Source organism: Aricia agestis, chromosome 21 (genome assembly GCF_905147365.1).
Source record: "Aricia agestis chromosome 21, ilAriAges1.1, whole genome shotgun sequence".
In the NCBI taxonomy this organism is placed as follows: Eukaryota; Metazoa; Arthropoda; class Insecta; order Lepidoptera; family Lycaenidae; genus Aricia; species Aricia agestis.
The window spans coordinates 3,975,996-4,048,084 of NC_056426.1; the positions used below are offsets into that span (position 1 = coordinate 3,975,996).

At 37.6% G+C, this 72,089-nt stretch overlaps 2 protein-coding genes and 2 long non-coding RNA genes across 4 annotated transcripts in view; 2 read left to right on the forward strand and 2 right to left on the reverse strand.

Moving 5' to 3' along the window:
• Window positions 1-671: 671 nt before the first annotated feature.
• On the reverse strand, window positions 672-5,962 carry LOC121737806. Its single transcript, XR_006037193.1, has 3 exons — window positions 5,889-5,962; window positions 1,149-1,155; window positions 672-682 (listed from the first exon to the last, which is right to left on the reverse strand). It is a non-coding gene; the product is annotated as an uncharacterized LOC121737806 (long non-coding RNA).
• Window positions 5,963-6,369: 407 nt separating this feature from the next.
• LOC121737780 lies at window positions 6,370-27,963 on the forward strand. The gene is made up of 3 exons (XR_006037189.1): window positions 6,370-6,443; window positions 14,172-14,186; window positions 27,951-27,963. It is a non-coding gene; the product is annotated as an uncharacterized LOC121737780 (long non-coding RNA).
• A 6,122-nt stretch (window positions 27,964-34,085) lies between these two features.
• Window positions 34,086-38,770, forward strand: LOC121737879. Its single transcript, XM_042129612.1, has 4 exons — window positions 34,086-34,245; window positions 36,628-36,813; window positions 37,598-37,752; window positions 38,129-38,770. Exons 1-4 carry the CDS (start codon window positions 34,086-34,088, stop codon window positions 38,768-38,770), a joined length of 1,143 nt encoding a protein of 380 aa, XP_041985546.1.
• A 30,154-nt stretch (window positions 38,771-68,924) lies between these two features.
• LOC121737638 overlaps window positions 68,925-72,089 on the reverse strand; it is a 5,449-nt gene continuing 2,284 nt past the window's right edge. Inside the window, exon 2 of the mRNA XM_042129298.1 lies at window positions 68,925-70,432. Coding sequence (XP_041985232.1) covers window positions 69,257-70,267 — 1,011 coding nt within the window. The 5' untranslated portion in view covers window positions 70,268-70,432 and the 3' untranslated portion in view covers window positions 68,925-69,256. The remainder of the gene's footprint in view (window positions 70,433-72,089) is intronic.

A 72,089-nucleotide genomic window follows, 5' to 3' on the forward strand; every position in this document is an offset into this window, starting at 1 on the left:
CTGTCAAATCCATACAAATTTAGAAATGCATCTACGTGTCACGTTGCAGTCTGATTTATCCCATAGATGTAGGTATATGGTTTCTCGCGATTAGAATTATCCTATATTATTCCCCGTGGTCTCTATGTCTATGATAAATTTTATGTAAATAGGCCCAGTATTTTGTAGCTTATTCGATGCAAACAAAAAGAGTACAGTGTAGAATACAAGCTTTATCTCGAGGTTTCGTTTGCGTTAATGAAGTACTATTACCCCCTTTTCTCTCAAACGAAAAAAAAGCCATGATCTGCTGTTTCGTTTTCAGATCTAACAGCACTTCCGGAGTGCATTTTTTTATTAAAAACATTCATGATATTATAAGGTTGAAACACTTACGGATTTTGTCGCGGAGCACCTTTATTAATCCCGACGTTTCGGCTACTTTACAGCGGCTGTGGTCACGGGTGGACTGAGGTGACAGGCGTCCAATTCATTGAAGTTCTTCAACTACCCGAAGATTCATAAATGTTTGTTTGCGTTCCGATCTACGCAGAACGAACTCACAGTGTCTTGAAGCTGAGGTGTCCTTTTGTGCTTTACTTTGTTTATCACTGGATTCCAACTAGATGGCAGCACCCAGTCATCTTCCCGGTTAATTAAAAATTAAAAACATTTTTTATTTTTAAGTGTGATTATAACAATACTAACTGACCCGATATACGTTATTTTGCCGTAATACAAATTATTTCTAATATCAATATAATATAATTATGTACTTACATATAAAATTTTATTAAAATCGATTAAGCCGGATTGGAGGAGTACGCGCACAAACACTGTCATACGAGAATTTTATACATATAATATAGCAATATATTTTCTACATTATTATGTTCCCATTAAGACTGATCTATGTATGAAATTTGGAACGCGGGAATTCTCTTTGAAGCGATAATTAAATCTTATTGCTAGGCTAATAAGCGTGGAGCGCAGATGTAAGAAGCCGTAGAAATATAATCAGAATTCGCTAGATCTAAGAGATTTTACGAGATATTAATAAGATTAAATAACTGCAGATAGGTATTATTTTCAATGAAAAGCGGTCTCATAGATTAAATATTAATATTGCTTTTTCGTTTCGTTCGTAAAAAAAATTACATATTGTCCACTTTTTGTCTTTAATATAATTTAATGAATAATTGTCCTAAAGTAATAATAAAAGTTTATTTGTGTCGAATTAGTGAATAAGAAAAGGGGCTTCGAAACCACCGGGCAGATTTTGATTATGTTTGGCACATAATATAAAGGTAAGAACACGGATAAGATTATAAGATATAATATAGCAAGAAAATGTACGGTTCACGTGGAATATCCACGTGCAACTTCTAGCATTTTTTGTAGTGAAAACTTCTTTAGCGGCGTTGAGCACTTTTGTGGGATGGGTAAAAACTGTGAAACTCGCGTCAGATTCTGGTGCTGCCCCTCTATCATGAGCTCTTAAAGCCAGCCAGAATACTGACTGGCTCGCATTTTGGTACCATGACCTCTATTTTCCAGCCAGTCAGTGGTCACGTGACACAAAACTCACTTCTCCATTGTTAACTGAGTATTAATTTCGTATCATTTGGTATCATGACAACACTTCTGACATAAGCTCGCTTGCTTTTACGTCAAATACAGCAATTCAATAAACACCAACCAACGAGTAGCTTTTACTGAATAGTTTACATTTTAGTAATTTTATTACATACTTTTTAGTCTTAAATTATATTGCTATTTAGTTGGTTAGTTACTTAATAAGTTATATTTTAGTCTATAGCATATATTTTAGTGAAAATAATTCGTTATTAAAACCAAAAAACTAAACATTCGAAGTGTCCAAATTTTTAGAAAACGATTAAGTATTCTCAAGTTAATCACGAAGTGATACATAAGTAAAGACGTAGAGACCTTAGTAATCCATTTAGTGTTAGTGAGGTTTCAGAATAATAACATAAGTGAGGTGTAGTATATTAGTACAATATACTTACCTATATGTCTAGTCAACAATAAGGTTTGCATTTTTGCGATGAGCTAAGACTGCATTGATTTAGTACACAAGAAACACATACAAGGTATAAGGAACACAAGTGTTGTGTATAATTACTGTAAAACAAGTATGAATTTTCACCAAAAACCTACAGGTACAATCTTATAGTTGCATTGTAGGTTTTTGTGTTATTTCACAAACTATTTCCTTGTAAACCTGAAGTATTTTGGTATATGCATGATAAACACTGCACCAAAGAGGTAAATTCAATATTAAGTACTTACTTTTAACAAGAATTTTCAGAACACAACCTTTTAAACTTTAGATGTAAGTATGTATAACATGCTCCGGATAAACATTGACACACCTAAACTAATAGAAAAGTTAAATAATTGATAATATCATAGAATCCCAATTAGCTAAATTCTCATATGAGCACTTTTTCATTTATAACTTCTTCTCTTGACTACAATATGGTATTATATGATGGGAATAGTGTAAATCACTAAATTTTACTCAAAAACAAAAACCTACATTATAGTACTTTTCCAAAAAAGACTTACTTAATAAGAATTGCATAACAAACATATGGAACTTATTGTTCATAAAACATAATATTATCATAGGAACATATATTATTATGTATTACCAAAAATACTTTTGTACTTACCTCAATAATAATAATAAGTAAGTATTAGTTTTATATTAAATTAAAACTTAAAATACATGAGGACTTACTATGTACTTCTTAGGAACCTATCTTAGGAGCATTTCGTACAATCTTTTGATTGCAGTAGGTCTTTGTGTTATTTCACAAACTATTTCCTTGTAAACCATGCATGATAAACGCTGCACCAAAGAGGTAAATTCAAAGGTATTACTTTCTCATTAACAAGAATTTTGAGAACACAACCTTTGAAACTTTAGATTCATGTATATTCACGAATAAATATTAACACACACACATACACCTAAACTACTAGAAAAGTTAAATCATTGATAATATAAAATCCAAATTAGCTAAATTCTCATATGCACTTTTTCATTTATAACTTCTCTTGACTACAATATGATATAATATAAGTACAATGGGAATAGTCACTAAAACTCAAAAATATAATCCTACATTACTTATAGTACTTTTTCCAAAAAGACAACAAAAATTGCATAACAAACATACTTATTGTTCATAAAACATAATATTTTCATTGGAACTTATATTATTATTACCAAAAATACTTTTGTACCTCAATAATAATAATATTAGTTTTATATTATTACATTAAAATTTAAAATACATGAGGACTTTAGTAAGTCCTCATGTATTATACATTTTAAAAAGATGTGGTCGTTTTAGGGACCTATCAGACAGAGTGGTCATGCGTTGAAGCATTTGCGTTGGTGACTGAGGAGCAATTCTGACACATTCAGAACTCCTCCTGTGTGAGTATATAGAGATACTCACACGGGAGGCATTCTACAACATAATACAACACAAAGAACACAAAACCCTTGACCGCTCTCTGTCTGAGATATCCCAGGCAATTTCCCATAGTTGCAACTTGCAATGCAGTTTTTAATTGTTATTGGTTTGCCAAATAAAAGTCTGAAATTATAATATTGTTTTTATCTTTCATCAAAAGTTTGTATTTGAACTCCTTTAATAATAATAAATTAATATTTACACAAGGGATATTTGATTCATCTTCTTTGATTTTAAGTGACAAGACCTTGTTTAAGATTTCCGCTGTATAAATATTTTTATAAGTATAATATAAAAGAGATTTACCACTTGCCTATCTGATACTAGGTTGATAATAAGATGTAAGACAAATATAGTACCTATTGATGAAAGCTGTGTATGAATATGTATCTAAGGTAGGTATATTTAAGTGAGAAAATAAATGAAAAAACATTTAAAAACGAGTATTTATTAAATTTCTTTTAATTAAAGCTTTTGAGTGAATATATATTATCTTCCTAGGACTTTGTCATCATTACACTTGCAATTCTTTATTATAAAATGTAGTACTTATAGTATCTCATTGTTAGCAATCATCCTTTATCCTGAAAAATATTTGGTTCAGCGTACACAATACTAATAATGTAAAATGCCTTACAAGGCACGAAAAGGGGATTATTAAACTTATAAATTGCCTGTTTATGTTACAATAATACCTATTTGAAAGCTCAAAAAAACGTAGGTGTTCAAGAATGAGTTCAAGTTCAACAAACTATGTTCAGCTCATGACATCAACTCTGTTGTAATGCATGTAATTGTAATCCACAAGTTTGATGCATTTCTAAGACTTTTTTATGGTAGATTATTTAGCGTAGGTATCAAATAGGTATAGGATATAATAAAATAATAAACTTATCAATTTCTTGCATATAACTTAATCTCTTTAAACTTAATAACAATATCTAATTATCTTTTTTTTTGTCTCCTTCTTCTTCTTTTTTTTAATTGCCGACTCAGTTAGTTGCCAATGTCAGAGAATTCTTTCTCCTCTAGATCGCCATGCTTGTGATAATATAAACATGAAGGAGTGTTATTTTCTCAGTGTTTTCTTAAAGGGCTTATAAAATACCAAAAAAATATAAATAAAACCATTTACACATTTATAATAATTACCTTTAAATACAATAAATCGGTGCAAAAGTAACTATTCCTACATTGACCACGTTATATATTAGAAAATAGTATATTTTATAATAAAAAATATCATTTTTTTTTAAACTATATTTTCATCTTGATTTACAATTTTTCCGTTAGTCGTTATGGCTAAGCCATTTCAATTCCTAAAAAAAAAAACAATTCCGTGAGTCAAATTTGACGTTCGTGTTTGACATTTCTTAATCCAGTTCAGAGACAATTAATACAGGTTACAACCATTCAGAAGTAAAAGTTGTTATGATGCGAAAAAAGAACAATTTACTTTACAAGTGTTTTCTGAGCTGCGCGGATTAGCTCAGGTTTTGACAAAGTTAATGATAAGGCCCCTGATCGAAAAACCGTAAAACGGTTGGAGAGTAGTGTTGTAACATCGAAATCGATTAATCGAACAATCGATTGTTTTTTTTCGATTGTCGATATTTTTTAATCGATTGAAAGGGTTTCTATTAATTAAAAATCGATTTTCATAAAAAATGGGTTAGAAATTTAATCGATTGTAAGGGTTTCGATTAATATTGAAAAACATCGATTTTTTAAAAATCGATTTTCATAAAAAATGGGTTAAAAAAATTGTAAGGGTTTCGATTATTTAAAAAAATCAATTTTGTAAAAATCGATTTTCATAAAAAATGGGTTAAAAAAATAATGCACAACGTTAATAATCAAGTTTTCACTTCTGCCGGCACTCCCGGAGTGCAACCCGTCTTTTTTTTTTATTTATTTAAAACTTTTGCACGTTTTTGTACAAAGGCGGGCTTTATGCCTCGTGGCATTTTCTTCCAGTGAACTCACCTCGGGACCAGACTGACGTGGTGTAATGCCTGTATAGACTTTATATTTAAGTATTTCTAGCTTTTCTTAGGTCTGCGACTGCATTGCTTATTCCGGAATTCCTGTTCTGTAAGAATAATGAGAGAGTGCTCACGTAATTGAAAGAATTTTTTACTTTATTCTTACATTTTTTCAAATAAAAAATAGGCTAACTTAAATAACAAAAGTTTTTCTTTTCTTTTTTCAGCCATCGCAAAATGACTGGGTTGATTGTGTGCATAATATGAAACTTCTTAAAGCAAACTAGATCTTAAAATTAAATGAATTTAAACTCTCTAAACGCTAATATAATTTTTAAGCGAACGTAACGTAATAGTGCAATATTCTGTAATTTGAACTCTAAAAAATAACTATAAGTACCCAGGTAATAACCCAGGGCCGGATCTACCATATGGCTATTTGGGCTTAAGCCCAGGGCCCCAGGGTTCAAGGGCCTCCGCCGCCCAGCTAAGTGCCTTATCACACTGGCGATTAGCGAGCGATTTGAAAGCGACGCGACTGCGCAGCGCACACGCCGCGATTGCGCGGCGTGCACGTCGCGACAGCGCAGCGTCGTCGCGGCGTGGCGTGGACACCATTTTGTACACTCGTCTACACAGATTATTATTATATATATAATATAGTAGACTCGTCTTGGGAGTGACTTCAGAATCCATTTTGCTGCTGAGTGTCCAAAACGCCGAAGGCAAGCTGCGTGCACGCCGCGAAATCGCGGCGTCATCGCGGCGTGTGCGCTGCGCAGTCGCGTCGCTTTCAAATCGCTCGCTAATCACCAGTGTGACAAGGCCCTTAGTCAAGTCAAAAATTCGTCAATTTTTGACGAAATGCGAAAGAATTCATAATTTTATAAAATTTTTGTTGGTATCCCCGAGTATCCTACGATCAAGGTTTATTATACAATTTAGGTGTTGGTACTACGAACTGACAGTTAAATTGTAGCCCTAAGTAGTTTCAGCCCAGGGCCCCGTAAGCTCACGGTCCGGCCCTGATATAACCTACTATTTAGGACTAAGGAGCGTGCCAAATATACATAAAAAGCAGATCTTTTGCTTTATTGCATTAGGCTAGTGGAACAAAAATTCTAAATACACTTAATTAAAAAATACTCGCACTCGGGGACTGCCGCGGTAAAGCTATTGCATACCATTTTTTATCAACTTGTACAATAATTATAATTCGCATACGTCTAGTCGCACGCACACAAACACCGTGCCGAAGTCTGGCAACGCGGTCGGTGTTAGGTGTTTTACGTTACGTTTCATGATTCGGTCGTCGCGTTCAAAGCCCGCCATAAAAGCTTTGCAGAAGCTTAAAAACTCATTTTTTATTCAAAATAGTAATTTTATTCACATTTTTAACATGATGCTCATAATAGGAATAAAGTTACCTCGGACATCATTAAGGGTTTTCACTCTAAATATTTCAGCCCTCAAAGGTATTTTTATCAACCAAAGGGATCCTTGAGGCGTTTCGAAGTGTAGAAATTATTTAAATTCGGTCTCTGATCTTACATTCACCTGCTGAGAAGAGATATTTAGGGCTTTCTCCCGACACAATTGAAAAACTAATCAACACGATTTCACTAGTTTTAAATCCATACCAATATTGTAAATGTTTTTTTTTTTAATGAAATAAGGGGGCAAACGAGCAAACGGGTCACCTGATGGAAAGCAACTGCCGTCGCCCATGGACAATCGCAGCATCAGAAGAGCTGCAAGTGCGTTGCCGGCCTTTAAAGAGGGAATAGGGTAATATGGGGGGGTAGGGAAGGGAATAGCTGTTTCACGCCGGTTTTCTGTGAGAACGTGGTATTTATCCGGTCGAGCCGGCCCATTCGTGCCTAAGCATGGCTCTCCCACGTATAAGTGTTTCTGTGTGTTGGCTCTTCACGCCCAAACCGCTGAACTGTTTTTGCTGAAATTTAGTATGGAGGTATTTTCTCAAGAGTCTCAAGAAAAAGACATATGATACTTTTCACCCCGGAAAAAAATACGGTTCCCGTGCGATAAAAGATTTTTCCACAGCGGAGTTGTTGGCGTCTTCTATCAAATCAAATCAAATCAAATCAAAATTGTTTTATTTCTGAATAAATTTAAAATAAATGTTTTCAGAAAGTCCTACATGATGCCTACCACCGGTTCGGGAACTAACCCGGCGAGAAGAACCGGCGTAAGAAACTCGCACGGGGCCCACTTTTTTACCAAAAAAAGTGAGAAAAAATTAATCTTTTAAAATAAAGTTTACAATTTTGTAACTAAATATTATATACAATATCCACATACATAATTGTAAGTCCTATAATAATGAAGAAGTAGCCTTGCAAGAAGCCATCCTACTCCCAAGGTGTGCCATCGTTTATGAAATCATTGACCTTATAATAGGCTTTGGCACACAAACGTTCTTTAACTACTTTTTTAAATTTATTAATGGAAAGATTTTGAACGTTTTCTGGGATTTTGTTGTAAAGGCGTATACATAAAAGATTTACTGACTTTACTAAGTCTGATCACCGGCATATCTAGCTTGTGCTTATTTCTAGTATTCCTAGAGTGAATGTCACTTTTAACTTTAAATTTACTTATATTTTTTCTAACATATATTACATTATCCAAAATGTATTGAGAAGCAACAGTTAGAATACCAATTTCTTTAAATTTATCTCTCAGAGATTCTAAAGCAGACATTTTATAAATAGAACGTATGGCTCGCTTCTGCAGCACAAATATTGTATTAATGTCGGCAGCGTTTCCCCATAAAAGGATTCCATATGACATCCTACTATGAAAATAACTAAAATATACTAATCGTGCCGTATCTTCGTCAGAAATTTCCCTAATTTTTCTGACTGCATATGCTGCAGAACTGAGCCTACCTGCAAGATTAACAATGTGAGGACCCCACTGTAATTTACTATCAAGTGTAATACCTAAGAATACAGTGTTGTCTACCAAATTCATCTTCTCATCATTTAATACTACATTGGTTTGGACTTGCCTAACATTGGGCAAAGTAAACTTTATACATTTTGTTTTACTAGAATTTAAAAGTAAGTTATTAACATTAAACCAATGTACTATTTTTGAGAGAGCACTGTTTACCTCGTCGTAGTTCGACTGTTGTCGCTTCACTTTAAAAATAAGTGAAGTGTCATCAGCAAAAACCACTATCTCATTATTATTATCCTTAACTAGATAAGGTAAGTCATTTATATAGATGAGAAAAAGAAATGGGCCTAATATAGATCCCTGTGGAACACCTAATTCTATTTTGGTTCCTTTGGACCTTTTACTATTAACCTCAACCCTTTGAGTCCTATTTTTAAGGTAAGAAGTCAAAAGGCTGAGAGCAGAGTCTTTAATTCCGTAGTGGCGCAATTTCCTGATCAATGTAGCATGCTCAACACAATCGAAGGCTTTGGAGAGATCGCAAAAAACACCTAAGGCATCCTGCGACTCCTCCCAAGCCTCAAAAATACTGCAAAGGAGTCCTATACCAGCATCCGTTGTGGATCGACCCTTAGTAAATCCGTATTGATTATCATGTAATAAATTATTAGAATTAAAATGTACTAGTAATTGTTTTAAAATAATTTTTTCAAATATTTTACTAAAGGCCAGAAGTAATTGTTTTAAAATAATTTTTTCAAATATTTTACTAAAGAATTGATATAGGCCTGAAATTCGTGGGATCCGATTTAGTTCCGGCTTTGAATAAAGGAACAATCTTGCTATGCTTCATTAAGTCAGGAAAAACACCATTTTTTATACAGTCATTGAAAATCATTGCTAAATGAGGAGCTACGATGTCAATTATTGATTTAATAATTTTTGTGGACATGCCCCAGAGATCAGCAGTATTTTTGATACTCAACAATTTAAAGGTATCAATAATATCTCTGGGGTTAATTTCTCTAAACTTAAAATTGACATCACATTCCTTTACATTGTCTCTGAGTAGCTTTTCGGCAGCTTCAGACGAAGAATTTAAATTTTTTGTCGTTGAGACCGGAATGTCAGCAAAAAACTTTTCAAAGACCGTCGCAACTTCTTGATCATTAGTAATCTTTTTATTTTCAAAGTATAGTTCAAAATCAGAGCTACGACAGGTGACATTTCCAGTCTCACCCGCTATTACCTGCCATGTTGTTTTGATTTTATTTTTAGAGTTTTTAATTTTATTTTTTATATATAGGGCTTTAGCAGCTTTACAAACTTTTCTGAAGGTTTTTGAGTAGTTTCTAACATATGCTTTAAATACTTCACTATTGTTAATACACCTTTCATCATATAAGTCATATAATCTTTTCCTACTTATTTTTATTCCTTTTGTTGCCCAATTAATAAATTTAGTTTTTTTATTACTGTTTCTAACCGTTTTAGAAGTAAATATTGAATTAAATTGAGTTCTTATCACCTTAAATAATTTATTAAAAGCTTCATCAGAGCTATGTGAGCTGTCCAATAAATGGATATTTGAATTTAATTTACTTCTAAATTGCTCAATACGTTTTGTGGTCACAGGAATAAACACAAGATTTTTCTTCGCATCACTGTCACATTTGATATTAAAAGAGGCTATTTGTCCACAGTGATCAGAACTTAGCTTATTAATTATTTCTTCTATTAATAAAATAATCTGTTCGTGATTAACCAGGGTGCTTAGCAAATCGCGTTCGATAAATTTGAAACTATTAGACATTAAATGACATGAAATGTATGGCATTTGACAAAACGTAATGCAAGCGCTATTATTGCCTTACGGCCGTTCCCAATATTTGATCTATCTCTGGTTTTGCCCTACTAGAGATAGGAATAGCTCACATTAGACATTAGAGACATATATTTTATGTCAATTCAATGTTAGCTGCGATCGGTTGTATGTCAAACCAGAGATAGATTGAATATTGGGAACGGCCGTTACTCCATTTAATTTACCTCGTACCTACGATTAATAAAAACTATAGTACCCACGATCAAGACGATGACATTAATTGGTAAACACGGTGTCGACTTTGGTTAGAGTTTCTTGTATAAAGTCTTGTTGCATCACGATCTAAGCTAACCTTAAGGGGATGGCCCCTGAGAAAAAGATCTTGACCATACATTTACCGCGTTGCCAAGATCGCACCAAAATCCTCCTTGACTTTTTTTACTTATCTTAGTTCAAAATTGACCTAAAAAAATTCGAACGGTAAATATGTAGTTTGGCGTGTGTTTCAAATAAACGTTATTTGTAAATACTAGGGAGATACTGAATGTATGCTTGAATTTAAATAAATTGGTATTACTTCAAAAGCTGATATCATGAGTATAATAAACAAAAATAGGAAATTAATAACGGAGAAAGAAATGTTCATATGCTGAAGATTGTTGCTGTATTTTTATTATAATTTCGTAGCTTTCAAAAATGAGTTAATAAGGCCCTAAAAACGGTAAATTACGGCATCTCCGTAGGGGGAGCGTCTTAAGAAGCTACGATTTTTAGGTACTGTATAGTTCAGTAGAGCTATAACTTATTGTTAATATAAAAATACTAAAAATGCCTATATTAAGTTGACATTTTACATAATAGACCTAATTTTGTCCAATTACGCACTTCCATTACTCATTTTTAGGGCTCCGTTGTTCAGTTTTCGAAACCCTTTATGTTTGTCTTAAGTTTACCGCCCAAACAATAGCTGCATTATGCATAAATAAAAGATACTGACAAAATGCTATTATTATAAAAACACAAAATGTTTCCTATATTAATGTTTATTAAAAAAAAATGTCTAAACACGAAAAATAGTTTTTTTAAGTGTACTCCTAGGGGGTTGTTTGGTATAATTATTTCTTAAATACAACTTTTGATGTTTGTTGCTAAGATTATTTTTAAGTGTAAGATTGTAAGCGACATTTTGGTCTCTTTCGGGATGGCTAAAACTTTTAAAGTCGGACTTGGACACGAAACGTAACGGTAAATTTCTAAAAAGGAGATTATAAGATCAGGCAAATTTTTCGAGATGTGTGCTTAAAATGCATTTTTATAGTTCCCCAAAAAGATAAAAATCTGGCCCGATTAATTGTAGCATATGTAAAATCTGAATCGACGCGCCGGTATGTCTACGGAACTCTATTCCATGTTGCAACACGCACTTGGCCGGTTTTATTCGAGGCCCAGCAAATTATAATGATTGATGACTTCAAAGTTTTGACTTTATATTACGCTGATATAAAGTGAAACGCCTAAAAGGTATAAAACTTTGGAGAATTGTAAATTTACAACCATTTTGAGCGTATTATTCTAATTAAGTTTGGTATGGATCATTAGTGAATGTGCAAATGAAGGTAGCTTACAGACACTCGCAGCATCAGAAGAGCTGCATGAGCGTTGCCGGCCTTTTAAGAGGGAATAGGGTAATAGGAGAGGGAAGGGAAGGGGATAGGGAAGGGAAGGAAAAGGAATAGGGTAGGGAATTGGGCCTCCGGTAAACTCACTCACTCGGCGAAACACAGCGCAAGCGCTGTTTCACGCCGGTTTTCTGTGAGAACGTGGTATTTATCCGGTCGAGCCGGCCCATTCGTGCCGAAGCATGGCTCTCCCACGTATATATACATTATCATCATCATCATCATATCGGCCTATAGTCGTCCACTGCTGGACATAGGCCTCAGCTCTCAATGAACGCCAAGATGACCGATCTCCTGCTACTCGCATCCAACATTGGCCCGCAACTAAACGGAGATCGTCATCCCATCTACTTGGAGGTCGACCTACACCCCGACTACAAAGCAGTATTATAATATTATTTTATCTAGCATCTAGGTATACTACATTTATCTAAATTATACCTGTGCACGCCCCATCTAATATTATTTCCTATCAAATTTCTCTCCTTAGGACTGCTGGATGAAATCTCTGTGAGAAATATGTAGTAATTGTTTATTGTCTTACTTTTTGCGTATATTTTCATTTTAAAATTGTATATGCAAAAAAATTATATAAAATAGTTGAGGCGCATGATATTGTGATTTGTGATTTTTGACTCAGCGTTCACAACAGGAATCTATCAAGTGACAACTTACAAAACGCGACACTGTTCCGATATCGGTTACGCGCCGAAAAAAATAGTGCTAATCATGATTATGAATCAAAATAGGAACAGTCATACAGATTCTACTTAAAAATTGACGAAATTCGGGAAAAATAGTATCAGAAAATGATGCATAAACAGGAGGCTAAACTTATTATAATTTATAACTGATTATGTGTGTTATTTTGTTGAGGCATACCCATAAAGTTAATATAACTAGCGGAATAGAGCAAAAATCCCGAGCTGTCAAACGAAATTTCTTTGTTGGTTTCAACTGTGTGTAAAAATATATGTACACACTTACACTTAAGCATGATTGAACATGAATTCTATGATATTAAATTGTCAACGTGCGGCACGTGCTGACTGGACGTCAAAAAAAGAGTGCTGCTGTCATGTATCACACGTCTCTTTTTACCACGCAGTGCTACTGATAGTGACATCTCTCTTGCTCAGGCCTTTGTTTCTCTATTCCGCTAGGTATATTAACTTTATGGGCATACCAGGCGACAGATCACAATTAATATTTATTATTGACTTGACATAACTCGACCAAAAATGTTGGTCGCCTTTTGCCTAAGGGTCAATTCAGACCGCAACGCGACGCGTATATGCATTTTTTAAATATTTATGGATTTGACAGACTCGCAATTTCACGCAATTAAAATTTGTCAAATCCATACAATTTTAGAAATGCATCTACGCATCGCGTCGCGGTCTGTATGGCCCTAAGTCGAATAGTTTCAGTGTGACAGACGGCAGACCCTCTTTCTCTGGGCAATCATAACCAACATAAGGGCCAGGCCACAACACTGCATTGCGGCGTCGTATCGCAAAAACAACATCGCACAGAAATGCGATGCGATGTCGCAACGCAAAAATTTAATCGGAAATGTCGCTGACGCATCGCAAATTTCCACGATGCGTTCTACGACGTCGTAGGTTTTTACGATGCGGCGCCGCAACTGAGTTTTGTGGCCTGGCCCTAACACCTTCCAACTCGTTTCGGTGTAACCTGACCCTCAAATTCAATAAGGTGCAAAACTTAATTAATTTGAAATTTACCTCTCACTAGTTAACTTTATAGTTAGAGAGTTTAACTCCCAGTTACATTAACTTAGTTAAATATTAAACTGCTCAGTAACAAGATAATCTTGTTACTTAAGTAGATTAAAAGCGAAATTAATTTTAAAACTTTCTTGATGACAATGTAAAGAAAAAACACACCATGGCTGGCTTGATTTATAACAAATTTTGGGCGCTTATTGGGAAGGCCTGAGAATTTACTAAAATCAATTTTTTTATCAAAAAGACGTATGTATGTTTTTATGTTTGTGATCGCATGTCTCCGGAACTACTAGGTATTTTTCAACTTAGGGAATACTGCAAGTTTAATCGAAATCGGTTCAGTAGTTTTTGAGATAAGAAATTTTTATTCATAATTATATGCAATTTTGAAGTCGGTTATAACTTTTTAAAATACTATTATTTGTCCTAACTTTAACATTGTGGTGGTACCTACAATTTGCCTAACATTCCTGCATCGCGCTATCGAAGTTTTCTGAGAACATCGGTATATATAGTACGACAGCTGAAATGTATCACGTGGGCTTCGGCCTGACCGAGCATAACACCTCGCTCGGTCGGAAGATCTTCCTTTGTGGCGGCCACGCATCATATCACACAACATAATTCATACAGTGAAAATATAATATACAATTAGACGGTAAATACTTATGTATACAGCAAAACAATGCCGGGTCAACTAGTAATGTTATGAAATCGCTGGGAAACGGAATGTACGTACATTTGGATGCGAAAAATTCTCTATTACATTTTCCGATAGTATGGACTCTCGGGATATTGCATTGCTGGCGCAGCTGGCGCACTGCTCATACCAGAACATCATCATCATGGTCTCGTTAACAACCGGCGTGAAAACCGATGACCATAAAAAAACTGGTTTATACGGAGATGGCAAAAATGGTCGCGCCGATTACAACAATTTTTGGCACACGTATAACATACTCAAATATTATCAAAATCACAGACATCGACTTTCTTCTTAATATTGTATAGCTTTTATCATGGGATATGAGCGCGGCGATCGAATGAAGAAATTACGTAACGAAAAACAACTAACATTCATCTAAGGGTCAATTCAGACCACAACGCGACGCGACTTCAAATTCCGTGAGAACTGAGACGTCATGCAAATCTGTCAATTTAATACAAATTTTGAAATGTGCCTATCAACGCGTCGCGTTGCGGTCTGGATTGACCCTTAATTGCACGTAGCTTTATAACATTCTCAAATATTATCAAAATCGGGGACATAGACTTTATTTCCTGTCCGTTTGGCGTGGAATGACCCTATTGTTAAATAATATACGTCATGTTCTTATGTTAATATACAAACAATAATCATTTATTCAAAACTAGCGACCCGCCCCGGCATCGCACGGGTATAAAATATATAGCCACTGAAAAAAATATTAAAATCGATAGCCTATGATCCTTCACGTGGCCTACTTCTTATTTGTGCCAAATAACATAACAATTGCTCCAGTAGTTCGCGAGATAAGCCCTTTCAAATAATTTCCCCCGTTTTTTTCACATTCTCCTATTGGTCTTAGCGTGATAAAATATGTATACGCCTATAGGCTTCCTAAATAAATGGGCTATCTAAAACTGAAATAATTTTTCAAATCGGACCAGTAGTTCCTGAGAAAAGCACGTTCAAGTTAGCCCTTTCAAATAATTTTCCCCGTTTTTCCACATTTTCCTCTATTTCTTCGCTCCTATTAGTCTTAGCGTGATAAATATAGCTTATAACCTTCCTCAATAAATGGGCTATCTAACACTGAAAGAATCAACAAAATCCTTTGCGTGATTTAAAAGATTAAAGGGAACAAAGGGACATGAACGTTGGTTTGTCAACTGCCTAGGAATCAATTTTCTCGATGATACATAATATTATATTAAGAGGGCGACTAACGCAAAAAATCAAACATCGTCCTTCTCTCTTCACACTCACGCCCGTCTTTCATATGCCAGGTGAAAAGACTACGCGGATTCATCGCAAATTAGTTTTTTCTCAATAACTCGACTTTGTTTTATAATATGTATTTTTTTTTAATGAAATAAGGGGGCAAACGAGCAAACGGGTCACCTGATGGAAAGCAACTTCCGTCGCCCATGGACACTCGTAACATCAGAAGAGCTACAGGTGCGTTACCGGCGTTTTAGAGGGAATGGGGTAATAGGGGAGGGTAGGGATAGGAAGGGAAGGGAATAGGGGAGGGTAGGAAAGGGAATAGGGTAGGGGATTGGGCCTCCGGTAAACTCACTCACTCGGCGAAACACAGCGCAAGCGCTATTTCACGCCGGTTTTCTGTGAGGACGTGGTATTTCTCCGGTCGAGCCGGCCCATTCGTGCCGAAGCATGGCTCTCCCACGTCAAAACCTCTAGCCTCTCACTATTTTTGGTTTACTCGAATTGTTAAATGAAGTATACGAGTAACGTAAACTTTTTGAAGCTGATAAATATTCAAGTAACAAATTGCTTGAATTGAAATGATAAAACTTTGAGCCCTCGGAGGGAAAAGTTTGTACACACATTTTCTGACTCTCCTAATCTGTTTTTGTGTTTGGGAATTTTCAAGTGACGCTTCAATCTTTCTTCCGGGAACCTTATCTAGGAACTTCTGACAGCTTATTTTAAGAACTGGATTTTCCCTAAAGTAAAGCTCTCAGGAACTGTTACTTTTGTGGACAATATTCCCTATCTTTGCCACGTCCGTAAATTGCGTGAGACGTTTTTGAAGATTTTCCTCCATGCCAAGATTTGGTGAACGCCTCTTAAGACGCTCTCCCTACGGAGATGCCGTAATTTACCGTTTTTAGAGCCTAATTAACTCATAATTTGAAAGCTTCAAAATTATGATAAAAATACAGCAATAATCTTCAGTATATGAATATTCCTTTCTCCGTCTATTTTTGTTTATTATACTCATGATATCAGCTTCCAAAGTAATACCAATGTATTTAAATTCAATCATACATTCAGTATCTCCCAACTATTTATAAATTACGTTTATTTGAAACACACGCCAATAGATAGACAATTTCACTAACTACCTATATATTTGCCGTTTAATTTTTTTTTACACCAATTTTGAACTGTGTTAAGTAAAAAAATAAGTTTTTAGTACGATCTCGGCAACACGGCAAATGTATGGTCAAGGTCGTTTGCTTAGGGGATGGCCTTAAGGGTCAATTCAGACCGCAACGCGACGCTTAGATGCATTTCTAAATTTGTCTGAATTTGAAAGATTTGCAAGACGCGTCACGCAATTGACGTGGGAGAGCTATGCTTCGGCACGAATGGGCCGGCTCGACCGGAGTAATACCGCGGACTTACAGAAAACCAGCGTGAAACAGCGCTTGCACTGTGTTTCGCCGAGTGAGTAAGTTTAGCGGAGGCCCAATCCCCTACCCTATTCCCTACCCTACCCTCCCCTATTCCCTCTTAAAAGGCTGGCAACGCACCTGCAGCTCTTCTGACGCTGCGAGTGTCCATGGGCGACAGTAGTTGCTTTCCATCAGGTGACCCATTTGCTCGTTTGCCCCCTTATTTCATAAAAAAACAACTGTCAAATTCATACTAATTTATGTCGCGTCGCGCCTTGCCTCGCCTCGTCGTGTTGCAGTCTGAATTGACCCTAATACTTCGCGTGATTCGTAGACACTTCCTTATTGAATATATAATATTTTCTCGTAACATAATATTATTGTAATTTGATGATTACATCATGCATTAATGTCCGGTTTCCGTAGATTTTTTACAGGGGTTTATCTAATTAACTTCGTCATTGTTTGCCGAATATTTTGACCGTAGCCAATCAAAAGCACTAATTAAATATTACTATTTCAATCAAAAAATTCAGTTTCATGATTATTTTTATATTTTACGAGCTTTTGCCCACGGCTACCATCTACCTGCATGCCAAATTTCAGCCCGACCCGTCCAGTGGTTTGGGCTGTGCGTTGATAGATCACCATGTCAATCAGTCACCTTTGAGTTTTATATATAAAGATTAAAAATATAAAAATATATAACATACTAGCAGCAGCTGTCCCGGCAAACGTTTCTTTGCCATATAAAGTATTTCCCCCGTATTATTTCATTGAAGTGACTAAATAAGTATGTCACCATGGCAACGTCCATCGCTATCCCGTCGCACAAACAATGGTCGCCGTCAGTCTCGAGTTGTAATAATTTACTATTATTTTTTCAACAAATGCACTTATCAATATAATGAGTACCCAGTAGCCGATTTTCAGACCCACTGAATATGCATATAAAATTTGGTTTTAAATCAATAAAGCCGTTTCGAAGGAATACGCGACCTAACATTATGACACGAGAATTTTATATATAAGATTAATGTCTATGGACTTTTCGACCTTATTTTTTTTTTGTCTGTTTAGTAAAAATTTGTTCGTACCAAGGATATAATATTTAAAGTTTATATTAATCAATTTTTTAGTAAATAAGATGCAAATTGTTTGTGCGTTTTAAGTTTAAAGTTTTTCTTGATCTAATTTATTCAGTAAATAAGTCAGTAGTTTCTGAGTTTTGGCATCCAGATAAAGACCTTTACTTTCAAACTTAGTTGCCCCTTAAAAGTTCCGGGACGCGCCCCTAACCTTGACACGACCCTGCTCGTGGCAGACGGGGTGACGCCGCCACTGCGCTGCCAAAACGTAGCACGAGTTTTCAGTTCGATGGCTAGGGCTGTCACAAATCATACGAGTAACTTAAGGTTTTTGGTTTTAGATTATTAACGACAATCATTGTGTGTCTGTCTGTCTGTTATCTTTTCACGAAAAAACCGCTGAACGGTTTAGCTGAGTATGGGGATACATTGAGTCTCCAAAAAGGGCATAGGGTATTTTTTATTCTCGGAATCGTACATTTCATACGGCTCCCGCACGATTTCATTGTTTATTATTATTCGTATATTCGTTTGTATTTGTGTCTGTAAGTTAATAAAAAAAACTTTATCACTTATTTTTAAAAACTTTACTTACAAATTATACAACTTATTAAAAAATAACAGCTACTTCTTATAGACTAAAACAAGAAGTAGTCTTAGTAGAATTCTTAGGATTAGTAGGATTCTAGCCGTTAGGCTGGTTTTATCGTTAAGAGGAGTCCACACCGCGGTTTTTCCATACAAACGTTGTCCCTTGTTTCCTCCCTGGATAATGCCGGTAAAGTTATGATTTTTTTCCTGAATATCTATGGCCACTATTAGCATGTTCCTATGTTTTCTTTTTTTTCATAGTTTTATTATTAAAAAAGATAAGAACGTCCAAAAACCCAAAAAAATGGCCAGATTTTTCTCTGTGTTCAAACACCCAGAAAACAAAATTGGCTAAAATATACAAAAAAAAATTAAAACACAGGAACACAGCTCAAGCCTTGCTTTAATTCTTAATGAAAGAGGTACTTAAATCGGTTAAGTTTTGGAGAAGGAATCAGCGGACAACGAATCGAAGATTTCCGTATCCTTTGTTAGAACTTTTGTCGTGTTGTCTCTATCGCGCTCTGCGGTGGGAGACTTGAGATTGGTGAGACAGCAATACATTTTCAAATACATATTTTCAATTTCTCTCGCCCCTGATGGCCTCTTAAGAGCCCTAAAAATCAAACATCCTCCTTCTCTCTTCACACTCACGCCCGTCTTTCATATGCCAGGTGAAAAAGGACGACGCGGATTCATTGCCAAATTGGTTTTTTCTCAATAACTCAATAAATATACCACATTTTACAATCCGCTAGGTCGTAGGTTTCTCAATGATAGAATTTTATACAATGTGTTAAAATAATAATTTAGTTCAATGCACGGTTGTAGCAATAAATGAAAAATTCGTGAAAATTAGATGCATCTTTGTGATTTTTTTCTATCGAGAAAATTTTAAGATATCGTGGTTTTGCTCAGATCGAATTCTTGGAAATATAATGTAGTATCTAATTTTAGAAAATGAAACAATTCGGGGCTTCTTATTAAGTATAAAAATGAATTATAAAATCGAAACTTTTGCGTTAGTCGCCCCCTTAAGAGCTCACCTGACTCTAAAAATCAAACATGGACGATGTTTGATTTTTCTATCTCTTTTTTCTATTCTCTCTTCACACTCACGCCCGTCTTTCATATGCCAGGTGAAAAAGGACGGCGCGGAATCATCGCCGAGTTAGTTTTACTTGAATAAAAGACGAACTATAATGATTATGAAAAGAGTGTTTTGAGCTAATTTAGGTTTTATCAATACCTTTTTAGATATTAAAAAATATTAAAGAAAAGACAGCAAACTTCGAAGATCCAAGCAAAAATGTGTCTAAAACAAGGTTTTTTGTAAAAAAGAAACTATCGAACATTTTTTGAGTAATCGTGTTTTCGTCTTGAGCATTTGATCTTTATGAACTGAAGTTAATTGTGTCAAAAAATCAGTTTTCTAGACCTTACAGATTTTGAGATCTAGGTTAAAATATGTAGTCAAGTTAGGGTCATAATATGGGCTCTTAAGCGTTTCGGCACTCGAACGATCGAACGCGCGGCGCTCCAACGGCGCTGCAGTAACTCTTAAGAGGATACAACAGGGGCTAGAGAAATGAAAAAAAAGTACGTGTAATATCTATAGCTGTCTCCCTTACCTCAAGCCTATACCGCAGAACGCGATAGAGACAACTGCAGAAAATCCAGAAAATCCTTCTCCAAAACTTAACCGATTTAAGTACTTTTTTCATTAAAGATTAAAAAAAGGCTTGAGCTGTGTTCCTATGTTTTGCTTTTTTTGTATAATCTAGCCAAATCTGTCTTCTGGACGTTTGAACACAGCGGAAAATCTGGCCATTTTTTTGGGTTTTTGAACGTTCATATCTTATTTAATAATTAAATTATGAAAAAAAAGAAAACATAGGGACATTGTATTAGTGGCCGTAGATATTTAGAAAAAAATTATAACTCTACTAGCATTATCCAGGGAGGAAACAGGGGACAACGTTTGTATGGAAAAAAGGGCGGTGTGGAATCCTCTTAACGATAAAACCAGCCTTACATATTATTATTCATAATATCATAATATGCAATACTACCATCGAAGAAATTGATTCCTAGGCAGTAGGCAGTTGACGGACAGTTGATTTAAGGCTTATGTCAATTAAATGTTTAGCTGTGATCGGTCGGATGGGTTTGACATAACGCGACCAAATTACTTAGGTCCGCCATCTGCCCAGGAACCTACTTCTCTGATAGTACAAAGCAGGCTTGCAATGGACCATTACAACGCAAGACTATCATGAACGGCAAGTGACCTAGACATTTGAGCGTCTAATAATAAAACACGTCCAATTTTCCCAACCTTGATGGCGAGGGCTGAAGAGCAGAGCCAAATTGCCGCACGTCGCGTCGGTGCATAGGGCTGACACCAGTCAGTTTTATTAACTAGATGACGTTTCGTTAAGAAGATGACGTAGAAATTCATTTTTCGGGGGTAAAAAGTAATATATGATGTCCTTTCCCATGTCCATCTCCGTCTACTGCAGGAAATTTTGACTGTTGCTTTCAATTACCAGACACCCTAGTTAGAGTCAATTCAGACCGCAATGAGACACACAGATGCATTTCTGTATGGAATTGACAGACTTCAATTGCGTGAGACGTCATGCAAATCTGTCGATTCAATACAAATTTAGATATTCATCTACGCGTCGCGTTGCGGTCTGAATTGACCCTTAGGCCTTAAACCTTGTGTTGAATTGACAGACTTGCATGACGTCCCACGGAATTGAAGCCTGTCAATTTAGAAATGCATATCTATTATATCTACGTGTCACGTTGCGGTCTGAATAGACCCTTAAGCACATTCCCACACCGTAGGTAAAACTTTTTCCAAATCAACTAGTATTTCACTAAAAACTTAACCCATTATGACGTAAGCTTGTGACATTTTTGGCTCGTGTTAAATATTAAAGTTCAAGGCCAAAACGCAGATATATCATTGAGATTTATAACAGCTAAATGGAACACTTTCATGAATTATTTCAACCAATATTGGGATATTGAAATGGTTTTGGGTAATAAATTACTTGTAGTACTAATATACTCCGATTTTCTATAGCTATAGGTACACGTGCCGATAAAACTGCACAGTTAAGTCACATATTAAATTTATATCCATACTAATTAGTAATTACTAATATTATAATACGAATGTGTCTGTCTATCTGTCTGTCTGTTACCTCTTCACGCCCAAACCGCTGAACCGATTTGGTATGGAGGTACTTTGAGTCCCGGGAAAGGATTTTTTATCCCGAAAAATGAATGATTCCCGCGCACTATACGAATTTAGGCACAACGGATAAATTGCGAGTGTTATCTATATACATATTATAAAACAAAGTCGCTTTTTTCCCTCATGTCCCTTTGTTCCCTTTAATATTTAAAACTACGCAATGGATTTTAATGATTCTTTCAGTGTTAGATAGCCCATTTATCGAGGAAGGCTATAGGCTATATTTTATCACGCTAAGACTAATAGGAGCGAAGAAATAGAGGAAAATGTGGAAATAACGGGGAAAATTATTAGAAAGGGCTAATTTGAACGCGCTAATCTCAGGAGCTACTGGTCCGATTTGAAAAATTCTTTCAGTGTTAGATAGCCCATTTCTTGAGGAAGGCTATATTTTATCGCGCTAAGACTAATAGGGGAATGTGGTAAAAACGGGGGAAATTATTTGAAAGGGCTTATCTCGCGAACTACTGGAGCAATTTTTATAAAATTTGGCACAGATAAGAAGTAGATCACGTGAAGGAACATAGGCTATCGATTTTAATAATTTTTTCAGTGGCTATTTATATTTTATACCCGTGCGAAGCCGGGGCGGGTCGCTATCTAGTATAAAATAATATTAATTTATTAGCAGACACAGCAGACATTGTTTTACTTTTTAGTGTTTTTACGCAATTATCTATGGATATATTTTGTATGAATAAATAATATGAAAGGTAAACCATCTATCTGCATATGAATTCATTTATCTCATAGTACATATTACTTTTACTCTATGTAACAATTAGTATGTTCCGAGGAGACGCAAGTGGACTGTATTATATCAATTATTAGTATATTATCAATATTGTTGTGTTGTGTGTGTATGTCTATAACAGGCATTACAATATGTACAACAATTTAAAATAATATAAATTACACCAAAAAACCAATACAGAGCGGGGTTAAATGGTCACATTTAGCAATTCCTCTCAATCAATTCAGCAAATGAATTGTCAAAACTGTCAAACTGACAAATGTCAAATCAGTACAAAAATACAGAAATGAATTGCAAGCAGAGTTGCATTTTGCGATTTTAGAAAAATGAATCATGTTATGATTCATATCATGATTCTTCAAAGCGACCATTTTAGCCCCGCAGTACTGATACGAGTTTACCAAACATTTGACAGCGACTACGCAAAAGGTTGTAACGCCAAAAACATAATTTTACAGGATAGCGAGCTTTGCTGTGCATGATGTATGGAATACTTAATGGCATAGTTTACATGATTCCATTCGTCTATTACATAATATCTCTATAAATAATATAATATAAATTATTATAATATGAAGGTTTGGATTATATAGCTATGTTGTTCTTAAAACAAAGATTTCTATGAGGTTTTCGATATTTTATTTGCTGCTAGGGGGCAGACCCTACTCAGTACTCACACGAAGCGTCGCTTGGTGGACTCGTGTTTTCAATATAAATGTCAATAAGATTTTTCTCACATATTATACTACTAGCCACCTGCCACTAGATGGAGTTATTTAGTTGTAGAGTCTTTCGTGTCAAACAGGTGTCAGATATTACGAATTTCAAACCCACACTGGGCAAAAAAGAAAAACTATTTTTTTCCAAAAACTATTTTTGGACAAAAAAACATTTACTTAATTTTGTTTCATAAAAACGGGTTACGAGTCTTTGCGTGGTCTTTGTCGATATATTTGTTTTAACTCTGAGAGGATGAGTGGTCGAGCTTAAACAAAAATCGTTTAATTTTTAATTGGATTCCTAAAGGGATCCGATAAAAAAGTTCCGTGTGATTTTAATCTGTATTGGAAAAATAAATATGTTAATGTCTGTATGCGTGTAATTGATATAATATTATTGAAATAGATATTAAGATATCAAGTCATTGTTAGACTAGGTTTCTATTGCCGCTGAGCTAAGGGCGCCTTTTCCTATCATGCATGTCATCGCCCGCGCGCGGTCCGCATGCAAGTTGCCCGCCTATCATATTATACATAATAATATTTTTTTTGTCATGCGGGCAACGAGCGCGGCCAGCAGCATGCGAATCTGTTCCGCATGCGGGTGACAACACGCAAGACAGGAAAAGCGCCCTTATACCTGGGTTACACGGTGCGAGCTGACATGCGAGCTGGCCTAGTCAGTAACTGAAGTGCAGCTACTTGCACCATGTGACCGCATCATACAAATTACTTTACCGCCTCCGTGGTCTAGTGGTATAGAGTGCGGCTCTTGACTCGGTGGTCGTGGGTTCGATTCCTGCGTTGGAAACATGTTATTTACAAGTTTGGTTAGGACAATGCAGGCTGATCACCTGATTGTCTGACAAGTAAGATGATCCATGCGTCGGATGGGCATGTAAAAAGTCGGTCCTGCGCCTGATCTCTCGCCGGTCGTGTCGGTCTTCCGTCCCACTGGGTTATGAGAGTAAAGGAATAGAGAGAGAAAGCGTCAAAACTAGCGCGCTTGAATGAATGGAGATTTCGAGCGCGCGAGTTTTGACGCTACGTTATAATGAATGAACTAGCGCGCTTGAAAGAATCGAGATTTCATTCGTTATAACGTAGCGACAAAACTAGCGCGCTTGAAAAATGTAGCATATTCCATATAGCGTGTTATGAAAATATAGCCGTTAGGAACACCACTGATACGAGTTACTATTGTGTGCGAGCGAGTCAGTAACTACAACATTTTTGTTTTCGCTCGCCACTTGCCTTCCCTCACCATAGATATGTCGCAGCCGACTGGTTTAAATAGCCGTTCAATCAAACAGCTAGCCCTTTGACTGAACAACGCCATTCAATCACACGGATATACGTCGTTTAGCCGACTTGTTGACTACAACGTTCAACACTACAGCTAGACGACGCTTAGTCAACTGGTTTAATGGCAAATTAACTAGGGCGACCATTAGCTTAATATATTGTAATTTGGGAGAATAGGAAAACTTTTTGTATTTTATTGAAAGATTATTCTCGGATTAAGTTTAAGGGGTGACCAAAAGTTTAATGCAATAAGTAAAAATAAAAAAATCTGAGGCGTGTTTTGTGGCGGTCGCCGGCGGCTGCCGCAGCACAGTCACAGTTCTAACCTAACCGACTTTTGGACTTTCTGGATTGTATTTGTTTTTGTTTTGGCGGGGGGCTGCACCCCCCGGGCCTCCCTTTCGGCTGATGACGGTCGCCGGCTGCTGCCGCAGCACGCTCGCTGCGCTCGCTCGGCTCCCTCTGTGTTGTGGTCTAAGTTCTAACCTAACCAAACCAACTTTTCGACTTTTTGGATTGTGTTTGTTTTTGTTTTGACGGTGGGCTGCGTCCATCCATTTCATAATCCCGAAATTTCTCCTCGAATATTTGTTGAAATTTTGATTCACTCGTATATGCCTCTACAATTTTTGTCTTTTTAATAACACTTGTAACTTTTATTAACTACTTTTTTTCCGAAAAACAACCACAAACACCAACAAACACCTGCTAGTTGACGCCATATTGTAAATAAAACGCACCTAGCGCCGCAGCGGTGCGCGCTGAACTACTTCAATTAGACGGCGGCTTTTGAATCAGCTGTAGTGTTGAACGTTTTGAGCGACTAAAATATTCAATATAAAAGCTAGACGTGTGATTGAATGGCGTTGTTCAGTCAAAAGGCTAGCTGTTTGATTGAACGGCTATTTAAACCAGTCGGCTGCGACAGATATACAACTTGAATAGGCTATGTAATTGTGATATTTCCTATCTAATGCGACGCCAACAGCTGTCAACAGCGAGCATGGTATGGACCAGTGAAGGCGAGTCGAATTGCTCTCCTGCGAGTACACTGGCGCAGTAGCTACCTACCGTCACTTCAGCTGCTTGCACTGTGTAACCTATATCGTGTAGTGTCTAAACACACTATGCCGAATTTCCGCAGCGGAAGTTCGGCTTGATTCTGCCTGCAATGTATTTTAAATTACCGATGATACACCATGCCGAAATTCCGTTGCGTTATGTTGTATGCGTTTGACATTGCTGACGTAATCATGCGGAATTTCCGCCGCGGAACTTCGGCATAGTGTGTTTAGAATCTTAGTTACGATAATTAGGTAAGCCCGACCTAATTATCGTAACTAAGATTTAACCCGACAAAATTATGACCGAATTATTATTACAAGTGGGTTGGTACTAAGTTATATTAGAGATATTTGTCGAGGATAATCTAGGTTTATTCTTAGCATTACTAGGTATCATAACACTCACCTTAGCTCAGTAACTGTAACCCTTCATAAAGGTCGAGTAGATGAGAAGTACTTCTAAGAATGTAAGTCTCTTTGTTTAAAGTAATACTTATGCTTACTCGACTACGCCAAAGCCTGTAGGGTAATGATTTTTTAATTAATGTTATGTTTGTGTTTACGCCTAAGCTACTGATCCCATTAATTAATGTCGAATGAGATGTCAGCAATGTCTGACTGAGATTTATTCTATTATACTTTATACTTTTTATAAATTGTACCATTGAAGAAATTGATTCCTAGGCAGTTGATGGACCTTCGCAATTTTTTTTTAATGAAATAAGGGGGCAAACGAGCAAACGGGTCACCTGATGGAAAGCAACTTCCGTCGCCCATGAACACTCGCAGCATCAGAAGAGCTGCAAGTGCGTTGCCGGCCTTTTAAGAGGGAATAGGGTAATAGCGGAGGGTAGGGAAGGGAAGGGAAGGGAATAGTTGAGGGTAGGGAAGGGAATAGAGTAGGGGTTAGGGGGTTGGGCCTCCGGTAAACTCACTCACGCGGCGAAACACAGCGCAAGCGCTGTTTCACGCCGGTTTTCTGTGAGAACGTGGTATTTATCCGGTCGAGCCGGCCCATTCGTGCCGAAGCATGGCTCTCCCACGTATCAATCATTTGGTCGGGTTATGTCAATTCAATGTAAGGGTCAATTCAGACCGCAACGCGACGAGGCGAGATACGGCGCGGCATAAATTTGTATCGATTTGACAGATTTGAATTGCGTGAAACGTCTTGCGAATCTGTCAAATCCATATATTATAAATTTAGAAATGCATATCTACGCGTCGCGTTGCGGTCTAATACAACCCTAAGTTATAATAGCGATCTGTCGGCTGCAAACTAAGCCGGCAGATCATTACTATAACGCGACCAAATTACGTAGGTCTGCCGGCAGATCATTGCTGTAACGCGACAAAATTACGTAGGTCTGCCACCTGACTACGAATCAAATTCTCTGTTAGTAAATGCAAAAGTTTTGCCGTCCCTCTGTTAACTATTTACTAATAAGAAGCTACATAAATTTTGAACATCATATAACTTAAAATTCCCGGAAAAGATATCGCAGGTTTAGCATGAGATACAGTCGAAGTATTGTATTGGCATCAGATTTAAAATATCTGGTATATTTTTAAAGAAGGCTTACCCTCGTTACCGTGCCCTCGTAGCCCGGATTCTAAGATAGATATGAAAAATAAACTCGTTCAATACTGTGTATTTACCAGATTAAGGGCTTGTAACCTGTTCCACCACTTCCCGATATAGTGCTGGATAGGCTATCCTATATTTTTGACAGATCCTCCATACGTCATCTGTCAAGTTAAGTTGTGGATGGCCTATCCGGCACTTATCAGGAAGTGGTGAAATAGGCCCAAAGTCTCGATTCATATGCGTGCTTAGTTTGGCGGCCATACGGCGAGATCACAAGCAATTGTATATAAATGACAGCGCGACCGCGACATTATCTATATATATATATATATATATACTATATATATATTATTAATACGTGAGCCAAAAACTTTGTATCCCTGTTGACGAAAAATGGGGAAACGTAGGTGAATGAAATTTTGCACAGTTATAGTTTATATGGTGAAGGAGTGCATCGAGCTAATATTATACTATTAGACAATGCTTACACGGCCAGTCTGAGATCAGCTGAGTCCCAGAGACGAGAGTTGAAAAAAATATGATAAGGCAATATTTTTTGTAAAATATAGGTAGTAGTCCTAATGTCGTTGAAACTAAGGTCGAATTTCGATCATTGGGCGATCTCTAGTCCTTATAAAATAACGATTTATGATAATTTATTTTACTGTAAATATTTAGAAATCATAAAGTTTTTTTTTTTCGTTTAAATAGCTTAATTAAACGTGGGAGAGCCATGCTTCGGCACGAATGGGCCGGCTCGACCGGATAAATACCACGTTCTCACAGAAAACCGGCGTGAAACAGCGCTTGCGCTGTGTTTCGCCGAGTGAGTGAGTTTACCGGAGGCCCAATCCCCTAACCCCTACCCTAGTCCCTTCCCTACCCTCAACTATTCCCTTCCCTTCCCTTCCCTACCCTCCCCTATTACCATAGGGTAATAGAGGAGGGTCTCCCTCTTAAAAGGCCGGCAACGCACTTGCAGCTCTTCTGATGCTGCGAGTGTCCATGGGCGACGGAAGTTGCTTTCCATCAGGTGACCCGTTTGCGCGTTTGCCCCCTTATTTCAAAAAAAAAAAAAAAAAAAAAAAAAAAATATATATATATATATATATATATATATATATATATATATATATATATATATATATATATATATATATATATATATATATATATATATATATATATATATATATAAAAGTTCAAGTGTTACACGAAGTATCTTACACTATGTTGCCCTGGACTTCCCCCTGAAGCAATCACCATAATAATATATAATTTTCCATAGTATATTCAGAGACTGAGCGTCCGTGGCCTAATGGGTAGACCTTCAGTTCGCACTCCTAGAGGGTGCAGGTTCGAACCCTGGTGGAGGCGTGTACCTATGAGACATTTTCTGATCTCAAGTACATAATACGGACGCTCGTACGGTGAAGGAAAACATCGTGAGTAAGCCCGCACATAGTTGGTCCCAGACGTATTGACTAGTTCCTTCCTCTGGACTAGGCCGACTATGATGCGAGAATGCCGTATGCGCTTGGGCAACCATACGAACATTTAAAAATCTTGTCCCAGGCACTACAGTATTTGAGGAGTGGTTACTTCGCTCTGAAAAATACTGTATAAATCATCCACAACGGATGTAAAGGCCTAGTTTTTTTATTCAGAGACTAAAATGATTTGATATAATATAATAATAATAATATTATCTATGTACGATTCACACCACGTCAGTCTGGCCCCGTGATAAGTATCTGAAGGACTTGTACTTGACTTGTACGGGTACCAGACAACGGAAATATATTTAATACTTTTATACTATACATATATTTAAGATTTTTATTATATCATACATATATTCATTAATACACATCCAAGACCCAGAAACATTGAAAACTTGTTCCGTCGGCGGGATTCGAACCCGCGACCTCCGGCTTGCGCTACCAACGCTACTTCTCGATCAGTTCAGTAGTTTTCAAGCAATAATTTATCGTATTTATCAAGTTTTTGAAACTTCACGATAACTCAAAAGTCGTATTTTGTTACACGAGTCACGACCTTAACGACTCGAAAACAAACGTTGTAACCTCCAAAATTCCATGCGATATGCCACAGTATAAATAACACATAGTAGAGTAGTGTTACTCTAACTATAATTATTAATAATGTTGTTTTTTTATGAAATAAGGGGGCTAACGAGAAAACGGGTAACCTGATGGAAAGCAACTACCGCCGCCCATGGACACCCGCAACATCAGAAGAGCTGCAGGTGCGTTGCCGGCCTTTTAAGAGGGAATACGCTCTCTTCTTGAAGGTTTGTAGGTCGCATAGGTTCGGAAATACTGCTGGTGACAGTTCGTTTCAGAGTTTTACAGTGATTGGTAGAAAATTACGCAAAAAGAGCACGGTGGAAAACTGTCACTCATCAAGGTGATGAGGATGGTAAATAATTTCAACATAGACGAAAGTTTTACGATAAGTCTCAATCAGTTGCATAAAATCTTGCTTATGTGTGCGTGCAATGGATTTCACGGCCTAGTTCATGATTATTGTTAACTATCGATTATTTTGTAATATAGCAAATAGCAAAGTGACATTAAAGCCGTATCATTAAGATTTAAATTCGCTCAACACATATACTAGTTTAATACTACGGCCCCCAGTAGTCAGCCCCACACCAGTAGTCAGCCTTTTCCAGCTAAAACCTATAGAAATAGCGTTCTTTTGCAAAATAACCAATCAAGTTACTTTTAAAAAAAGCTTGGCCTTCTTATTGGTCAGTTCAGAATGTCACAGTGACGCTAAGTGGCTGCAAGAAATGGTAATCTGGTTTCAATTCGACGTTGTCACAAAAAGTGCCCGACAAAAAGGTGAGTTATTGTGATTTCTTCTTAACTTTTGTGTCATGTTTTATTAAAATATATTGTTATTACATTTTTACGTCTAAATCAAATGAGTTATATAACAGTTTCTTTATAGTTATTTAAATAATGAGGTGGCTGACTACTGGGTATGCGTTTCTCGTACATTATCTAGTGTTCGGCAAAGTGTTCGGCCACCCCCGGCTGAGTACTGGTCATATATAATTCCATATAAAACCAGTAGTCGGCCGCCTAACTAGATACGGTCGAACCATGGCTGAGTACTGGTGAGGTATACCCAGTGTTCAGCCATCAGTAACTTACGCTGCTTAATTTATTCATGTATTTATGAAGCACCTACCCACCAAGTAATTTGTTAGTTTTTTGGCATTGTTTATTTGTTTCAGGCATGTTTCAGGTCCATATGTCTCTTTCGAGGCTCCTAAGGAGAGACTGACTACTGGTAGCTATTTGGCCGAGAACTGGGTTGTGACGGCTGAGTACTGGGGAAATGTGCCTTATTTTGAAAAATGCTTTATTTTCAATACTTATTAAGAAAAATTATCTTAAATGTTAATTTCATAACAAAGTTTGATAAATGATTAAGTGAATGAGTACAAAAGGTTTTTGATTACTATTTTAAATTATTTTCTATCCACATTTAAACTTGCGCTTTCCACTAAAAGGCTGACTACTGGTGCCCGTACCCTATTGTTGCTTCTTCAAGTTACCTGAAATCTCGCTTATGTGTCGCCCAATTAGTGCGATCAAATATAAAGATGGTTTACTATATTATTATTATATCACCTCTGTTACCACTACTTCAAGTTTTGTAAAATTGTGTGTGTTAGTGTGTGTATAAGTGCGTACAAACGTTTCTTGCTAGTATAATGGTGTTCTACTGTATGTTAATAACATTATATATACGCTATAAAAATAGCCATGAAACTTGCTCACGGTCTTTACCAATGCCAGGAAGCATGGCGCCCACGAAGGTCAAACCTTGAGAGTAGGGTTGCCAAAAACTAAAAAAAAATATTATGCATAATCTACAAATAATAAAAAGTAAGGAATCGTAACTCCCATACTATTACCGTTTTTTGGTTCCTTTTGATCTGTCATGTAACGTCAGCCTAGTACCGCTCGAGGTCACCTAAATATTGCAAATGTATTGAAATGTGTACCTAAGGTACACTTTTTTGACAAGTATTGTGGAGCATGTTTTTTGACGGAGTTACTTTTCCTTAGTTTTTATTATTTGTAGTGCATAATTAATTGATTCCTATAAATTTTGAAGGCCTTGGGTCAATTCAGACAGCAACGCAACGTGTAGATGCATTTCTAAATTTGTATCGATTTGACAAATTCCAACTGCGTGAGACGTCTTGCAATTATCGGTCAATTATTCAGTACTTTAGGAATGCGTCTACGTGTCACACACGATCTGTCCACTGGTTTGGGCCACAAAGTTAATATACCTAGCGGAATAGAGAAACAATCTCGAGCTGTCAAACGAAACCGAAATTGTTTTACATCTTTCTATGAGATTAAATTGTCAACGTGTCGATAAGTGCCAACTGGACGTCAAAAAAAGAGTTCTGCTGTCATGTATCACACGTCTCTTTTTACCACGCAGTGTTACCGATAGTGACATCTCGCTTGTTTCAGGCCTTTGTTTCTCTATTCCGCTAGGTATATTAACTTTATGGGTTTGGGCTGTGCGTTCATAGATAGTGATCTATGAAAACTGACATAGTGATGTCAGTCAGTCGCCTTTGAATTATAATAACGTAATATTTAGATGCAGGAAGTCCCGTAAAAATAACGCCTTGCGAGGCTATGTAGCAATATGAACTGTCCCTTACATCGAGATTGAAATCTATTATTGTTATGGGTTTCAGCAATGATATGTATGTGGGAAGTTTCCCTGTTGGCAACCCTGGCCTCAGGCTGGTACAATGGTGGTTCACTCACCCTTATCGATTTTGCTATTCCTGGCGACCAAGCTATGTATAGAAGAAACACTTCATTCGCTTGTGAACTAAACCTACAAAGGCAATGCGATCAGGCTATAGAGGTATTAATATGAGACAGATTAGGGCCAGAAAATGATTTGAAATAAAAAAAATGTGCATTTCATGTGTAGCCAGGTACATTCAGCCAGGTGATGTAGTAATTTAGTTCAAATTATAAGGTAAAGAATGAGTAAATATCCAAATGTTACAAAATGTTTAGTTATCGTGTTCTTCAACTCACGTGTTCAATTGGGATGAAAATTATTGAGTAATACTAAATAATAATCATTTTATTGTGCTAATATTATAGAACAATATTATTAGAAGAATATCGCTACGATTTGACACTGCACCAGAGGCGTAGTTATAGTTAAGGTTAAGGTTATCGTCAAAATATATTATGGCGTCCATTATGGACTTTCACTAGGGATTTGACAGTTCATTTGACATTTTGTTATGGATAAAGTTAAAGTTATAGTTAAATTAAGTTAGTTCATATTTATTAGGGTGGGTTACCTTAATAAATATGAAGTTAGTCTCTCGGCTTTTCCGGTCATTTGGTCCTTAATTTTTATGCAAATAGGTATGTAAGTGAACTCTTGGTGTTTCTGTTGAAATAATAATCTATGCCATTCTTATACAATGACCTATATATAGATATCTACAGAGGCCATGATATTGTAGTATATTACGAAATATGTAATGACTATTAATAAATGTTTGAAACAGGAAATCCCACTGCAATCGTGTTTAATGAACACTTCGTAACGAAATGAGACAATACAATACGCGATTGGCCGATACAAAATTGAAAAATTTGAATATCTTATCGCCGCTATACAATTTAATATAAGGGTCAATTAAGACCACAACGCGACGCGTAGATGCATTTCTAAATTTATATGGATTTGACAGATTCGCAAGACGTGTCACGCAATAGAAATTTGTGAAATCCAAACAAATTACGCCGCGCCGCGCCTCGCCTCGCCTCGTCGCGTTGCGGTCTAAGGGTTGATTCAGACCGCAACGCGACGCGTAGATGCATTTCTAAATTTATATGGATTTGACAGATTCGCAAGACGTCTCACGCAATAGAAATTTGTCAAATCCAAACAAATTACGCCGCGCCGCGCCTCGCCTCGCCTCGTCTCGTTACAGTCTGAATTGATCCGGGTTTATTCAAACCGCAACGCGACGCGTAGATGCATTTCTGTAGATGGATTTGACAGATTTCAATTGCGTGAGACGTCTTGCGAATCTGTCAAATCCATATAAATTTAGAAAAGCATCGTCGCGTTGCGGTCTGAATCAACCCTAAGTTGTAAGAATTGAAGTGATAAGTACTTAACTCACGTATTATGATACAGTATTTGTTTATTTATAAATTGTTTGTTATTATTTCTACAAAGAAATAATAACAACATTGCAATATGCTAACGGCTATGGATGTTATTCAACTGTTGGCTGCAAGTGTAAGATGATCTGTGATTTTTTTTTATTATTGTAAGTTTATTTCATACTTAAATTTTATTAATAACTTATACAGTGTGTTAGTGTAAACACCGTTATCCTTGAAACTATTCAATGAGCCGCTTAAAATGAACAACTTTTTCTATGAGAACAATGCTGAGAACTCAAAAAAAAACTTGTATGGGCATGAAGACGGATTTTTTGAGTTCCCAGCATTGTTCTTATAAAAAAAGTTGTTCATTTTGACGGGTTCATTTGATGGTTTCAAGGATAAGGCTGCGTTTCCACTGAAGCGGAGCGGAGCTTAGCGGTGCCCGAATTGACCAATCACCATGCTCGAAATCTCCGCTCCGCTTCAATGGAAACAGCAAGAGCGGGGTGGAGCGGAGCTGAGCGGATATTCATAGAAACGCAGCCGAGCGAGGCGAAGCGGTGCGGAGGACAACGGGGTGCAGAGCGGAGGACAGCGGAGCGGGGCGGTGCGGAGCTGGGCGGTGCGGTGCGGAGCGGGACGGTGCGTACTCGCGCTCAAGCGGTCACTGGCGACTGCGACATTGTTACGTCACAATAGACATAACTCCGCTCCGCTCGACTCCGCTCCGCTCGACTCCGCTTCGTTCGACTCCGCTACGCTCCGCTTCAGTGGAAACACTGAGCACTTTTCACCGCTCCTCTCCGCTCCGCTCCGCTTCAGTGGAAACGCAGCCTAACGGTGTTTACACTAACATTTTGTATTATAAATATGAAAGTGTATCAGTTTGTTTACTTTTTGTGCATTACTGAATATGAAGGAAAGATAATATTAATATAATATTAATATATTTTTGTCATGGCTGAATATATACATATTATATACACTATACAGTTCCCGATGTAAGAATTTCTGGGCAATTAAGTTACGAGCAACATCTACCTTACTTTCATTTTAATATATTATTATGAATATGATTCCTATTTTTTTTATGAAAATAGGAATCATATTCATAATAATATATTAAAATGAAACGAGCAAACGAGCAAACGGGTCACCTGATGGAAATCAACTTCCGTCACCCATGGACACTCGCAGCATCAGAAGAGCTGCAGGTGCGTTGCCGGCCTTTTAAGAGGGTATAGGGTTTTTTTTTTTTAACGACTCGAAAACAAACGTTGTAACCTCCAAAATTCCATGCGATATGCCACAGTATAAATAACACATAGTAGAGTAGTGTTACTCTACTATAATTATTAATAATGTTGTTTTTTTATGAAATAAGGGGGCAAACGAGCAAACGGGTCACCTGATGGTAAGCAACTACCGTCGCCCATGGACACTCGCAACATCAGAAGAGCTGCAGGTGCGTTGCCAGCCTTTTAAGAGGGGATACGCTCTTTTCTTGAAGGTTTGCAGGTCGTATCGGTCCGGAAATACTGCTGGTGACAGTTCATTCCAGAGTTTTACAGTGCGCGTGGGACGATAGCGAAAAGTTGCAGGTGGTATGATTCCGAACAATTCCTCAGAGCACTCCCCGTGATACAACCGATAGAGGATGCAGAGTGAGGCTACATCTCGGCGTAATTCCAGGGGGTCCAAGCTGTTTGAAACACTATGGCAGTCAACAATTCGAGCAGCCCTTCGTTGGATACGATCCAGAGGGAGCAGTTGGTATTTTGGCGCCCCTGCCCAGAGATGAGAACAATATTCCATATGAGGCCGAACCTGCGCCTTGTAGAGTTGTAGGCGTTGGTCCGGACTGAAGTACTGTCTCGCTCTGTTAAGAACGCCAAGCTTCTTCGAGGCTAATTTGGCCTTACCCTCAAGATGATATCGGAACTGGACTTCGCTCGATATGTTGACGCCAAGTATCTCAATGCTAGGGGAGATGGTTAAAGATGTGCCCTCGAAACGAGGATAAACGACCATTGGTGACTTTTTAGTGGTGAACGCGCAGACTTGTGTCTTGGCGGGGTTGAATTGGACTAAGTTACGTCTACCCCATTCAGAGACCTTCTCCAATGAATTCTCCACCTTAGACACAAGTTCGTTTCGACTCTCAGTGACATTTTGCCGAGAAATATTAGGGGAGCCGGTATATACAGCATCACCTGTACTATCATCCGCATAGCAATGAATGCCTTTGGTTCGTAACATGTCATTGATATGCAGTATGAATAGAGTAGGCGATAGCACACAGCCCTGAGGGAAACCAGCATTAACAGACTGAGTTTCCGAGCATTCGCCGTCAACTACGACCTTTATGATTCTGTCTGCTAAGAAACTAGTGACCCACTTACATAATTTCTCGGGCAGCCCGTATGATGGAAGCTTTGATAGCAGCGCTTTATGCCAAACCCGATCGAAGGCCTTCGCAATGTCCAAACTAACAGCCAATGTCTCTCCCTTCGACTCAATTGCCTGAGCCCAACGATGAGTCAGGTATGCCAAGAGATCACCAGCCGAGCGACCCTTAAGGGTCGCTCGGCTGGTGATCTCTACCCTACCCTATTACCCTTAAGGGCAGGTGATCCCTACCCTCCCCTATTACCCTTAAGGGTAATAGGGGAGGGTAGGGATGGGAAGGAAAGGGAATAGGGGAGTGTAGGAAAGAGAATAGGGTAGGGGATTGGGCCTCCGGTAAACTTACTCACTCGGCGAAACACAGCGCAAGCGCTGTTTCACGCCGGTTTTCTGTGAGAACGTGGTATTTGTCCGGTCGAGCCGGCCCATTCATGCCAAAGCATGGCTCTCCCACGTATGTGAGTAAAGTGAGCTATCTCCCCCTCCGTCTTACGAATTTTCGATCAGGTCACGTGCCCAGTATATAATAAACTCACATTATTATTTTTAACCAACCCAAAGTGCACAACGCCGCTAAAAAAACTTCACTTCGAAATTTTCAGATTATGCCTTCTACATTCAGTAGCTGGTTTCTGGGATAAAGGTACGACCACACCTGGTCCGTACAGGACTGATACGGTGATGAGGTCCAGCTTCTTCCGCTGGCAGACGGTGGAGTTTGAGAATTTCCAGTTCTGGAGATGGGGCATCGATTGGGTGGACAATGCCAATAGGAGACGACTTTGCGTCGTGGCTGGGCTGTCAATAGGTAAGCATTATAAGCTAATCTTTAAAAATATTATTTATTTATTTATTTTTATAGACTCACCAACAGAACAATTATAAAATATCATTTAAATACTTACGTGGGAGAGCCATGCGTCGGCACGTATGGACCGGCTCGACCGGAGAAACACCACGGGCTCACAGAAAACCGTTGTGAAACAGCGCTTGCGATGTGTTTCGCCGAGTGACATATTATGAAAGTCAGGCGTGAGTGTGAAGAGAGGAGGACGATGTTTGATTTTTAGAGTCAAGAACGCTCTTAATAAAAAAAAATAGAAATTCAGCAAGTTTTGCGACTTCATTGCGCACGAATTCGTTAATCGCTTAGGAACCGTAATTTTTTTCGAAATCAAAACTCTTCAATGTTATTTCTCGTTTCTCAAAGTATCTCCAATCTCCATACCTAATTTCAGATTCGGCTCAACCGTTTGGGCGTGAAGAGGTGAACAGATATTATAGTCCAGGTTCCCAGTTCCACAATATTTTTTTTTTCATTACTATCAAGCAAATTTTTGTTACTAGCTTAATTTCTGATTCATCATGACTGGCCCATGGACGACCCTAATAACTATTGTAATAAAATAAAAAATACATTCTTTTACGAGATTTTACGCAGATGAAATTGCTATTCGTTTTATCAAACTAAAACTACTCACAAAAATTCGTAGCTTGATAGTAATAAAAAAAATATTTTTAGGGAACCGGTACTAATAGACAAACAGACTGACAGATATACTTTCACATTTATAATATTAGTATGGTTACAGATCTTCTACCGCTATCCACGGGGGCAATCCTCAACCGACGGATGGTGCTGACCGCCGCCAACCACCTGGAGCCCTACATGCAATACCGACAGAGAGACGTCAGGATCTGGGCCCAGGGCAGGCTGGGGCTGCACAACTCGCCCTTCAGATATAGGGTATGTAGGTCTGAGGAATAGGGCTGTGAATGATGTATCGAAAGATACTTATTCTGTTCGCTCACAAAAAATAAGTAAAATTCCTTGAAGCTTTTGCGTAGAGTATTTCTAACCAATAGAATGAATAGCTTGAAACTATTTAGTTGGACTCTATTTTTTATAAGAAAAAAGAATTACTTATATTGTTGCCCTGGTTTGTCGTAAGTCCTTTCTGAAATTATGACCCAAGTAAGCCAAATAAAATGGCAAGCGTCAACCGTTAAAGGACAGACAGATTTTCGCATTTGCAGTATTTGTAATGGACAATTTCAGCTATAATTGAGTGATAATCCCTTTTTCATATTTATAAACTGATTGATTAATGGTAATCCTTCAGGTCTGGCGTATCTTCAGGATACTTCCAAGAAGCAACAACCCTGAACACCAGCACGGCCCTCGAGGACAGCACTGCCCAAGGCACGACGTCGCGCTCGTCATCTCTCAAGATCAGATATACATCACCACAGGCCTGTCCTACCGATGGATGTATGCCTACCGGGCGACGCTAACAGACCCGCATAGGGTGCTTGAAGACGATTTGGCCTTCGCTGGCTCTGGATACGAATACCTTTTACATATCTACGAAAACTACAAAATCTTTTACGCCGTCGTCAAGAGAGCTGACATCGTGGATTGCTCGAAATACCTGCCCAAATGGTGGGGGAAGTTCATCTGTATCAAGAACACCTACGGCTTCCCTGGGCTGCAGAACGGGGGACCGCTCTTGGACGGTTACACTCTGGTTGGACTTGGTTGCTTTGAGATCCGTTATAATGAGGATAGGCTCTTCGTCTTCACAGATCTGAGGTATTACGTCCATTTGATCCACAAATATGCTGATATTCAGCCTGGAGAGTATTATGAGTACGCGTACCCTCAGTGGGGAGTCAGCTTCGGTTGGTTCTACGACGGGTATGCCAACAACCGCGTCATACAAACTTTCCAAGTTAAGGACGACTTGTATCCTCTGGGGAAATAGAGAGTGGTTATGCAAATAAAGTGAAATTCTGAAGTTTTCTGTCATTTAATAGGGAAAATATTTCAAGTAAATCTTAGTATGGTAATTGTAGAATCGAAAAAATAGAAATACTGGCAGATTTTGTGGTTATGATGTCTTTGATGATGATGATTTTCTTTGTCTGCCACTTTATTTACTTTCGTAAGAAAAATCATTTCTATGAAAGTCATGCTTAACATGCCGATTATTTTTACCCGAGCAGTGAGCACATAGTTTACACATAAGGTTTCATAAATCGATATCAGATAGTTATTTCGAGTACATAATTACTACTTATGAAAAGATGATGATTAAGCAGGAAAATTAATACCTAGTATGGCAGCCTGTGTTGATACTATATTATAATAATAATAATAATATCTATGGACGCTTCACACCACGTCAGTCTGGCCCCGTGCTAAGTACCTAAAGGACTTGTGTTACAGGTACCAGACAACGGAAATATATTTAATACTTTTATACTATACATATATTTAAGATTTTTATTATATCATACACATATTTAATACACATCCAGACCCGGGAACATTGAAAACTTTTTATTCCGTCGGCGGGATTCGAACCCACGACCTCCGGCTTGAGCTACCGACGCGCTCACCACTGAGCCACAGAGGTCGTCGTATTATTGAGTGTGTATTTTAAAATTTTTACATCAGTAAATAGTAATCCTACTAATATTGTCATGATTTATGTGAATGTCCGTTTGTTTGTTACCTTTTTATGCCCAAACCGCTGAACCGATTTTGCTGAAATTAGTTATGGCGATACTATGAGTCCTGGGAAAGGACGTGGGATGCTTTTTATCCCGGAAAAATGTATGCGATAAACGAATTTTGGCGCATAGGAGTTGCGGGCGCCATATAGTAAATAACAATAATCAAATTATAAACCACTAGTAGAGGTTGCGTGCAGCTCTGCTTCCGTAAAAACAGTTTCATGCGGTAATCATTTTGATGCGATGAAAAGTACCCTATGTCCTTACCTGTAGTGCACTCTATGTCTTACGGCCGTTCCCAATATTTGATCTATCTCTGGTTTTGCCCTACTAGAGATAGGAATAGCTCAGATTAGACATTAGAGACATATATTTTATGTAAATTGTGAGCTATTCCTATCTCTAGTAGGGCAAAACCAGAGATAGATCAAATATTGGGAACGGCCGTATATCAAATTTGATCAAAATCAGCCCAGTAGTTTCGAAGTCTATAATTATGCAAACATACTTTTCCTCTTTGTACGTACTATGGAAATCGTATAAAGTGCGACGACCCTGGCGCACGGACCTAGTGGACCTGCGGGGGTACCGAAGAACAAGACAGAACTGGGGCCGTATCCAAAGTCCCTTTCATTAAAAACGATGATGAAATTCGTTATCAAAATGTATGGGATTTGACATTAGTCTTCGAAAGCGAAAAGTCATTTAGCGATGACTTATGTCAAACCGCATACATTTTGATAAAGAATTTCGTCATCGTTTTTAACGAAATGTACTTTGACTAAGGGGGCTGGTTAGGAGCGGCGACGCGACGGCCGCGAGCTGCGCGGCGGGACTCGCTCTCTTCTTACCGAACCACCGGCGCACGCGCACGTCCACATAAAATATACCAACTAGCAACATTTTAAAATCGTAATATATCGGATTTCTATCTTTTACCATTTTCATTTAAACTACCAGTAGATAGGATCCGATATTTTGGTCCTTCGAGCCGGATATATTTTATTATTAGTATAATATATTGTTGTAATAGTAACTCTTCAGTCCTCAGTGACTATTCTAGAATATTATAATATCATATTATTATGTATATTTACATTTCCTTTGTGTTTTTTATAGTTTGTGCGTTCTAAGATGATATGGGTGACAGTTTTCATGTTCCTTGCTACGGAACATGAAAACTGTTCCGTACCAAATTTCAGCAAAATCGGTTACGCGGTTTGGGCGTGAAGAGGTTACAGACAGACAGACAGACATTTTTACACATTATGAGTGAGTGAGTGAGAGTGAGTATAGCTCCATGTGTTACAAATTCGAAGGTATTCTAAGTACATAAGGAACTACTGAGAACCTAAGGTTTCATCCATATTGGGATAGTAAGTTGTCTTATCGCTCTGGGATCTGGGTCTAACAGGTAGGCACTTGACTAGGTATATGACCAAAAAATACTCAATTGTATCCATACTTTAATAATATTCACTACACGTTAGAAAGGGGAGGTACAGTCTGGATATGGACATACAGACAAACAGAAATATGTATATCTGAGCTGAAATATCTTTGTTATCGGGTCCCGTTTTTACCCTTTGGGTAAGGAAACAGGGGAAAATTTTCCATCTTTGTTATTATACTATGCAGTATGCTGACACGGACAAAGTCGCGGGCAACAGCTAGTAGAAAATAAATTCTTGCAATATCGTATTGTTTTCTAAGGTGTTATATTAATTTACAAAATAAAAATAATGCCTTTGAAAAAAAAAGCAACAAAGTTACTTTTAAAACGTCTGACAATAGTTTTGGTCATTGAAAAGTGTCTTACACTACATGGTACTAGTTCAGAACAATAATCTACAAATTATATATAAATATTAGCCATTTGAAAATAAGTAAAGTAAGACTAATTTTTAGTCCACTTTGGTTCCTGGTACCTGACCAGGTGTCACACTTAGAGCTACACAAATTCGCAGGTATTCTAAGTACACGAGGCACTACTAATAACCTATGGTTTCATCCATCAGAGAGTAAGTTATGTCTTATCCTTCTGGGATCCAGGTCTATAAAACGCACAAACTATAGTTGTTTAACTAAGTCTTTTATTTTATCTACTTGTCAATATTTTAGTTTTACTGTTTACAGCAGATATTAGATTGGAATAAAATTATACAACCTGTATAACTAGGCCCACCTTAACATTTTACTGTTGATCGTAAAATGAATAACGGGTGCATATTTTACCGAATTTCAGCAACGCGTAAAATTGGAGCAAATAATTTAACGGCCTATTTGATAGGAACCCTTTTTGTTGCTGAAATTATTGGAATTTACTTTTATAGCCGTCCGACATCGACATGAGCTGTTTATATATATATATATATAAACTTCGATAGCGCGATGCAGGAATGTTAAGCGAATTGTGGGTAACGCCACATCACACCGGAGGAATACCACGTTCTCACAGAAAACTGGCGTGAAACAGCTTACGCTGTGTTTCGCCGAGTAAGTGAGTTAACCGGACGCCTTCCCTTCCCATCCCTACCCTCTCCTATTACCCTATTCCCTCTTAAAACGCCGGCAACGCACCTGCAGCTCTTCTGATGCTGCGAGTGTCCATGGGCGACGGAAGTTGCTTTCCATCAGGTGACCCGTTTGCTCGTTTGCCTCCTTATTTCATAAAAAAATGCCTGCTCACATTCGGCGGTATATAGTCAGTTTGGTCTGAACACGCGCTAAGAATATATTGGGATGTACTACTGCAATGATTACATTTTTGTTGGATTACTGTTAGTGCTATTAACGCCCTCTGCTCCTTTGCGTATTATTTCCATAAGTTGATATACCTAGCGGAATAGAGAAACAAAGGCCTGAGCAAGAGAGATGCCACTATCAGTAACACTCCGTGGTAAAAAGAGACGTGTGATACATGAGAGCAGCACTCTTTTTTTGACGTCCATTCGGCACCTGCCGCACGTTGACAATTTAATCATATCACGTTCAATCATGCTTGTGTAAGTGTATACGCACACATATTTTTACACACAGATGAAACCAATTTCGGTTACGTTTGACAGCTCGAGATTCAAAGTCAAAGTCAAAATTTTTTCTTCAGAATAAGTTTTTTCAAACGTTTTCCGAATTTTGTTGCTACTGGGGCCTACCACCGGTTCGGGAACTAACCCGGCGAGAAGAACCGGCGTAAGAAACTCGCACGGGGCCATCTTTTACCAAAAAGATGGAAAATTACAATGTCATTATGACTAAATAAGAAATAAAAAAAACTAAATACAATTAGTGTACAATATTACAATAAAATAATATACAGAAACAGCTCTGCAGGGGGCGACCTTATTCCCATGGTGTACTATCATTAATGAAATCAGTAACCTTATAGTATGCTTTGGTACACAAACGTTCTTAAACAACTTTTTTAAATTTATTAATTGACCAGATTTTGAACGTTTTCTGGGATTTTATTATAAAGGCGTATACATTGACCTTTAAAAGAATTTTTGACTTTAGTAAGTCTAGTCACCGGAATTTCAAGCTTATGTTTATTACGAGTATTTCTCCCATGGGTATCACATTTTTTCTTGAATTCATATATATTCTTTTTAACATATAATACATTTGATAGGACATATTGAGAAGCAACAGTTAAGATTCCAGTTTCCTTAAATTTTTGTCTAAGTGAAGTATTACGGGCTAGCTTATAGATTGCCCGAACAGCTCGCTTCTGCATCACAAAAATTGTATTTATATCTGCAGCATTGCCCCACAGCAAAATGCCGTAGGACATTATACTATGAAAGTAACTAAAATACACTAGACGTGCTGTTGTTTCATCAGAAAATTGTCTTATCTTACTTACTGCATATGCTGCTGAACTGAGTCTGTCGGCCAACCCAGCAATATGAGGGTTTGAATTGATTGTTGCTCTATTCCGCTAGGTATCTTAACTTTTAAATGATTATTCCTTTCAAAAATTCACAATGAAACAGACTGAACAATGACGGAGAGGAAGCGAGCCGCAAATAAATGTCAACATTATTGAGTCAGGATTCCAATTAGCCATCTCTAGCTTTCCCTTGTTTCTTTTGCGCAGCGCAGTAAAAAGTATGATCGGGGAAGTAATTTTTAGCAGATGAATAGCTAAGTATATATTGCAACTACGTTTGGAATATTTAAGACAGGTGTTTGTGTCACGTCCCAACTAATATTATTAACCTTCTTTGGACTTTTACGATTATTTTAAGACTAAAATTAGCCAAATCGGTTCAGCCATTCTCGAGTTATTACAGGACTAACAAAATTGAAAATCCATTTCTATTTATATAAATTAACTAGGCCAGCAACAACATAACAACAACATCTTTTCTATCAGACCGATGTGGCTGGCCTGTTCGTGCCGATGTTGATGAAACAAATCCTACACGATAGTCTTATTGATCAAAGGGTTTGATTGGATTCGTGACTCAATTATGATGACGCCTACAATTCACAATCCAATTTTTTATGGATTAAAAAAGAACAGAATATTTTGCCACTTATTGCCACACTACAATTTCGTGTATCGAGCGTAAACCGTACATTTTTATAGGACTGTTATACATCCTAATAAATATCCTGTTATATCAAACTCAGTGATTTACGCGTAAAGAGGCAACAGATATAATATTATATAAAAAAAAACTAGGCCTTTACATCCGTTGTGGATGATTTATACAGTATTTTTCAGAGCGAAGTAACCACTCTTCAAATATTGTAGTGCCTGGGACAAGATTTTTAAATGTCCGTATGATTGCCCAAGCGCATACGGCATTCTCGCATCATAGTCGGCCTAGTCCAGAGGAAAGAACTGGTCAATACGTCTGGGACCAACTATGTGCGGGTTTCCTCACGATGCTTTCCTTCACCGTACGAGCGTTCGTATTATGTACTTGAGATCAGAAAATGTCTCATAGGTACACGCCTCCACCCGGGTTCGAACCTGCACTCTCAAGGAGTGCGAACCGAAGGTCTACCCATTAGGCCACGGATGCTCTAATAATATTATATAGACTCTAATATAATTAATCCATACTATCACAGCTAATATTATAAATGCGAAAGTGTGTCTGTCTGTATATCTGTTTGTTACCTCTTTATGCTCAAGCCACTGAGTCGATGTTACTAAAATTGTGTATGGAGATACTTTGAGTTCCAGGAAAGGATACTTTTTATCCCGGGACATGTACTGTTGCCACGCGATAAACGAATTCAGGCGCAACGGAGTTGCGGACGGTATCTAGTTAATAATAATAATATTATGCAGCCATAGCCATGTCAAGTACACCAAGTCACCGTCAATAGGCTACATTTAACAATTAAGGGCCGGGACACAAAAACACGATACGCCGTCGTGTCGTGGGAATCTACGACGCGCGTCGCAAAAAACTACGACACGACATCGTAACGTGTCACGGTACACGGCACGACGTCGCGTCGTAGAAACTCACGATGCGTTTCTTTGAATTTTGAATAAACTGTAGCCTTTAGGCTGCATTAATACCTATAATTTCAATAGAGAAAAGCCGGGAAAAGGCAAAAGCTAAAAGCAAATTAATTTAGATTATAAACACCGCCTCTGGGTAAACTAATATCACTCAAAATCTGTGAGTCAATGCGCTAAGTTCATAAGTAAAAACCCTCTATATTAGATTAGTGCGCGGCCAATCTGTTTCCAGCCTTGTCATTAGCCAATAAAGTCTAGTTTCCCTTGCAGTGATTAATTCGCTGACGCTTCACAGAAGCCAATCGTTAATCTGGAATCGGCGCTGCATTCATTTCCGATGGAAACGGGGTTATGTGGGACTTTACAAAAACCATATTCAATGCAGCCATTTGAGCTTTCCTTTATTAATTTTCGTTTAACTGCGCGCGGCTTATTAGGCCGCAACAAATATATATAATATATATATATATTTTTTTATGAAATAAGGGGGTAAACGAGTAAATGGGTCACCTGATGGAAAGCAAATTCCGTCGCCCATGGACACTCGCAGCATCAGAACAGCTGCAGGTACGTTGCCGGCCTTTTAAGGGAGAATAGGGAAGGGTAGGGATGGGAAGACAAGGGATGGGAAGAGAAGGGAATAGGGGTGGGTAGGGAAGGGAATAGGGTAGGGGATCGGGCCTCCGGTAAACTCACTGACTCAGCCAAACACAGCGCAAGCACTGTTTCTCGCCGGTTTTCTGTGAGAACGTGGTATTTCTCCGGTCGAGCCGGCCCATTCGTGCCTAAGTATGGCTCTCCCACGTATAAAAATGTGTTTTTACTTTCGTACGTCTCGCTAAAACTCGAGAATGGCTGAATCGATTTGGCTGATTTTAGTGTTGAAATATTCTTGGATGTCCAGGGAAGGTTTATATTAGGAGCGAAGTGATACGAAGTTCACCGGGTCATCTACAAAATATTTTCTGAACGTCAACTGACGTCAACATCACTATTGACCGTAGTGTATTCGGTAGATTTAGTTTCCAAAACTAAGTCTATATTTAATTCATGTCCTTAAGGCGACGCTTTAATAATTTGACTGTAGCGATATCGATTTTTCTCAGCAATGACCAAAACTAAGAAATTAAAGTTCATTGTCAGTATTCATCATGTCTTTGTCTTTGAATCATCCATAGCACAACACGATTGGTCAACTTTCATAACACAGAATAATCAATAAAAAAGACCTCTGTAAAAAAAGGGATTCCTATTTTGCCAACAGAGGAGAGTGATTTGAGCTTCCAAAATTTGTACATAAATTGGTTCAAGCATACACTTTAATTCACCCATAGCTTATATGAAATGTATTTATGGTTTTTAAATTAGGCAACAAAAACCATTTTGTCGCTTACGCCCTTTCCATTTTTTGCCATTCCATTGCTTGTTTTCTATGAGAGGCCTGGCCGGCCTCTCATAAAAAACATATCGTAAGGGGTCTTTATTGGAATCATTGGCCTTAAACCTTTATAAAACAAAGCTAAACAAAGTAAACCAAACGAACGTATCTCGGTATTGCAATTTCGTAAACTTTTATATCTCTTTTAAACTTTCTTAAAAATTCGATTGAACAATCCAATATAACTTTTAATAACAAATGTCAAAGTATCATCCTAATTTGAACTTGTTTACTTTTAACTGGTTCAAAGAAAAAAGATACTCATAACTTTTTTTTGGTCGTATTGTGAAATGAAAATACGATGTTTCTTTTTAATTACATATTATTATTATTGTATTGACGATTATTTGACGATGCCCAAGATATTGCTAAACTTATTAAGTTTTTTTGATTATGCTTATTGATTAGTATTCAGAGTTACTTTGATTTTCCTTATCGAATAGCAGTAAGTATTAATTGTGTGTATTTCTTTCGATAACTTTGCGATGCATTTTTGAAATGAGCCACCCAAACTTGGAATAGGCAGCCCAAGACTGCGGGCAACAAGTCTGTGAAATGTGCATTTTCTTAAGAAGTAAATAAAGTTCAGATTTGATTAGCTCATTTCAAACTTTACTAAATCGCATCTACGCTTCACGTTGCAATATTATGACCATAACCCTATTTTTTATACGACTACAGCAACATCAAAAGGGACTGTCATTATTTTTAGTATTTAATTTTAGTACCCAACAGGTGCTAACTCAAAAGAGTTTAAAATTTAGTTTGTTATTATTTTTAGCAATATTCGTCCAACTACGTTCGTCAAGACACTTTCGTAGAGTCCACATCCTGAGGATGCTCCGGTGTTGGGGCGAAACGCGCGTCGAGGTTTTCAACCTGCATGGTGGTGAGGGGCCTTGCACGGATTTGCCAACATTATTGCTTGTTTTTTTTATTTTTTTATGAAATAAGGGGGCAAACGAGCAAACAGGTCACCTGATGGAAAGCAACTTCCGTCGCCCATGGACACTCGCAGCATCAGAAGAGCTGCAGGTGCGTTGCCGGCCTTTTAAGAGGGAATAGGATAATAGGGGAGGGTAGGGATGGGAAGGGAAGGGAAAAGGGGAGGATAGGGAAGGGAATTGGGCCTCCGGTAAACTCACTCACTCGGCGAAACACAGCGCAAGCACTGTTTCACGCCGGTTTTCTGTGAGAACGTGGTATTTCTCCGGTCGAGCTGGCCCATCCGTGCCGAAGCATGGCTCTCCCACGTATACGCAAACACAACCACCACACGCTTGTGTGGTGGTTGTGTTTGCAGGTTCTTGTATGCGAGTGTACGCATAGGCAATGTGGGAGGAGGGTGGTGCTGTACGCATGCCTATGCGTACACTTAAAGGTTTAGGTTTATTTCGTGGAATATTGCTAAAAATAATAACAAACTTAATTTTAAGCTATGGATTTCCGCAAAGTAACGCTATTAACTATTCAAAATAATTTTTACTTCGTCAGAAGGTAGCAGACAGACACAATTTCACATTTATAATATTAAGGCTCCAAGCTTTCAAGCCACTACGCCTTACAACAGTAACATTTCCATCATAAACTCGGTACTTTTTAGATAATAGCCAGTGGGAATAAGGGCTCTTTATTTGATGAATAAGGAAGTCCCTTTTCCCAGAAACATTACAGAATGGAATTACTGTCTTAAAGTAATATCATTTTAAATTACTTAAAGCTACGTGCTGCTTAAATGGTGCCTCGAAACAGAGTTTAAGCGACTCCAGACTGCATCAACAGGCGCTTTTTCACAAGTGATTTAGGTTTTTAGGGTCACATTACAGAATGGAATTACTGTCTTAAAGTAATATCATTTTAAATTACGTAACATATAAGACACGTGCTGCTTAAATGCTGCCTCGAAAAAGAGCTTAAGCGACTCCGGACTGCATCAACAGGCGCTTTTTCACAAGTGATTTAGGTTTTTAGGGTCACATTACAGAATGGAATTACTGTCTTAAAGTAATATCATTTTAAATTACGTAACATATAAGATACGCGCTGCTTAAATGCTGCTTTTAAAAAGTCTCAAGCGACCCCAGGCTGCATCAACAGGTCCTTTTTCACATTAAGTGATTTAGGTTTTTAGGGTCAGCTCAGACCACGACGTGACGAGTAGCTAACGTCTCAGGCAGTTGAAATCTGTCAATTCAGTACAAATAATGCATCTCACGGCATTTACGCGCAATACAAAAGATGCATTTCTTGTGCTGAATTTTTTTAAGAAATAAGGGGGCAAACGAGCAAACGGTCACCTGATGGAAAGTAACTTCCATCGCATGGGCGACATGGGGACACTCGCAACATCAGAAGAGCTGCAGGTGCATTGCCGGCCTTTCAAGACGGAAATCGGAATAGGGGAGGGTAAGGAAGGGAAGAGGGAAGGGTAGGGAAGGGAATTGACAGATTTGCATGACGTCTCACGCAATTGAAGTCTGTCCATACAAATCAATCTATACAAATTTAGAAATGCTTATACGCTTGGCGGTCTGAATTTACCCATAGGGTTAAAAAAGAAATCGGAATAGGGGAGGGTAAGGAAGGGAAGAGGGAAGGGTAGGGAAGGGAATTGACAGATTTGCATGACGTCTCACGCAATTGAAGTCTGTCCATACAAATAAATCTATACAAATTTAGAAATGTATATGCGCTTTGCGGTCTGAATTTACTCATAGGGTTAAAAACCACGAGCGGCAAATCAGTTATTAATTATTATTAATCTTCTTGTGTATAGTCAATAAAGTTCAGTTTTGTATTACGCATTTAAAATACAACGCATCGCCTCGTCACGTCGCAAAGTATGTTGACCCTAATACTTATTTTCCATAACAATATAAATAGCAAATCCTTGAATATGATGTATTTTATGTATAAAAACATTATTCTTCTTCCAACCGTAAATACAGAGAAATCGCATTAGGGAAGACCACGCCTTGAATACGAAATAAGTTTTTTCTTGAAAACAGTTTTGTAGTGTACAACCATGCATTTATATTATGGTAATTATACAGGATGTAACAAAAACAAGTGATAATACTTTAGGGTGTGTAAGTGTTCCCTGTAGAGATTTCACTGTGAAAGTAGCAGCGCTGAAAGACCAAAATTTTTTTTCACTTTTGTATCACGAGTTTCCCCATACAAAAGTGAAAAAAATTTTTGGTCTTCCAGCGCTGCTACTTTCACAGAGAACTCTCTACAGGGAACACGTACATACCCTAAAGTATTATCACTTGTTTTTGTTACACCCTGTATTATACAATAATATTCTATATAATATTTAAATTAGATGTTGGTCGCACATTCATTTCGATAAAATTGTTTCGTTAGTAGTAACCGTACATTTTTTTGGCGTAGCTATTTAAAGATCCATAAAATATCGATCTACCGAATTTATTTATAAATAAGTATACATTTTTATATAGACATATTTAAGTATTTTATGATTGAGCATTGAACATTGAAATCATCTGATAAAGTTTTATTATATCTACGTTTGAAAAGTAATAATAATAATAATAATATCTATGGACGCTTCACACCACGTCAGTCTGGCCCCGTGCTAACCACCTGAAGGATTTGTGTTACGGGTACCAGACAACGGAAATATATTTAATACTTTTATACTATTCATAATATATTTAAGATTTTTATTATATGATACACATATTTTAATACACATCCATGACCCAGGAACTTCGAAAACTTTTTGTTCCGTCGGCGGGATTCGAACCCGCGACCCCCGGCTTGAGCTACCAACGCGCTCACCACTGAGCCACAGAGGTCGTCAAATGTGTGAGTAATATTCATTTATCTTTTGTACTTAATATCATAAGAAAGTACTACATCAACTTAATTTCGATTAAATTAAGTTAGCTTTAGCAAAAATAATTTGGACACTAAAATGATTATTTTCACTTTGACTTATTGCAATTTAGTGTCGCATTCATTATATCCACTTTACAAAAAAAGGAGTTGGCAGCCCTAAGCACCAACATTAAGTACATTCTGCAAAAAATCCCCCGGCCCATACAATAAATGTGTTGGTATTATATACGATTGCGGCCATTACTCCAACTCAACACTCCATCAGAAATAATTGAGGTAAGCTAGGGCTGTGTGCAATCAGCTCTAGGTTATTCTGTACGTACTTATAATTTTTACATATCTACTAGCTGTCCCGGCAAACGTTTCTTTGCCATATAAAGTATTTCGCACGTATTATTATTTTATTGAAGTGACTAAATAAGTATGTCACCATGGCAACGTCTATCGCTATCCCGTCGCACAAACAATGGTCGCCGTCAGTCTCGAGTTGTAATAATTTACTATTATTTATGCAACAAATGCACTTATCAATATAATAAGTACCCAGTAGCCGATTCTCAGACCCACTGAATATGCATATAAAATTTGATTAAATTCAGTAACGCCGTTTCGGAGGAGCACGCGGCCTAACATTGTGACACGAGAATTTTATATGTAAGATTATCTATACTTACAAATATAATGAAAGGAAAATTTTAACGTTCCGTATTCTGCAATTGGGTGGATTTTCAGTAGCATAAAATAAATGGGACAAAATATTTATAGGGACAGAATATACGCAGCGGTATAATATAATATGGGTATTGAACTGGTTCAGACACTTACCCGAGGTAAATCTTATATATAAAATTCTTTTGAACCTCGAGAAGTTTCATGTTCATGGCTTAGAGCGTAACTTATGACTGGTCGTCCATACGATATCGCGTTGATAGAAGATGTTTTTTGCAAGTTTAGTTATGACAATACTAACTTTTGGTGATAAAAAAGATGCTTCATATTCCATCCATCCATATCCATAGTCGATTTGATATTTTGTCCCACGTCCCACTAATTTAAAAAATGAAAGGAGGAGAGTTTTCTTTGTTCTCTGCATGTATTGAAACATTATAAAATTACTCAATGAAACTATATTTTAAGCGGTAGCGAAATCGATATTAGAATCATTATCATTTTACGTAGGAAGAATCAAAAGTACCAACCCTGCGCCAAAGACCCCATCCAAAATAATTAAGGTGCCAGCCCTAGTGCTCAGGTATGGTCCAGATTAATGATAAACATTAAATAACTCATTTGCAGAATTTCTGATTACTTACCCGAATATATTAATGTACATAGTAATCAGAATTTATGGGATTGTATTATTTTGAGATCGTTATATAGTCGGTTTCTACCACAGAAATAAATCAAGATAGAACGGCGACGCGCGGCCGTTGCTAAGGAATCGCTCGTGTCAATTTTTTTGCTTTGCTTTTAGTTAAAACAAATAACTTACCCGTGACAAGAAATACCTCCTTTTCACCAATTCACTTTCGTACTTCTGTTTTTACAATTAGACACTGCACAATGAGGCATTTTTGCACAACCGCTCCGGTGTAATCAAGTCGAGACGTGCGCGCTGACTGAATGAACGTTCAATGAATCTTGCACGACATAGCAAGATTGAAACACGCGTACTCCACCCGCTTAGCCGTTCTATCTTGATTTATTTCTATGGTTTCTACCCTTCGAAGGAGCATAATATAAATAATTTTAGATATTTCTGGCAATTGCGTTGCAATAAAAATTGTTTATCGCGTAGATACACTCTAACTAATAAGGGTCAATTCAGACCGCAACGCGACTAGGCGAGGCGAGGCGCGGCGCGGCTAAAATTAGTATGGATTTGACAGATTCCCAAGACGTCAGACGCAATTGAAATCTGTCAAATCCATACAAATTTAGAAATGCATCTACGTGTCGCGTTGCGGTCTGAATAAACCCTAACTCCCACACCGGTTTCGGTGACGGTTCATTGAAACCAGGTCAGTTAAGCAGGAGTAATTTTACAGTGCCCAAGTGTATGCGCAGTACACAAGAGCACTCTCTATTCCTTTTTCTCTCATAACACAGTGGGACGGAAGACCGACGCGACTGGCGAGAGATCAGGCGCAAGACCCAATTTTTACATGCCCATCCGACGCATGGATCATCTTACTTGTCAGACAATCAGGTGATCAGCCTGCGTTGTCCTAACCAAACTTGGAAATAACATGTTTCCAACGCGGGAATCGCACCCACGACTTTCGAGTCAAGAGCCACACTCTTAACCACTGCACCACGGAGACGTGGAGAGATGTGGTGATACTTTGTGTTCCTGAAAAGGACTCTCGACCTAAAATATATCCACGTTAAATTGCATTAAAATTGGTTCAGCGCTGAAGTGATTCTTTTGAGTCGTGAGTGAAGTGAAATTTTCATAAGAAACCGACCGAATGGCATGCAGATGTTTACGAGATTTCTTGTAGTTTATAGTAGCAAAACGATGCAGCATTCCGTCACACTTAAATCCATTTGAAAATTTGTATAAAATAATAATTATCTAATAAAAATGAAAATGAGTAAAATAATTTTATTATTTAGGTAAATAAATACCTCTAGAAGTCAAAAATAAATATGCAATTAAAATAGATAATAACGACTGAAATCGTATTCAAAGGTTTTTGAACTCTGAAGGAGTCTTACCACTAAAATGCTTTAAATTAAAATATTATTTTCAAGCCTTTTCATTATTAATTCATAAATTATCTTATAGATAAGACATAAATTTGAGGTATAAAAACATATTGAAAAAAAAATATGTTTTAACCATTTTGGGCTTAAACTTTATTAATAGTATAACTTTTTTTGTATAGGATTATGTTTTGTTACATAATAATATTATGTACATTACTATTAGGTTTATCACGCAATCCTATTAACTCCTAGAATGAGACAATCTATCTATCTATATATATATAAAACTCAAAGGTGACTGACTGATTGACATAGTGATCTATCAACGCACAGTCCAAACCACTGGACGGATCGAGCTGAAATTTAGCATACAGGTAAATGTTATGACGCAGGCATTCGCTAAGAAATGATTTTGATAAATTCCAACCCCAAGGGGTTCAAATAGGGGATAAAAGTTTGTATATAATAATACTTCTTAACGCGAGCGAAGCCGCGGGCAAAAGCTCGTTTGTTATAATATTTTTAATTACAATATAATTATTAGTTTATTAGTTTCGATAACTACTATTTTAAAATGTACTTATTACAGTCGTTTTACGAAAAGAAATAGATAAACAAATTGATAAGCGACTAGATAGGTCATTACAGCTGTTGGGAAACTCAACAATGTTTCGTCTCTTCTTCTTCCAGTGCCTCTCCAATTACTGAAGGTTGGCGGTCAAGCTCCAAAACTTTTCCCTGTCTAAAGCGAGTCTGTGTATCTACGTTATAGCCAATCCTTACTTTTGAAATCATTTGGATTAAATTATTAGCTTTAAAATGCAATTATTTGATTTTAAATTGGAGACATCTGTTAGTCGGCGGATCTTTTGCCAGATTATTGATGAAGGCGTTGACATTAAAACAATGATATAAAATAGATCTGCCTTAGGGCTCACACACAAAACTGCAAATTCGCATCGCATCTCATCGTAATGTCATTTGATTGTGAATTTTGTCGCAGAATTTTGAGATGCGATGCGAATCCGTAGTTTTGTGTGAGAGCTCTTAAAGAAAAGTTTGTAAATAGCGCACAGATAAATAAGGATGTAGTACTTGATCATCAATTGTCAAGGGCAAAAGTTTTGCAATTTTGTTTGTAACAGCTGTCTATCACATGACATTTTACAAAATGGCGGCTTTATTAGTTACTTGCTGACCCAGTGTACTTCGTATCACTTCCCTCCTAAATAACTTCCCTGGACTTTCACAAATATTTCAAGACTAAAATTAGCCAAATCCGTTAACCCACTCTCGGGTTTAGCGAGGATAATAAAATTTGAAAATATTTTTTTTGTCTAAGTACCACAATTTTTATTATGAAATAAGGGGGAAAACGAGCAAACGGGTCACCTGATGGAAAGCAACTTCCGTCGCCCATGGACACTGTATGGATATGGAATGGACAATGGTAGGGATGGGTAGGGAAGGGAATAGGCGAGGGTAGGGAAGGGAACAGGATAGGGGATTGGGCCTCCGGTAAACACACTCACTCGGCGAAACTCAGCGCAAGCGCTGTTTTACGCCAGTTTTTTGGGAGAACGTGGTATTTCTCCGGTCGAGCCGGCCCATTCATGCCGAAGCATGGCTCTCCCACGTATAAAATAGCGAGGCTAATAAAATTTTAAATTAATTTTTATTTATTTCACTTGGATGATGTTACTTGTCATGTGCCTTTAGTTACTTCACAGTCCTTGAGTTAAAATGGGAAAATGCTTACTTGCGTACACATCTGGCGTATTAAATCGATGTTGCATCTTTAAGTTCTTGTCTTCACAATCAACGTTGATTAAGGCTTTGGTTGGATTTGTATTTGCATGTAAATCACTTGGTAATTGAGTTCACGACATTAGAGAGGACGCACGTTCGAGTCCCGACGAAAATAATAATATTTTTGATTGTTTTTTTTTTACAATTTTTAGCTATTGCATAGCTTTTATTGCGGGCTTTGAGCGCCGCGATCGAATAACAAAAAATAGCGAAACAAAAAATACCTAACACGGAGTGGGGGCACTATGACCGGCACAGCGGTTTCAGTTTGGTAAACTTCTTGTGTTTGTGTGCGTGCGACTAGACGTTTGCGTATTATATTTGCATAAGTTTATAAGAAATGCTATGCAGTAACTTTATCGCGGCAGTGCCCGAGTACCACGGGTATATATATTTTTTGTTAGTATCATTTTCACAATTTTTTATTGAAGTAATAATTATTCTTGTGGTGCGCAGAGACAGTCTGAAGTTTATGTCATGTTTAGTTAGTTCAACTATGATATTTTTAACGACAACCTTGTCAAATCCGTATGTGTAACAAAACTAAGTGATAAATGATAATAATTTAGGGCGTGTATGAGTCCTCTGTGTAGAGTTCACTCTAAAAGTAGCAGCGCAGAAAGAGACACTTTTTTCAACTTTTTTATGGGTAAATTCCTGACGCTAGTCCACTTGCCCGTACAAATCACAAAAGTAATTGCTATTTCAGCTCTGCTACTTTCACATTTAACTCTTAATTTATCAGGAACACATACATACCTTAAAGCATTTTTAGTACACCCTGTTTAACACCGAAAAATTAAAAATGTATTCGACCCACTTAGCTCAAACAAGTTTTCCTTATAAACCAAACATTTAATATTATGACAATATTTTGTGTGCGCCATAAAGGTCTGATATTTTTACATGGATAAGGGATATTACTATAACGCTTACGAAAGGTTCAGATATATTATCCTGAGCTTTTAGTTTTATATGAAAAATGGATGTGACATATTATTTATTTATTTAAGGAACACGTTTCTACTCAAATGGGATAACCGAATACAGTAGAAAAGTTATTGTTGTTAAACTATCATTGATTTATCAATTCAACAATAAAATACTGAGTTTTTTAAATGATTCTATAATGTTGCAATCAATATAAAAAGTAGATAAAAACCTATTCTCGGGCCTAAGGAATGAACATACAAAATTTAGTTAAAATCGGTTTAGCCGTCGCGTATAAACACTGTGACACGAGAATTTTATATATAAGAAGTAAAAATGAAAGAGTCGATTTTATTGATGACTTTTTGATAGCGAAAAATTAATTAATATTTAATGATAAAAACATGTCAGCCTGCTGTGTTCCAAATTTGCCATTTGGTATAGACGTATTTTGAGTTCCAGGAAAAAACATTGCAGGGTCAATAAGATTCGATCACCATAAATGACAATTTGTATGTAACGCTAAGGACCTCCAAAACTAATGCCTCCTTATCGCTAAAAATAATAGGGCACTCAAAGCTCAAAGTTTCCGTAAAGGACGCAAAGTTACAGGGGGAGGGGTGAGGAGAGGGCAAACATATCCGTTAAGGTCGGAGTTGATTTAACGATTGTTTAACGAAAGATTTATTTTCCCTTTGATTTAACGATTATCGGCTTTTTTATCGTTTAAACACTTTTTGAATTGTAGGAGTTTATATTGTCCCAGTAGAAGGCTCAGGCTAATTAAAAATCTCATTTTTAAATGTAAAATAAAGCGTTTTTTTATTTTTCAAGTACGAAGTCTGACTAGAAGACGAGACGGGAATAATTATAATAGTGCACTAGTATAATTATTATATATTATAAATACGCAGCTTCGTGGCATTTTATAGCAGCTTGCAGCTTGTAGTATTTGCTTTCTTGCAGATGGTAGCACATTGTAATAATTAGAAACAGCTTGTATCAAATTACAATATTTCGTAACATTTTATAGCTCGTGGTAGCTTTTTGTAGCACTTTATAGCATCTCGTAACACAACGTAGCACTTCGTAGCGTTTCTTAGCATAGCATAGCACTTCATAGCATTTCGTAGCACCTCGTAGCACATCGTAGAGTTTCGTGGCACTTCATAGCATTTCGTAGCAAAGCGTTGGCCTTCGCAGCTTTTTGTAACATTTCGTAGCATTTTCTAGTGTATCGTAGCATAGCGTAGCATTTCGTAGCAAAGCGTAGCCCTTTGCAGCTTTTTGTAGCATTTCGTAGCATTTTATAGCGTTTCGTAGCATTTCGTAGCACTTCGTAGCGTTTCGTAGCATAGCGTAGCGTTTCGTAGCAAAGCTACGAAAGCCCTTCGCAGCTTTTTGTAGCATTGTGTAGCATTTCGTAGCACTTCGTAGCACTTCGTAGCACTTCGTAGTACCTCGTAGCACTTCATAGCATTTCTCAGCACTTCGTTGCATTTCGCAGCTTTTTGTAGCATTTCGTAGCATTTTATACCGTTTTGTAGCGTTTCGTAGCATAGCGTAGCATTTCGTAGCAAAGCGTAGTCCTTTGCAGCTTTATTGTAGCATTTCGTAGCATATCGTAACACTTCGTAGCGTTTCGTAGCATAGCGTAATATTTCGTAGCATTGCGTAGCACTTCGTAGCATTTCGTAGCACATCGTAGAGTTTCGTAGCATAGCGTAGCATTTCGTAGCATATCGTAACACTTCGTAGCGTTTCGTAGCATAGCGTAATATTTCGTAGCATTGCGTAGCACTTCGTAGCATTTCGTAGCACATCGTAGAGTTTCGTAGCACACTGAATCGGCGTAGCACTTAAATTAGTTCTCAATGCCGGCTCGTGGCAGAATTTCCGCTCAACAATGTTGAAAGGCTTTGGGCTTGAATTTATTCAGACGAATATTCCAAGCTATTCGCTGGAACTATCATCATCAACATTTTTAATGCTTGACAGGCACAGAATCTAATATATAAAATTCTCGTGTCACAGTGTATGTGCGCGAACTCGTCCAAAACGACTACACCGATTTTAATGAAAATATGTATGTACATTAAGCTTGAGAATATGTTTTTATCTAATTTTTTATTAATATTAGAAATAATTTATACGGCAAAACAACGTTTGCAGGGTCAGCTAGTTATTATTATAAGTTAGACCATACACGCTCAGTTAGCTAGCGCTTGTGTTCCCGGTGATATAATTTTGTATTAGCAAAATATTTTTGAATTAAAAGCCTCGAATTGACTTTGAACTAAACATGTTTTTAAAAACCGATAAAAAATGTTTGTTCAACTTTTGCAATGAAACTCATTTTTAATTAGTATATTTAGTTTTTTTCTTTTGAATAAGAAAACCAGACAAAATAAAAAATCATTAACATCTAAAGAAGTTACGTTAACGGCATTTCAACTATCGCTTTAATGAGGATCTTGACTGAATAGATGACGCTGAGGAAACACAAAAATGTAGAGAAACGTGGAGCTTGGTAATTATTTCAAGAGCTCTCCGAAACGCGGTCTTTGAACTTAAGGACGAGTTCACACAGTGCGTTTCTTTAGCGTTGCGTCGACGCAGTACGTTTTGTCAGCGTTGCACTAACGCATATCTGTCGCTGCATTGTTAGAACTACTTACTACTACTTTTTTTTCTAATTTTACCGTTCACTAAATGTGCTGCGTTGATAAAATGCTGTGACGACGTTCTACAACTTCCGAGACGAAGCGAAAGGGGTAACCGGCATCTATTGACACGCGTTTACAACTACTTACATTCTATTTGCGGTACCTCTCGTTGACATGAGTATGGCTTGAACAAAATGCGTGTTGATCACTTGTCATATTATAAACATACCCATAAGCTTTGTCCACACTTTGGCTTTTTCTTTTCGTCAAGGGCATACGTTATAGCGCAGTCAACAGCGAACGTGAGCCATACCCGCGACGCATGCCTTCTGACCGTATCCAAAACTTCAAAAATGATAATATTGGCGTTGCGTTCCTTAACGCATTCAATTATTGAATGCGCCAATATGAAAGTTGATGACGAAAATTGAAGATGAAAGTGCACAGTGTGGACATAGCTATAGTTTGGGATGCAACAGCACTGTGGTAACCGGTGTGGCTTGCATTGCGTTATTATATTATTACTAGATGACGTCCGCAATGGAACCAAAATTTGTTTATCGCGCTGGAACCGTACATTCTTCAGGGATAAAAAGTATCCTTTGTCATTTTCTGAGACTTAAATATATCAATAACAATTTCCAGCGAAATTCGTCGAAATTTATGCGTCGACGCAACGCTGTGACAACGCTTTATGTAGACTCGCCCTAACCCGCACTTAACCCGTGCGTGGTAATTGCTCCCGGTCACTCGCGCGGTCTCACATACCCCCTTTAAGCTTGTTATGAACTTTAGCTCTTTGCTTATCTGAAGCTTTAGGTAAGCTTACCGATATCTAAGTTACTAATCAAGAATGTGAGGTTTCAATGTAAATATATATTCAACCAAATGCGATATTGATGATATAGACTATAGATAGTGAAATAATATAATATTCTTTAGCACGATCTAAGGATTAAGGGCTAAGCTGAATTGAGTCTAAGAGCTATGTGACAGTAACACTGGGTATATATAATATTATGTCAGTGGAGTTTACATTCTAATGAGTAAAAACTTTTCGATATAATTTATAGCACAAAAACAGATGATTATTTCGAACAACCTGATAAAAATATAATATTATATAGTAGTAGTACTGCTAGTTCTCAAAAGCTATGTCCACACTATGCACTTTCATTTTCAATTTTTGTCCTCTTCTTTCATTCAACTTTCGTATTGGCGCATTCAATAATTGTATGCGTCAACGACCGCAACGCCAACATTGTAATTTTTGTTCAGTTGCAGTGTCTGTCAGATTATTGTAACATGTGCGACGAGAACATTTTACTGGGTGGAATATGTGCAGCTTATTTGGTCATGAGAATTTCTAAAAAAAATCGCTGGCATGCCTCACGTGCGCTGTTGACTGCGCTATAACGCATGCCCTTGATGAACAAAAAAGGCACAGTGTGGACATAGCTAGCAGATTGGGTTATTTAGCTTGCCAGCTTACCATATTAAAAAACAAATTTTACCGGTTTCGCGACAGTATTACATAATATTTAGATTTAGCGTGGTCAAAACGACCCAGCGTACCCATTTGAAGGGTTAAACCTTTTATTAGGCTCATTACAGTGCGAATTCAAAATTTTTGATCATTAGGGAGAGCTTTTCTTAATTAATAAACTCAAATTAATTAAGGTCGGTTCGGAATAAGTTTTTAGTTGGGAATAATTCTTGACTTTATTAACTGAATATTATGCTTATTGCCTTAATAGGCTTAGCCATTTGACTTTTGTATTTTGACTGGCTGGTCCAGCGTTGCTTTGCTATAATTATACGTGTTGTGTAGTAATGTGAACAGGAGAATTTTATAAATATGATAAAACTATGGTTAAATATTGCAGAAACGTGCTTTTCTTAATATGATTACGATGCAACTTATAATAATTTTTTTCTCCTTTCCCAAAGTTTGAGGAAGAAAAATTTCTGATTAGATATTCTACTAGCTGTTTGACCAAAATTTGCACTTATTATACCTTGCTGCTATATATATTCTTACAGGTATATTATTATTTAAAAAATAATAATAATAATTAGAGCACGTAGTCCTTCTCTTGAAACAAAATGCTGTTGAAACAATATTAAGCCGCCATCTTGCACATGGGAGTCAATTGGAAACTACTAATCAGTGGAATCGAGATTCAAAGAGCAGGAATCGATCCCCTGGGTCAAATCACTTTCAAACCGAAAAAAATATGTGCTAGAGTTCTAGGAATGCAACGACGCTCTTGGTAGTCTCCTAACTCCTATCGAGGTATCCTAATAAGTGGTAGCCGGTCAGCTAGCGCTGGTGCATGCGTCGGTACTCTCTTGAGCGCTGACCCCATGCGACCACTTACGTGACTTTTTTGTCACAAGATAAGTTTCTATTTTTATAGTATTATGTTTAATTGTTTGATTATTTTTGTTATAATTTAGGATGTTTCATAAATCATCAATCAAGTCCTCCTCTTGAAACAAAATGCTGTTGAAACAATATTAAGCCGCCATCTTGCACATGGGAGTCAATTGCAAACGTCCGCGATTTGCTCTGGAACTGGTTTCTTGGAGTGATGTGATAGTTATCGATGAAGTATATACGATAAAATTTGGTGTACCTACGTACGTAAAATTGTACCCTAATGACCTCTGTGGCTCAGTGGATGAGCTCGCTGGTAGCTCAAACCGGGGATCGCGAGTCTGAATCCCGCCGACCGAACAAAAACTTTTTAATGTTCCTGGGTCATGGATGTGTATTAAAAATGTATATCATTATAATAATATAATAAAAATTCACATTAATATTATAAATGCGAAAGTGTCTGTCTGTCTGTTACGTCTTCACGCCAAAACCACAAAACCAATTTTGCTGAAATTTGGTATGGAGATAGTTTGAGCGCAGGAAAGGACTTAAGCTACTTTTCATCCCAGAAAAATGCACGGTTCCCGCGCGATAAACTAATTTTGGCGCAAAGAAGTTGCGGGCGTCATCTAGTCTATAATATTATGTATAGTTTAAAAGTACACAAGTCCTTCAGGTACTTACCACGGGGCCAGACTGACGCGGTGTGAAACGTCCATAGATAAAAAGATATAAATGAAAACATAAAAACGCAACTAAATAATGATAAATCCCAAGAGTTTCGTATTTTTAAAAGCGCTAACATCTGGAAATACGAATAGAATTTAGCATTGTATTTTCATTCGTGGCTATTGCAAGTTCATAACTTTTTACAATATTTTATTCTTTCTTAATAAGAATAATAATGTTGTGTTAAAAATCATGTTTGTTTGCTAGATTATCTTTGTTAATGGTGAAAACCTGTCATTGGCTTCTTGTTTTATCTATAATTTAACTATTTAAGTAAAATTGTAAGCTGTTGGTTTTCCAATATTAAATAAATAAATAAATAAATAAATAAATTACAACAATAATTGGAATTATTAAGCACCCACAGCATTGATACTTATGTAATATTGTTAATAGATTTTCAATTGCTATGCAGCTTTGGGGGAGGCCTTTGCCTGGGCAACCAATTAAAATTGTAAGCTGTTGGTTTTCCAATATTAAATAAATAAATAAATAAATAAATAAATTACAACAATAATTGGAATTATTAAGCACCCACAGCATTGATACTTATGTAATATTGTTAATAGATTTTCAATTGCTATGCAGCTTTGGGGGAGGCCTTTGCCTGGGCAACCAATTCCCACTGCTGGAAGTGGGATAGTAAAGGCTCGTAAAAAAAAATATGCAGCAGCCGGCTGCCGCTTGGGGTTAATGGTTGAAACATATGTTATGTTTAAACATATTATTATTCCACGGTAAAACATTAATATACAGTATCCTCCCTAAAATGTTTGTGTTTGGTTATCAGAATGTTCTCGATATCGATAAAAACTAACATAAAATCCCATCCCTAGCTACCGCCACGCTCGAGCCCATTAATTTTACTTTAAAACTCCAATATTTGAACATGTAGTTTAGCAAATATTGCCACAAAGTTTTTTAATAAAGATATTCCACAATTTCTCACAAGTTTCTTGCTTTAATATAACAATCAATTGTATTTTTTAATTCGCAGTATATTATATTTGAAATAAATACTTACAAGCAATAAAAAAAATACTTAATAATAATAAAAAAAATTGGATACTTACATTTAAAGTAATTTTATACTACTTATGTCTTATAATTGTTTTTACTCTCAAAGGCAACAGGCGACCAAATGACTCACTCGAAATAATATTTTTTTCAGAAACTTATCATTACCAATACTAATCAGTGGAATCGAGATTCAAAGAGCAGGAATCGATCCCCTGGGTCAAATCACTTTCAAACCGAAAAAAATATGTGCTAGAGTTCTAGGAATGCAACGACGCTCTTGGTAGTCTCCTAACTCCTATCGAGGTATCCTAATAAGTGGTAGCGGTCAGCTAGCGCTGGTGCATGCGTCGGTACTCTCTTGAGCGCTGACCCCATGCGACCACTTACGTGACTTTTATGTCACAAGATAAGTTTCTATTTTTATAATATTATGTTTAATTGTTTGATTATTTTTGTCATAATTTAGGATGTTTCATAAATATACGTGTATATCATTCTATTACCAGCATTCTCTTACATAATTTCTTTGTAAGAATGTCAATATGAGTCAAGACAGTGTAGTACGATAGCGGCTGGAAGGTTTCTGAAGATGAAATATATTTTGTGAGGCTAGCCTCCGAACTTCGAAACTATATACCGATTTGTGATGGCTATGAAACGGAAAGCAAGATTGATGAGTCCAGTATTGAATAAAATTATCTCTGACCACTGGATGGTGATGATGATGATGATCAGCGAATGATGACCAAAAGAGCGTAAAAAATCATAAAAGTGAGGAAAATATGTTTGTTAATATTATCTCAAGATCTAATTCCTTCGATGCTGCAAAAAAAATCTGATTATCAGAGTGAAAAATATTTTTTTTCATCTCGATCTCAGCTTTAGTGATATTTTGGAGATTTCGAGACCAAGAAGAAGGTAATACAAAGAAAGGTTTTTGTTTATTAATATTAATGACAGTAAGGCCCTCTAACAATTCACATTATTATACTTCGTTTTATTCATTTCTTCAACTTAATTTTCACTACTTTATTTGGGGTCAGTATAGACCCCATGCGACTACTTGTGTGATTTTCTTGATGCGCCTAATTAAGGGTTAATTCTGACGGAATAAAAATCTAATATACAGGGTGTAAAAAAACTAAGTGATAATACTTTAGGGGGTGTATGTGTTCCTCGTCCAGGGTACACTGTGAAAGTGGCAGTGCTGAAAGACCAATTTTTTTCACTTTTGTATGGGAAACTTGAGACGCTGCGCGCTGGGGCGCTTGCCCATTATACAAAAGTGAAAAAATAATTTAGTCTTTCAGCGCTGCCGCTTTCACAGTGAACCCTCAACAAGGAACACAATATATACACCCTAAAGTATTATAACTTAGTTTTGTTACATATAAAATTATCGTGTAACGTGCGTAATTGAACTCCTCTGAAACAGCTCGACCGATTTTCGTGAATCTTAGCGATCATATCGGCTAGGGTTGAGAATCGGACATCTACTTTTTATATTCATAAGTGCATATTTTGTTGATTAGATAATAGTAAATTATTACAACTCGAGACTGACTGCGACCATTGTTTGTGCGACGGAATGGTGATGGACGTTGCCTTGGTGACATACTTATTTAGTCACTTCAATAAAATAATAATATGATCGAAATGCTTTATATGGTAAAACAACCTAGTATTTTATAAATACAATATCTTTACTGGCTGCAGATTAAATAGAACAGTATAGCACCTTTCTAGTCAAGCCGGCTCATTGAAACCAAATTTAGACATAAATGATTTATTTGAGTCGAGTTAATGAAAATAATTCAATAAGTTTTATTCGCTTTCATTACGTTTATTAAATCTATTGGGGCCGCGGTTACAAAATTTGTTTTGTAAATTTGAAGATGTGGTTTCGTTAGGCATTCTATTTGTTTATTTTGTATTCGTCCTGCGGTTTTGGTTCGAATGGCGCTAGCAACTTTTGGTCAGGTTTCTATCGATCTGCCAGACGTTTTTTTGCCATTTACGCATAATTTTTTTTTGTGACACACATCGCGAAAGCGAGATAAGCAAAATATTTCAGAAAAACCCAGTCACACAATAATAATAATAATAATAATAATATACTTTATTGCATTCCACAAAATAATACAAGAAAACACTAAAATCTGAAAAGGACAACACAATTCTGGCGGCCTTATCGCTAAGTAGCGATATCTTCCAGGCAACCATCTTACGACTAGAACATTGATATAAAGATAACTTAAAAACGAGTGGATGCATAATGTGCATAACAAACTAAAACTAATAAACACACACACAAAACAATTAAAGCGAAAGTACACGATGAAAAACTATTAATTACCTACTTAACTACTAATGTTAAAAAATCTAATTTTATTTTTATTTTCTTTATTGAATACCAACAGCGTATTACAATTTGGAGCTTAACACTAAACATGTGACACTTAGTATGGCCAGTAACAGGTATTACATTGTTTGTCAAATTGTAGTGCTATGTATTTAACATTATAATAAAAACTATTTTATTAAAAATTAGAAGACCGTCATCGTTATTATCGACACAATAAGGTCTTGACATGGTTACCATTTAATAAGCTAGTCAACTCCCAGTATTGTGGTTTTAATAAAATGTAAAATATTTTTGTCTTAGCTAATTAATTATATTAATATAATGTATGTGTGTGTGTGTTTGTGTGCAAGTAAGTGTGTATGTGTGTGTGCATGTGCGGCACCCTAGCCCTACGACACGAAGTCTTGGGATCAGTGAAAAATACCACTAGGGTACCGCATGTAAGGTTTGTACATACAACATGTTTATGCAAATTCATTCCTCTTTTTTTTTTTTTTTTTTTCTTTAATTAAGTATCATTTTTTAATATTTTTATAACTTCACTCTTGAATTTCGTTTTAGTATTGTAAGCAAATAGGTCTACAGAATTAAATTTTTTTGTGTATGAGCGACTTATACGTGATATAACAGAGTTCTGTCCATAACTAGTGTTTGATGCAGGTATGTGCAGTAGGGGGGTGTTTCTAGTGCGGAATTTCGGCGTGCGGAAGGTAAGTTGTGACACGAGATCAGGGCAATCTATTTTACTATTAGCGATGTCGTACAGTAAACATAAGTCAAAAACAGTACGTCTCTGCTCCAGGGGCAAGAGATCAAACTCAGCGCAGCTCTCGGCGTAGGAATCAAATCTTTTACCACAGCGGTAAGTCAGGTAAGTTATAAATTTTTTCTGAATGCGTTCCAGGCGACTTTTATATATGATGTAATGAGGGGACCATATCGGACTATTGTACTCCAGAACGCTCCTCACGTATGCGGAATAAACGATTTTGAGTGATGAGATGCTTAAGAATGACTTACACGTCCGAAAAACAAAGCCCATATTCTTGTAAGCTTTACAAATTACGTTTTCAACATGGTCCGAAAAAGTCAGTTTACTGTCCAGATATACACCGAGGTCCTTAACGATACGTTTTCTTTGAATTAATATACCATTCATGTAATAATTATGGGTTATGGGCTTTGGTTTCCGAGTGAATGTAATACATTCGCATTTAGTAGAATTGACAGTGATATTATTGCGAGTATAATAATTGAACAAGCTGTCAAGGCCTGCTTGGAGCTGTAAACAGTCCTGGATCGAATTAATCTTGCAAAAGATTTTTTTGTCATCCGCATACATGAGATAGTACAAAATATGTTGGAGGCACGAACCAATATCGTACAAATAGGCGTTGTACAGCAATGGTCCCAGGTGTGAGCCCTGTGGAACTCCAGTGGGCATCTCGATATAGTCTGAGCGATAACCGCCCATTACGACAGCCTGGGATCGATTCGATAGGTAAGATTCCATCCACCGAAGCAAATCCCCGTGGATACCTAGCTCCTGGAGCTTTTTTAGAAGAATGAGGTGGTCTACCCGGTCGAACGCTTTTTCGAAGTCTGTGTAGATAACATCTATTTGTCCACCGCGTTCCATATTCTCTAAAATAAAGGAAGTGAAACAGGCTAGATTAGTAGTCGTCGAGCGATGCCTAAGGAAACCGTGCTGTTGGTAGGGGATCGATCGGTGAAGTGTCGGATAAATAAAATTGAGTACTACTTTCTCCATTACTTTAGCAGCCGTGTTTAAAATAGAGATGCCCCTGTAATTCTTAACGTCCATACGAGAACCTTTTTTATGTATTGGAACGATATGGGCTACCTTCCATTTCTGTGGGAACACACCATCACGCAGCGATCGATTTATCAAGATGGTCAATGGAGTAGCTAGAGATTTAGAGCAGCGTACCCAAAATAGAGATGGGAGCATATCACTGCCAGGGCCTTTTTTTATATTTAGATTTCGTAAAATACCTTCGACACTCGAGGTCGATACTTGAATGTTAGACACTACATCAGAATTGAAATTTAATGATCTATCAGGAGTAACATTACTAGGCTCGCCGAAAACGCTCTTAAAGAAAGTATTAAAGGCGTCACACATGTCCCTGCCTTCAGTGTATTCTACTCCATCGAGCACTAGCTTTTTAGGGTACGCTGAGCCACCGCGTAGGGCCTTTACATACGTCCAGAATGTCTTAGGGTCAGTTTTCAAATTTTTTTCACAGTCGGATGTAAATTTATTAAAACATTCTTTTTGTATACGACGTTCACGGGACCTCAAAAGTGCGAATTCGTCGTAATCCAAGTTATTACCGAACTTCTTCCAGCGTTTGTGTGCCCTACTCTTCTCTTTAATGATATTAATGAGCGCTGGGGAGTACCAGTTGGGGTACGTGCGTCGCCCGAAGGTATTAATAATAGGGACGTGTGATGCGATGCAAGCGTTTATGGTCTCATAAAATATATCTATAGAATCGTCGACTGTTTTAGCAGACAGCAAGGTACTCCAGTCTTGTTTTTCAAAAAGATCATTTAATACGGGGTAGGGAGCTTTTCTAAAGTTAAACTTTTTTATAATGGCCTCGCGTAACTTAGGAACGCTCAGGTCTAGCACGGTGAAGGCGAACGACGGGTGCGCGCGGTCCTCGGGCAGGAGAGGCGCGGAGACCGGGCTCACCGATAACGGCAGGTTGCAAAAGACGAGATCGAGCGTGTTGCCACAGTGATTTTTTAGCAGGTTGTATTGATGAAATCCGTGGAAGGTTAGCGATTCCATGAGTTTAATTCCGTGGTCCTGGACTTCGACGGGGCCTCTTTTTAAAACCGTGTATCCGTTTAAGTCCCAAGACAAGAACGGGAGGTTTAAATCACCGATAAAAATGTAGTAATCGTTCGGATGGAGAGCTAAAGCGCTGCCGATAATCGCGTCGATCGCTTCCAACTCGGCCGGTAGGACGCGAGGGTTCGGGGGAGCATAGACGGCGAGGAGGTGCAGGTCGCGCGCGGCGGCGCAGGCGCGCGCCGACATGGTGAGCCACAACAGCTCGGCGTGCGGGCGCGCGGCCACGTCGCGCGGCACGGCCCCGAGCGTGCGCCGCACCAGCACCGCGACGCCGCCGCCCGTGCGCTTGCCGCTAGCGGCGGCGTCGCGGTCCGCGCGAAACACGTCGTACCGGTCGTCGCACAGCTCCGCGTCGAATATGTCGTTGTGCAGCCAGCTCTCCGTCAGAACGATAATGTCGTAGTCGTGGCAGAGAATATTGAGCCTTAGGTCCGCGCACTTAGTTCTAAGCCCGCGTACATTTTGATAATAAATGTTTAGGAAGTTGGCACCCATTTAAATATAAGTTTATTATTATCCGTTCGCTCCTCGCTTACTGCATTGTATCGCCTCTTTATAGCTACAATGTACGACGAGTAATTTAAATAATAAAAAATAAAAAAGAAGCTAAAAAAACATAGATGTGTTATATTATATATTAATGCTGGAGACCGCCACTTCCACAAACCAATGTAAGGTTTAATAATATTAAAATGCCTAAAGTTAGTCAGTAGGATTAAGTATTTCGTGCGAGTAAAAGTCCCGATCGATATAATATAATGATTTAATGTGACGACGAAATGTCGGTAGTACGAAAATTTTTGAACCGATCGACTATCGCATAGAAACTGGTAAACAAGACCGCCCGCTGTTAAAGTACATGCGCTCATTACGGGTGCACTCTTTGGACTTAAACATTTTAAGTAGAATATACCAGTGTTTGGTTTCTTGTAGAAGTAATTTAATAATGTGTGAACAGAGCGTATAAAAATAAAAATTCTGTATGTTAAAATTATGTTTTTGAGTGAGTTATACGCAAGACTATAAAATTTAAACGTTGCAACATGTTGTGGGTTATTATTAATTAGTTTAGAAATTACATGTTGAGTAAGGTATAATTTGATTAAAGAAACAAAACGACTGTTTTTCATATAATGTGCTAAGTCAATCCAGAGAAAAAGCGCGCACCTTGTTAGCGTATCGTTAATCTTGTAAAGGTGCAAGTCATTTGCAATGCATATTTTTTTGCATCGAGTCAAAGAGTAAGTAAGAATAGACTCGCAAATGCGAAAAATTAATGACCATATACTGAGAGTTGATTTTACAAAATATGTTGTTATGTAGTAGTTTAAGATTATTGTTAAAGGCTTATTGAGATGAAAGGAAAAATTAAGCCTTAAGTTGTTAACTAAAAAGTATAGGAAAGTAAAAAAAGTACTTGGTAGAATACCGTAACACGTTATCGGATTTTGAGAAGGTCCTTTTCCTGCGTGATTTGAAAGGCCGGTTTCGTGTCTTCTTTCCTTACGTAGATCCTTCCGTTTTTTGTCCACACGTATTTGAAACTGTGCTGTTTCGCAAAATCTCGGGCTTTCTTTAACAGTTGTTTATTGAGATAAGTCAAGTGTTCATTGACGTAGATTCTAGAAGTATTGTCAGTCAAGCCGAGATCTTTGGCCGTGAGCGGGGACTTGCGGGCACCGGAGATCATATTATCCTTTAGCAGGCGAGACCTCAACTTCACGATTATGTTCCTCGGGCGGCCTGGCTGCTTGGATCTGGGGGTGACACGGTTAACTTCCAGGACATCTTGCGGGAATAGTGATACGCCGGAGTGCTGAGCGATGCTTAGGATGATATCGAGAAGGTTTTCGGACTTCTGTTCTATAACACCTACGATTTCTAGGTTGAGTAATCTATCTCTCTGGTTGTTTTGGTTCAGCTCGATTTGTAGAAGTTGATTTTCACTAGACAGAGATTGTATCCTAGCTTCCAGCGATTGTATAGCCTTTCTTTCAACTGTGAGTGCGTCGACTTTCTTATTTGTGGTCTCCTGCTGATTACTATAAAATTGTAATGAGTCTTCCAAATCTGAGATTTTTTTCGAGGTCTCCTGATGCTTCAATTCCAGCGAATGGACGGATTTTTTAAATTCATTGTATTCTTGGCGAACTGTATTAATTTCTGTTTTAATTTCAGCAAAGGACGAACTCAGTGATGTCGTTAGTTTGTCAAGGTCAGCCTTCAGCACAGATTCAAATTCAATTTTCATCTTAGTGAAATTATCTTGCAACTCGTTCTTCCAGTCGTTCATCATAGTTGTGACTTTCGAGGTGACTTCATCAATTGTTTCCGCAAGATCGTCGGTGTGCTTTCGTTTTGGACGCAGGGTCACGTTATGATCCTCAACTGACTTTCTGATGTCAGGATTCGAAGCACACTTGCCACTATTATTCGGTGATCCGAGCATTCTTGTTGTTGCGCCTCTGATTTCTTGTTACTCTTTGACGAGCCTATATATTTGGCGTACAAAGGAAATTGGTTCGTAACACACGCAGTATAAAGTTGAGACTTCAATGACGGCAGTGGAATACAACCGAGAACGCGTCTGCACTACACGATGTTACGATTCTAACTGATCTGAGATCTAATGACTAACAAGGCTACAATGTTTCATCCGTGTCATTATTGTTCAATGATTTAGTCAGATAATAATTTTTAAGTTGTCTTTTAAATGCATTTAAGTTTTCTGACTGTCTTACATGATTAGGTAAAGAGTTCCATAAGCGCACTGCGCGAGCCGAAAAGGAGTTACCAAAAATTTTTGTCTTTTGAACAGGGACATTTAATTTGAAAGCAAAACGCGCGCTGTCACTGTCAGAAAAAGTAAACATTTGCTTTAGATAAGGGGGAGCCATGGGGTCAAAAAGTATATTATATAGTAGGTGTAGCACATGAGCATTCCTGCGTAAACGAATAGGTAGCCACTTCAAAATTGATCTATGTTCCGAGACACAATGTCTTGCAATAAATCAGAAGTTAATGAAATATCTCAAAGTCAAATCCAACATTTCCCTAAAAAGAAGATACATACAAACACTTAAAAACAGAACTCATCTTGCGTAGTCAAGTAGAAGTTATCTGTAATCGAACCTAGCGTGATGGCCATCCAAAACGCATTATACGCCATAAAGGAGCACAAAAGCTATTATCTTCTATTGTGCGCCGCAATCAGGAGTCTGGAGTCATACAAAAACCATCTATAATACTTAAGCCTGTGTATGATTTTTTCTTATCGCGAGAAACAGAGCGTTCGGAAAAATCATTAATCTAATCTATGGACGCTTCTACAGTGTGTAACAAAAATAGGTGATAATAAAATAAAAAAAAACCTTTTTTTTTTATAAAATAAGGGGGGCAAACGAGCAAATGGGTCACCTGATGGAAAGCAACTTCCGTCGCCCATGGACACTCGCAGCATCAGAAGAGCTGCAGGTGCGTTGCCGGCCTTTAAGAGGGAACAGGGTAATAGGGGAGGGTAGGGAAGGGAATAGGGTAGGGGATTGGGCCTCCGGTAAACTCACTCACTCGGCGAAACACAGCGCAAGCGCTGTTTCACGCCGGTTTTCTGTGAGAACGTGGTATTTCTCCGGTCGAGCCGGCCCATTCGTGCCGAAGCATGGCTCTCCCACGTATAAAACGGGTGTGTACGTGTTCCTTGTATAGAGTTCACTGTGAAAGTAGCAGCTCTGAAAGACGAATTTTTTTTTCACCTTTGTATGGGCAAGGGCCCGAGCGTCACGAGTTTCCCCATATTATCACCTATTTTTGTTACACCCTGTATAATATTAGTAATATTCAGAGAGGATGCAACTTGGCTGCCTTTAAACTAGAGCTGAGCGAAGCTGTGTTGCGAGTAATGTGTTTTTGAAAACCAATAGAATCACTTCATTGACGTGAGCTTGCCATGACATCGCTCAGCGCGGCGATGCTATTGGTTCTCAAAAACACATTCCTCGCAACACAGCTCCGCTCAGCTCTGGTGGAAATGCAGCCTAAGGGTCGACTCAGACAGCGTGACGCGTGAGATGCATTTCCTAATTGTATGGAATTGACAGTTTTCAATGTGACTTGCATGACGTCTCAAGCATTGGATTCTGAAAGAAATGCGTTCACGTTACGTTGCAGTCTGAATTGACTCTTAGAGGGTTCGAAGGAAGGCCGAATGGTCCAGTCAAACTGATCGCAGATAGACCTGACCAGCATGGTAAAGAGTACACTGCTATAGTGTG

Excerpts from the sequence above, each read along its gene's own strand:
- LOC121737879 (XM_042129612.1), top strand. The coding sequence starts at position 34,086 with ATGGAAACAGCAAGAGCGGGGTGGAGCGGAGCTGAGCGGATATTCATA. Across the intron at positions 34,246-36,627 it reads GGTGCGGAGCGGGACGGTGC|TAGCTGGTTTCTGGGATAAA; the intron begins GTACTCGCGCTC and ends TTCTACATTCAG. Across the intron at positions 37,753-38,128 it reads ACTCGCCCTTCAGATATAGG|GTCTGGCGTATCTTCAGGAT; the intron begins GTATGTAGGTCT and ends GTAATCCTTCAG.